Genomic DNA, 72,089 nt, shown 5'->3' with positions numbered 1-72,089 from the left:
GCACTCAACACATTTTATTCACGGTTATATAGCGTCAGCAGATGAAAATAAAATTATAGGTAACTGTAACTACTGTGGTACAAATATAATATTGTAGTAGTGGTAGTATAAAGTGCTTCTACTGGCAGTAGCTAGTGGGAATTTCCCTATTAGCTCAGTTGGTAGAGTGCATGACTCTTGCATTGAGAGTCTGTGGTTCAAATCACCTCAGTGGAGGTTGATTTTTCTGTTACATATGGAGCCGATGTAGAGAAAGGGAGGGATGTAGCCCAGTGGTAAAGCACCCGCTCGATGCACGGTCGGTCTGGGATTGATCCCCGTCGGTGGACCCATTGGACTATTTCTCGTTCCAGCCAGTGCTCCACAATTGGTGTTAAAAGGTCGTGGTATGTACTATCCTGTCTGTGGGATGGTGCATATAAAAGATCCCTTGCTGCTAATTGAAAAAGAGTAGCCCATGAAGTGGCGACAGCAGGTTTCCTCTCTCAATATCTGTGTGGTCCTTAGACATATGTCTGACACCATATAGCCGTAAATAATACGTGTTGAGTGCGTTGTTAAATAAAACATTTCCTTCTGATGTAGGCACTGGGTGTCTTCACACAAGAATACAATATAACCCAGTCGGGACCCATAACAGTTCAACAGCCCATGGCCCACAGCTCCGGGACGTAGCTTCACTTGAGGGGGTAGTATGTAGTAGGAGGGATTCGAACCATGGACTCTCAGTATTTAGGTATAACATATTTGTTTTCTGTACAGCAAAGTCTTTTTAAAGCAGTAAAGTTATTATCAGCTGTTTAACAGTTGTGGGTATTCAGAAATCTTATTTCAAGTTATTTTAATCTAATTATAGGTAGTACTAAACCAAATAACTTCCGGCTGGGTCAAAGTTTGAGGTGCACTAAACTTTTGATAGATCAATTAATACTACAAGTCCTGTGACTGATAAATAAGAGTGTGTTTGTTGTAAAAAGAAAACTATTTCATCTGGGTTAAAAAAATTATTTCATTTACTACCACTGTGTCAAGTAGCCTCGTGCTTGAAACATGTATGGGGTACCTGTAAAAAAAAAGTAGTACTAAAATTTTGTGCAGAACTAGGGTAGTCATAGATGCTACCTGTTATCTCTGAAATGAGCAGCTTCACCCCCAATTTTTTTCAATTCACTTTAAGGGTGGGGGTGGGGGGTTGGTAGTCCATGTATTTATATCTGCGGTGTATATGTTGATTGATACACTGCAGGTAGGAGTTTTAGCCACATATATGTTACTATTGTTGTCTATGGAATTTGATTTGGTGGTATACACCCTATAGCTTAACATTTCTGTGCTGAAGACATGTGAGCTCCTATAATAGTTTTATTCACTCAACCATGAAATATGTACTCTACTGACTGATAACAGGGCTTGAATTTAACGGCGGCACCGACGGCAGTTGCCGTCATTGAGATATAAATTGACGTAGGTAGAGAGCATCACCGATGGCACTTTTGTGCCATCGATAAAGCTTCTCAACAATGGCGAAATGTATACACCTGGTTTACATTATCTGCCAATATTTAATATTTGCACATTTAAAAGATGTCTACATATAACAAGATAGCCTTTCAGTCAACTTCATTTGCTGCAAATGTCACTTGAATTTTTTTTTTGCCATAGGCAGGCTCAAAATTGCCATCGGTGGACTGTTTCACCATGGCAATTATTTCAAACATTGCCGTGGGAGACAAATTCTGAAGTTTGAGCCCTGTAATAAAATGGTAAAAGTAAGCAGTGCTTAATAAACTTGATTACCGGTAACAGGAATCTGAACGACAAGCCGTAATGCGTGATCAGGGCTGTATCTCTGCACATTCCAGTTGAATATGCATTTGATAAAATAACAGAACAGCCACTGCTTCTTGCACTGCCACCGGCCTTGGTGGTGTCGTGTTTAAGGCATCGGACATACTGGGTTCGCAGCCCGGTACCGGCTTCCACCCAGAGTAAATTTTAACGACTCAATAGGTAGGTGTAAGACCACTACACCCCTTCCTCTCTCACTAACCACTAACAACTAACCCACTGTGCTGGACAGACAGCCCAGATAGCTGATGTACGTGTCCAGGACAGCGTGCTTGGACTTTAATTGGATATAATCATGAAAATAAGTTGAAATGATATGCACTACCATAAAGAGGACTGCCACTCCCATACTAGTTTACTAAATCAAAAGTAGCACTGGACAGAGATCATTGAAATAAGTACAGCTGTGATGACATGCACTCGTGAATTAACTGTCATAACAGTGATGATATGAGGTGTTCATGAAAGATGAGCATGTCCTGCCCCATGGGTGGCACCCGTCAAGAGTACTACCACCACTGTGCATTAGGAGGTCGATTTAGCTGACAGTACAGAAAATCGAAAATGGTTTATTTAATAACGCACTCAACACATTTTATTTATGGTTATATGGCATCAGACATATGGTTACGGACCACACAGATATCGAGAGAGGAAACCCGTTGTCGCCACTTCATGGGCTACTCTTTTTCGATAAGCAGCAAGGAATCTTTTATATGCACCATCCCACAGACAGGGTAGTACATACCACGGCCTTTGATATACCAGTCGTGGTGCACTGGCTGGAATGAGAAAGGGTAGTACATACCATGTCCTTTGATATACCAGTTGTGGTGCACTGGCTGGAACGAGAAAGGGTAGTACATACCATGGCCTTTGATATACCAGTCGTGGTGCACTGGCTGGAACGAGAAATAGCCCAATGGGCCCACCGATGGGGATTGATCCCAGACGGACCTCGCATCGAGTGAGCGCTTTACCCCCTGGGCTGTCTCGGCCCTAAACAGTACAGAGCTCACCTGAGGAGATTTGGTCATAGGAGCAAACCTCCACAGACCTGTAGGGTTGTTTTTTCACATTCCATGACAGGTATATTAAAGGCCATGGTATGTTCTGTCCTGTTTGTAGAAAAGTGCATATAAAAGACCCATTGCTGTTGATAGAAAATGAAGTGGGTTTCCTCTGAATTACCAAGTGTTGAAATCCATTAGTTAATGTTAATTAATCAATGTGCTCCAGTGGTGTTGTTGAACAAAAACAAATTTCGATTTTTACTATTAATTATTACCATTTCTTCTTGCAGTTGTCTGGGTTCTCGAAAAAAATCAGTAGAAAAGGTTGGAAAAAGTACAGTGACCTCTGACCTGAAACCATGTGAACGGAAACCTGTAAGATAAAGATGAAAGGTGAAAAAAGACTTGATTGGTGTACACAATGCTTTGAAACAGTGATTGACAGTGATACCAAAGAAGCAGACATGCCTACATGATCTAACTGATAGAATGATTGACAGTGATACCAAAGCAGCAGACACGCCTACATGATGTAACTAGGAGAATGATTGACAGTGATACCAAAGGAACAGACACACCTACATGATCTAACTGATAGAATGATTGACAATGGTACTAAAGGAGCAGACACGCCTACATGATGTAACTAGCAGAATGATTGACAGTGATACCAAAGGAACAGACACACCTACATGATCTAACTGATAGAATGATTGACAATGGTACTAAAGGAGCAGACACGCCTACATGGTTTAACTGATGAAAAAAGACTAGATTGGTGTACTCATTGCTTTGACACAGTAATGGACAGTGATGCCGAAGGAGCACACACGCCTACATGATGTAACTAGCAGAATAATTGACAGTGATGCCTAAGAAGCAGACACATCCACATGATCTCTTTGGTAGAATGTCCAGTCTGTTGACAGACATTTTAATTGATGTAATGAATACAGTGTATTTGATTACTGCTCGGGCTCAATTGAATCCTCCATGGTATTGTTTAATCCTGTGTGTCCTATCAGTATCATGGTTACTGAAAGTGTGTCCTGCTTCCATAAGAAGATATCTGATTTGTTCTGTTCACTCAGTTTTACTGTAGTCATCAACTTCACAAAGAAAACTGAAACAGATGTCTAACATGTATATTTATTTACAATTTCAGTCATGACACATTGAGGAAGAAAGTAAAAAAGCACTTGCTGTCAAGTAAATGTCAGTTTAATCTTTCAGCCAAGTAGAAAATCATCACAAAGATGGACAGCACATTACAATTGAATGAAGAGCAATATCATTATATGAATACTATAGTCATTTGAATGTTGTACCTCATGTGCACTTAGTCATAGAATGTACTTAGCCATAGACTGTACTTAGTCATAGACTGTACTTGGCCATAGACTGTCGAGCAGTGTCAACAATATTGTCCATTGAAGCTTTTACCCTAGCTTTACATAGTTGCAAACTATGGAGAAATTCCATTGTCAGTTAAATATTTTACCTCAAAAGTTCATATTTAAACAGTTATCTTAAGATATTATTCTGGTTGCGATTACTAAAACTTCAAGCTTATGGCCAAATGGTGTGTACAGCTGCAGCATGATTACTTGTGAAGTGAATTTTGTGAGAAAGTAAGACTTCATCAAAAGAGAAATGGGCTGGTTGTGATTCTGCGAGAACATATAATGAACTGTATGAGCATCAGGTGAAGATATCAAACTGTGTTGCTCCTCACTGTGCTGTTCTTCAAATCATTGACTGAACACCCAAGTCCAGAAGATCACACACAAGATGCAGTTGAGAAAACAGGAGCGTGTCTGTGAGAAGGATCTTCCTTATGGGTGTCCTGTTTGTGGGAAGCAGTTTGCCACATCTGCAGGGCTTAAAATCCACTCCCGGTGTCACAACATTGCACAGGCCAAGGTGTCCCAGCGAGGGATATCCTTGAAACAGTGCAAATCAAGAACATTTGTCTGTAGCGAGTACGGGAAAAGATTCTTTCAATCCAGTAACCTCAATATGTGCTTGAAGGTTCAAAAAGGAACTACACTTTACCAATGTGAAGCCTGTGAGAAGCAGTTTGCTATTAAAAGTGACTTTGTGAAACATCTTGAAGTACATTGCTTGGAGAAAGAAACAAATACGAAGGCTGATTGTGACAAGAAGTTGAAATGTGAAATGGGCACAGATGTCACTTGTGATAAAAAGCTAAAATGTGAAACTGACTCTGGTTGTACTAAAAAGTTTAAATGTGAAACCAACACAAATGTTGATTTTGATAGACAATCAAAATGTGAAACCATCTTTAACCCTGGTCGTAGTAAGGTTTCTGACTGTGAAACTAACATTACCTCTGGGTGTGATGAGGGAGCAAAATGTAAATCTGAGATTAGCTCTGGTTGTGATAAACAGTTGAAATGTAAGCACTGTGACAAGATGTTTACAAAATCTATTAACTATGAGATGCATTTAAAGAGTCATGTGAAGAGTCCGATCCATTGCCACATGTGTGGAAAATCATTCAAGGAAGCGCAGTATCTGTCTGTGCACATGCGCGTTCATACCGGAGATAAACCCTACACGTGTCAGGTCTGTAACAAGTCTTTCTCGCAGTTCGGTAACTACTCCACGCATCTGAGAACCCACTCTGGAGAGAAACCTTTCAGCTGTGATCTCTGCCACAAGACGTTCACGTGTTCTGGAAACCGAGACTCACACCGCCGCATTCACACTGGAGAAAAACCATTCATGTGTGACATTTGTGGCCTTTCGTTCGCTAGACCTAATTCCTTGAAGATGCATCGAAACCTGCACATGGGTGAACGTCCGTACCAGTGTGACCAGTGCGACAAAGCGTTTGTGTCGTCAGGCAAGCTGGTTGATCACAAGAGAACACACAGCGGGGAGAAGCCTTACTCGTGTGAAATCTGCGGCTTACGCTTCGCGATCGTGAACACGTTCAGGCGACACAAGAGGATCCACACAGGACAGAAACCACATGCGTGCATTCACTGTGGCAAGCGGTTCTACAGACGTGAGGGACTGCGCAGTCATCTGAAGACACACACCGGTCAGACGTCGTCACGTAATACTTTGGACAAAATTCCAAATGATACACTACTCCTATACACCACCCAGAAGTCATCATGTAATGCTTCAGACGAAATTCCAAATCATACAGTACTGATCCATTCCACCCAAGAGTCATCACCTAAAGCTTCAGATACTTGTTCAGTTCCAATGCAGACACTCCCGATGTCTCGGGATTATTACAGAGTCACTAAGATCGGTGACTGGACGAGGCATAATTCTATGAAAGCACATCATTTAAGAGAAGAAACAGGTCAAAACGAACCAGTTTCTTTTGAAGTAGGAGATAATATAATGTATAAGGAGCCTATTGAAATAGATAGTACAATAAACGATGGTACACTGTTTAGGGAGCCCACTGATGGTACAGTGTATAGAGAACATAGTAATGGCACAGTTTATAGAGAACCTACTAATTGTACAGTGTATAGGAACACCGCTGATAGTACAGTATATAGGGAATCAGTTGATAGTACAGTGTATAGGGAACCCATTGAATGCAGGGAATCTACTAACAGTTCAGTGTACAGAAACAGTACTGATAGAGCTGTGTATAGGGAGTCCACTGATCGCACGGAATATAGGGAATCCTTTGGTGGAATAGACAGTTCATTATGCAGGAAACATTCTGGTGTAGATGCTACAATGTACAGACAGCCTGTTGATGTAGCGGATAATACAGGTTATAGGGAACCTGCTAACGTTCTTGAAGATGGTACATTATATAGTTATTCATCAAAACAATTAATGCCAATGATGTATGACACACATGACTGTGACAAGAGTAGACGGTATGATGCCTGTCCATATGGCAACTCTAAAATGCTTGCAGGTTGTGATTCAGAAGAGTTGGTTGACAAGTATGACAGACTCATTACTGCCAGTGTCCCACACAAAACTCTTTCTTATACTTTTGTTAAGATGAGTTCAGGATTAGGTTGTCCTGTGGAAGATCAGAACGTGCCTTCTGGTTTGCAGGTTGTCTCCAAGCAAAAGGTGGAAAAAACTGAAGCAAGATCTGCCAGTCATTCATTTCATGTTCCCAGTACAACACATACACCTAATGCTACAGAAAGTGATGACCACTGTGATTTTCAGAGCACTGCGACTGAAAATGACAGCAGTTGTCATGGATATATTTATGACATACCAAATACAGACATTGAATGTGATTCTAACTCAAGAAATATTAGCACAGGTTTTCAGTCCTCATTGAGACCTTTAGAACCATTGGGGTCAGTGTGTCTTCCACAAAATCTTACCTCAGCATTCTTGACCCCAGAGTCTGTCGGTCTTCCAAAGTATTCTTTCACTCCTGTCTCACCAGTTATAGAGGCATCACAAGATGTGTTAGCAGTGAATCATCTTCCTCGTGCTGGAACAGTCTGTTTCAGTGCAGAGTCTTTGCAGCAATCTCAGGATCGAAGCATTGCTGGCGTTCATTCAGGTGGAAGTCAAACTGACAACAAGTATTACGATAACCAAGCCTTGATTGTATTTCCAGAGGTGAAAAACAGTATTTTTACAATGTCCGTTTCAAGTGATAGTGATGCAGCATGTATCAAAGAGTGTAAATCGAAACCTCCAGGGCCTGGTGAATCAGAGCCTCCAGGATCAGGTAACCCAGAACTTCCAAGAACAGGTGATTCAGATCATCCAGAGGAAGGTAAATCAGAAGCACTAGCTAACATGTGCACCTGCTGTCCTGGTGTTAAGTCTGTTCAGACTGGTAGTTTGGATGCCATGAGTATAAAGTATTCCCACACACCAACTAGTGGTGCTCACTGCATCTTGAATTCTATTAATGATGGGTCCAGCATTAGCAATTGCAACAGTTCTGGAAATAACATCTATTGCGACGGTATCAAATACAACTGTGGTAAAAATCCTGTTAATATCAGTTATAGTAATGGACACACTCCTGACAGTGATAATGGTTCTAATACTTGTAACAGTCCTATGAACGATAACACTTCTAGGAATGGCAGTGTGGTCACAAGAGAGTTTCATATGTGTCATATGGCTATTTCCCAGCAGGAAGATCACCATGGAAGTGAGACACACATGGTAGTTTCTCCTAAAACGAGCTACTGTAGTAATGATGCCAAGATCGAAATCACAGGTTGTTACAGGACAAAAGTGACCACTGGACAGGATGGCAGTAAACAGTATGTCTGTGAAGAAGTTGATTATTGTACAAACAATAAATTTCGGAAACCATATGATAATATGTCTGATAAGCAGTATGATAGTATGAATGATAAACAGTATGTTGGCGTGAATAACAAGCAGCTTATTGATACAAATGATAAACAGTATCTTGCTATGGATGATACACCTTTCAGTGATTCGGATGGAGATGGACAGTGTGGCGATATAGATCATGAGCAGTTTATGAATGATGATCATAACTATGGCTTTGATCAAGCAGGTGGTCTTAGAGGTGGTAAACAGAAGAGCACACCATTGTTTGGGAAGAAGGTTTCTTCTAGTGAATCGCACAAGGAATGTGAAAATGATCCAGCACTGTTGAATGATTTTGTAGAGAAAACAATTTCAAAGAGAGAGTGGGACATTTCTGATTGTGCGAAAAATAGTACACTAGTTTGTACTAAGACTAGAAGAACCAGTCTAGCCGAGAATAATGCCCTGGACTCGAGTAGAAAAAACTGTGTAGTTGATAATAATACAATGGATGCTTGTAGAAGAACCAGTCTAGCCGAGAATAATGCCCTGGACTCGAGTAGAAAAAACTGTGTAGTTGATAATAATACAATGGATGCTTGTAGAAGAACCAGTCTAGCCGAGAATAATGCCCTGGGTTCGAGTAGAAAAAACAATGTAGTTGATAATAATACAATGGATGCTTGTAGAAAAAACAGTCTAGCAGAGAACTATAAGGTGTTTAGTCATGAAGGAACCAGCCATGTTGAGAGTATGGTTTCTAGAAGGGCGTCAGAGAAGCTGTTTAGTTCGAACCTTTTAAAAAAAATTTCTCCTAGTATAACAGATAAGCTGATTAAAACAAAGCATGTTAATGCAGGTAGTGTTAAACCAAGTAGTCCCTCTAAAACAAGAAGAGCTAATGGTGGTGAGCGAGCAGTTACAGGAACTGAGAATGTTGAGGACTTGCACAGAAAAAATTCTAACTTGTTGAGATCTAGTGGAATACAGGAAAGTTCATCTCTCTCTGCTGTGGACTCTACTCAATGCTGTAGAGTGTCAAGCCATCCATTTTGTGTAGATAGTCACTCAGAAGAGAATTGCAACTCAGCACAGCGTGGTGATTTCAATGGATTAAAGTTTAACAAGTCCATTAGCACAGATTGTTACCATTCATCTTTGGGTAAATATTTGAAAAATTCACTATTGTGCCAAGAGGATAGTTGTAGTAGTCTTGTGAATATGAGTAAACTATTAACAACAGAGAAGGGACCCGTTAAACAAGTTACTCAAGACGAAAGGATATTGTTTAAAATGAATACTTGTGGTTCAGTTTTATCTACAACAACAGATGGAATGCCTGACATTCCAAATGATGTTTCTGTCAAAGCTGATAATGGCATGAGTTGTAATACAGCTGTTTCCACAAATGCAGATGTTGGTAAACTTGATGCTGGCAGCAATGTTTTTGTGAAAGTCTGTGCTGAGTTAAGTGGTGATTGTGTTCTATCCACAGACACAGATGTTATGAAACCAGATGCTGGAAGTGATGTCACTGTGAAGCTTGACAGTAGGATGATGATGATCAGCAGCAGCAGTAGCAGCACTGTAAAGACTGGCATGAAGTGTGCTGTTTGTAAGACTGTCTTTGTGAACCGTGTCTCGTTGGACGAGCACATCAGACAGAATCCACAGCACGTGATCAAGTGTCAGGTGTGCGGCAAAGAGTTCACCGACCAGCAGAACCTCAAGATGCATTCGCGCGTCCACACCCACGAGAGACCATACGAATGCGAGGAGTGCGGCAAACGCTTCACTCAGTCGGGCAACTACGTCACGCACATGCGCATCCATACGGGAGACAAGCCTTATCTGTGCGTCGTGTGCAAGAAGGGCTTCACGTCGTCGGGAAACCGCGACTCTCACCAGAAAATCCACACTGGAGACCGGCCATACATGTGCGACATCTGCGGGGAGAAGTTCTCCAGACCCAGCTCGCTAAAGACTCACCGGCGTACTCACACCGGGGAGCGACCGTACCGCTGTGACTTGTGTGACAAAGGTTTTGTTTCATCTGGCAAGCTGGCAGACCACCGCAGAATCCACACTGGGGAGAAGCCGTACGTTTGTGAGGTTTGTGGTTTGAGCTTCGCGATCGTCAACACCTTCCGGCGCCACAAGAGAATCCACTCTGGAGAACGACCTCACACATGTGTCGTGTGCTCCAAGTCGTTCGTCAGGCTTGAGGGCTTGAGGAGTCACCAGAAAACACACAGCAAGGATAAACAGAATACGCTTTCGACAACCAGCGCTGCGGTCGTGTTTCACGAAAATCCTGATGATATTCTGGTTAATGTAAACAATGGAGAACAGACAAAAGCCCTCTGTGTCATAGAGACTGATTCAAAGAGAAACACAAGTAGTTTGACAATTTATACAAACAGCGTGAATAGTGTGACAGATGGTAAAAATGTGCTTGATGGATACCCTTCGCCGACTGTTCCAGAGTTTAAGCATCCACAAATAGTGATTGATAGTGTGCTTAATGTGCCCCACACTACCGAGTCTCACAGAAGTCGAGACTGTGGTGGTGTGGATAACCGAGACTTGTATTTCTACAATGAGAACATTGGTAATGTCATGGGCACATTTGTGTATCCTCACGCCCAACATTAATGTCCTAATCTAATTTATAACTCTGGGGCTGGGTGTGCTAGGAGTGATTGATACGTCTGTGGCTTAAGGTAGTAGTAGTTAGTTATTTTTCTACATAATCCCCTTGTACATTAGCACACTTAGTCCGGTGGTCATGGAGCATACGGATCCCTTCCCTATAGGAGGTCGCATCTTGGACCTCCGGGTGTTAAGCACTTGAGACTGAGGTAACGAATGAATGCACGATGGCTAATTTTTCCCCCACATTTTCACGATTTAATTCTCAGGAACTGCTGAGTGTCAATGTTTGATTATGTGTAAGAGAAAAACAATAAAAGATAATCACTTCAAACTTTCTGTGTACTCGCTCAACAAGTTGAACTACAGACACTATCATTCAAAATTGTATACCACATCTCTTTCTAGCTTAGGCCACGAACTTATCATAAGCTCAGTGGTAAAACGCTCACCTGTGCAATAGGCCTCATGATCTGTTGGCCCCGATGTTATTTCCATGCCCAACCAGTGTTCCATGACTGGCGCATCAACGGTCGATGTGGTATGTACTCCCTGTGTAAAATTAAAGTTTGTTTTGTGTAACGACACCACTAGAGCACATTGATTTATTAATCATCGGCTATTGGATGTCAAATATTTGGTAATTTTGACACAGTCATAGAAAAGAAACCTGCTACATTTTTCAACTGGTGGCAGAGGATCTTTCATATGCACCATTTCACAGACATGATAGCATATACCACGACCTTTGATACACCAGTCGTAGTACACTGGCTGGGACAGGAAATGGCAGCCCAATGGGCCCACCGACGGGGATGGATCCTAGACCCATCAAATCTGATATCAGCCCCCCAACACGCATACTCCCCCCTCCCTCCCTGTCTCTCTCTGTGTGTGTGTGTGTAAAATTATTTACTCAAAGTAGATTTGATTTTTGATCTAAAATGCTGGAAAATTAGTTTTATTTAACATGTAGTACAGAGGTTTCAGCATTTCAGTATCATTTCAGCATTTATTTCTTTATTTAAAATGTAATACAGAGGTTTGAGTATCATTTCAGCATTTATTTCTTTATTTAAGATGTAGTACAGCAGTTTCAGTATCATTTCAGCATTTATTTCTTTATTTAAGATGTAGTACAGAGGTTTAAGCATTTCAGTATCATTTCAGCATTTATTTCTTTATTTAAGATGTAGTACAGAGGTTTCAGCATGTTAAATATCATTTCAGCATTTAGTTTTAAATGAGTACCACATCCCTGGTATACGTAACTAAAAAACACAAGTGTCCCATTTTTTTTATTTTTTTTTCAAATAATTCGAGGGCACATAATAAAAACGAAACATTATAAGGGCTTCTACTTGGTAGTTATGGGTTTGAAATTAGACACACTATTCACGTACGATAAATTATGACATATTTATTCAGTCTATTATGTATGGCCCTATAACGCCATTATGGAATAGCCTAACGTCGGCGAAATGACAAACGGTCGTAACTACGCTTTTGTTCATGTTCTGCTTTTGTCAAAAGATCGTAACTATCGGCCTATTAGAAAATGGTTGACTGTCACATGACAAATAGTCGTCCAAGAAACAAAATGACAAAACGTCGTATCTACAAAGCGGGATGCTAGAGTGTGGACATGACGCTCAGCATTGCATTATGTTCACACATTACATGGATTACATGTAAATAAAACCAGTTAATTACACATGTATGTGTATTTAATCCATGTATAGATCTTGCCTCATTTCTTCAACCTGTGTTAAATTCTACATCAAAATGTCGTAACTGACATTTTCAACGACATTTCAGGTGTAAAATGTCTTAAGTACATTTGTAGACCCGACACATAGGGTAAAACGTCCTAATTTCGGACGTAACCGTAACTATGATACACCCACTATTAAGAGTTATCACTATTAACTGTTAATATGTTCACATAACAACGACTATAACGTATTTTTCTAAAAAATATTCCGTTTTTTTGCTCTCCTGTATAATTGTGAAAAGTGTAGTTACGAGGTTTTGTAATTTCGCCGATGCTAAGTGTACGTAAAGTTCTGTTCTGCGTTGTTTAGGTCGTGTGTTTGTTTCAATCAGTACTGTGTGCTTGTACCGACGTCTCTATTGACAGACGTCTCTATTGACAGCCGCTTGGTGTATTCCTAGTCACTGTAGACTGTCCCAGAGTCACTGTAGACTGTCCTAGAATCACTGTAGACTGTCACAGAGTCACTTTGGACTGCCCCAGAGTCACTGTAGACTGTCCCAGAGTCACCGTAGACTGGCCTGGGACGAATTTCTAATAAAATGAACTTACTACTTCCTCATGGCTTTATTCTGTGTTAAAGGGTGGGATTTAGCTCAGTCGGTTGTCTGCTCGTCCGAGGTGCTTGTGTCGCAGGATCGAACAACCTCAGTGGATCCAATCAACTGATTTTTTTTCTCTCGTTCCAATCAGTGCACCACAACTGGTCAAAGACCGTAGTATGTGCTTTTCTGTCTGTGTGAAAAGTGATGACTACTTGTCACAATGACCAAATGTTTGACATCTAATAGCCGATGATTAATTAATCTAGTGGTGTCGTTAAACAAAACAAACTTTTATTGTGTTACAACCAATGTTTCATGTCTGATATATCAAAGGCCGTGGTACACATGTATGTGCCATCCTGTCATGTCTGAGAGAAACTCCTGCGCGTGCTATAACCTCACCGTGGTGCAGGGGTGTAACATGCTCTTTGAGAATGACCAATACAGCACAAATCCCCTTGTTTTCTTCGAGATACAATTGAAATTTTGAGTAAAAGTCCGTATCTGTCTGTGATATTTGTATTTTTGCACAGTTCTGTACACTGTTTTTATTTAAATCATGAATTTTTATATTCATGTTGATCATCACTTTATTTGGTTGCATTACCATAGTTAAGACACCCAATAGCAGATGTATTTTTCGTGCTGGGGTGTCATTAAACATTCATTCATTCACGTCAGTCAGCCGGCCTCGGTGGCGTCGTGGCAGGCCATCGGTCTACAGGCTGGTAGGTACTGGGTTCGGATCCCAGTCCAGGCATGGGATTTTTAATCCAGATACCGAATCCAAACCCTGAGTGAGTGCTCTGCTAGGCTCAATGGGTAGGTGTAAACCACTTGCACCGACCAGTGATCCATAACTGGTTCAACAAAGGCCATGGTTTGTGCTATCCTGCCTGTGGGAAGCGCAAATAAAAAATCCCTTGCTGCCTGTCGTAAAAAGAGTAGCCTATGTGGCGACAGCGGGTTTCCTCTAAAAACAGTGTCAAAATGACCATATGTTTGACATCCAATAGCCGATGATAAGATAAAAAATCAATGTGCTCTAGTGGCGTCGTTAAATAAAACAAACCTTTTTTTTTTTCATTCACGTCAGAGAAAGTGCATATAAAAGATCCCAAGTTGATAATGGAAAAATGTAGCAAGATGGTCTGGCAAAACATCACTAACCCACAGCATCTCCTCAGCAGCAGGGTCTTCAAGTTTGAGCCGCCGGTCGACTTGGTGGGTAAATAGTCCATCCACGGAGTAATCTTTCCAGACAAAATACAAGCAATTTGTGTGACATGGATTATACAACCTGGCTTGGTGCTTATAAAACTTTTATAGACTCGAGACTCCAATAGTGTCTGAGACGTGAACGTCATGGCAACGCCATACAAACTATGCGTGTGACGTCATTAGAGATTGAGTCTGGACTCTTAAAAAGTTTTATAAGCACGAGCCCTGGCCTTCATCCTCCCTACGATGGATAACAACACCATCTACCGTCTGTTGAAGAGAACCTTTGGTTCTTGGTACCCAGAAATAGCAGTGAAGCTAACAAGACTTGAATTTCGACCAGTGCTGTCGTACTTGTAGACTGCAGACTTCCTGGCGTCTCCGTAGAGCCCCCTTGTGAACTTCGCCTCCGTGAGTATGGACTTAGACTTAAAGGCATATTGTCACAGACCACTGACCTATTTAATGGTCTAACAAAGTATTACCTAAACAAAAACAATTTGATTTGTCCCTAAATGTACTTTATTCAACCATCTTCATAACCACTATACTCCATTTATTAATGATATTTTGTAAAAATAATTGAATTATGGCAATGGTCCATAAAAAAAAAAAAAAAAAAAATTGCAGAGAGGGTTGACATGGATTTCACTCTATCATGGTTCAATTAAGGTGATGCAATAGCTAGATTTGGTTTCCAACAATAAATGTAATTTTTATTTATTATCCAGTTTTAGAAAAATAAGTTTCTTAAATCCGTGACAGTATGCCTTTAAAACTTTTTGGCCTTCTTTTCTTTAACTTTATTTTTTTGTGTGCTCCAGTCACCTTCAACGTTTAGCTTGAGCACTGAAATGTTTTGTTTTGGCCTTTTAATTGTAGCCAGACATGATTATTCTCAACTTCACTAATTTTTTTCCAAATTCCGGTCACTTCCAACTTACCCTCCCCCTCCTGCCCTGGAATTGGCCACTGGCGAAGTCACAGGTTAAGTCCGGGGTGGGCGTGCTTGAACCTTCGGGATATGGGCACGTTAAACGAGTTGCGTTCCCTGTAGCTGGTTTTCTCTGAAGACTTGGGGGGGGGGGAAAAAATTCCATTTATCTGTAATCCACATGCGGAACCTGTCTGGCAGTGCACCACAACTGGTATATCAAAGGCCGTGATATGTGCTGTCCTGTTTGATGTCTGTGGGGAAAGTGCATATAAAAGATCCCTTGCTACTAATGGAGAAATGTAGCGGGTTTCCTCTCTTAAGACTGTCGCAATTACTAGATGATCGACGCCCAATAAATCAAAGTGCTCTAGTTGTGTCGTTAAACAAAACAGAATTTAACCATATGCGAATACGTATATGTAACCCATAATAGACAAAGTGATCGGATAAGCTTACATGCGTACCGAGACGGAAAGGAAGGAATGTTTGATTTAACGAGGCACCAAACACATTTTATTTACGGTTATATGGTGTCGGACATATGATTAAGGACCACACAGATATTAAGAAAGGAAACCCACTGTCGCCACTTCATGGGCTACTCTTTTTCGATTAGCAGCAAGGGATCTTTTATATGCATCATCCCATAGACAGGATAGCACATACCACGGCCTTTGATGTACCAGTCGTGGTGCACTGACTGGAGACGCGTGTACAGAGACGGAAAGGAAAGGAATGTTTTATTTAACGAGGCACCAAACACATTTTAATTCCGGTTATTTTGGCGTCGGACTGAGACATGCATGGAATCTCTACTTGAACTGTAGAAACTGATTTTTACAGATTACGTATAATTTGTATTAACAAGTGTTTGACATTCAATAGCCGACGATTGAGCTCAAGTGGTGTGATCTATTTAAAGGGCCTGTCCTGGGTTTGCTGCCATTGTTTCTGACTAATATAAAGTTTGTTTTGTTAAACAACACCACTAGAGCACATTGATTAATTAATCATCGACTATGGCATGTCAAACATGGTATTTCCGACATACAGTCTTTGAGAGGAAACCCGCTACATGTTTTCTCGTAGTCATGAGAGTAAACCGCTACATTCTTCTAATGCAGGAAAGAGATCTTTTATATGCATTGTCCCTCAGACGCACACACATGGCCTATGACCAGTTGTGGTGCACTGGTTGGAACGAGAAAAAATCCAATCAGTTGAATGGATCCACCGAGGTGGTTCGATCCTGCAACGCAAGCACCTCAAGCAAACACTCAACCGAGAAGTGTCTAACGAGCGAAAGTGAGTTGGATACGTTTTTAAACGAGTTGTAAGATGTATGGTATCTAACGGACACGAATGTAGTATTCTGTTTCTTACATAGCCTCAAAGTCTGCTTCGTCTTCTCTACAAGAAAAAGAAAGAGAAAAAAAAGAAGAAAGAAAATAGTTTTGGTTATTATGCAATACTGAGACTGCCCTTTTAATAAGCTCACTACCATATAACATGTTCACTAAGGCAAAATACAAACCCAACTACAGTTTTAATAAATCTAAAAGTTCGTGATCACCGTTCCATTATGAAACATTGTTTACTGACGTACAATACAAACACAAAACTTCATGATCACGTTTCCTTTCTGTAACATCGTTTACTAATGTACAATACAAACACAACTACAGTTATAATAAATTCAAAGCTCATGATCACGTTTCCATTCTGTAACATCGTTTACTAATGTACAATACAATCACAATTACAGTTTTAATAAATTAAAAAGGTCACCTTTCCATTCTGTAACATCGTTTACTAATGTACAATACAAACACAACTACAGTTTTAATAAACCCAAAAGCTCATGATCACGTTTCCATTCTGTAACACCGTTTACTAACGTACAATACAGACACAACTACAGTTTTAATAAACCCAAAGCTCATGATCATGTTTCCATTCTGTATCATCGTTTACTAATGTACAATACAGACACCTCTACCGTTTTAATAAACTAAAACGTTCATGATCATGTTTCCATTCTGTATCATCGTTTACTAATGTACAATACAAACATAACAACAGTTTTAATAAGTTCACAAGCTCACCTATCCATCCTAAAATAGCATGACTGTTTACTAACGTGACTTTCAAACACAATTGCTGTTCGCCTGAACACTGTGTCTCAGTATTAAATGAAAGAATATTTCTTCAAAAACACCTCAGAACAATTTAGTCTACGACTAACTATTTGGTGTCTAACCTAAGGTTATTTCCCTGGAGATAAAGAAGGAAACCCGCTGGCGACTCACGGGCTACTCTTACCGAAAAACCAGCAAGGGATCTTTTATATGTAGTTTCCCATAATCAAAAAAGTACACAATGGTCACGGCATTTGATGTACCAGTCATGGAACAGTCGTTGGAAGGGGAGGGGGAGAGGTATGGAGTTCATTGAAGAATAGCGACCCATCGCAACTCGGGCAACCACTCTACCACTGAGCTACACTCCGCCCAGTGTCCGTGTTTGGTTTGTTTAACGACACCACTAGAGCACATCGCTTTGGTAATCATCAGCTATTGGATGTCAAACGTTAGGTAATTCTGACATATAGTCTTAGAGAGGAAACCCGCCCCATTTTTCATTAGTAGCAAAGGATGTTTTATATGTGACATCCCACAGACATGATAGCACATATGACGGCCTATGATAAACCAATCGTGGTACAACGGGCCCACCGACGGGAGTCCCATCGAGCGAGCGCTTTACAACTAGGCTAAGTATCTGTGTTAAATGCCAAGCTCTGTGACTGGTGAGGAACTCATCGACGAACTAGAATATAGAGTGGTGTCACCTGACGTCACAGGTCGACTATCCGCCATCTTGAAGACGCTAATTTTAGAAAGTTCAGATGACATTCTTGAAGACTGTGTTTGTGCAGAGGACGTGTTCCTGTTATCCTTGTGATGACAAGTCAGCTTCTGTCTGAATATCAGGCGATATTCAGACGAACTGGCCATCAGAATGTAAAAGTTCTGTGCGAAGTTGACGAGATAAATTACGTTGAATACTGGCCACAGCTTATTCGCTAGCTCCATGGTCATGCCATCATGTTCTTGCAAAACACCGAGCACATATTCGGTAAACTCCGTAACAGCTCGTGGAATAAGTGTCACGAAGGCGAATATAGAAACGAGTAACAGCGGAAGCGTGATTTTGTCTTGTCTTTCTTTCGTCGCTTCGGAACTTCCGCTCCGTTTAAACTGCTGACGAAAATAAGCGCTTCGGCGAATCCGACTCACTGTGACTATGTTTAGAATCAGAACTGCAACACAAGGTAGAATCGAGTTCAAAAACAGTTGCTGGAATACTAGGTAGCGAGACAGGTGCAAGTTATCAGACGGTATGCATTCGCCATCTTCAATATCCAGGTAAATCAAAGAGACAACGTTAAGAGCTGCAGAAATCAGTGTCAAGGTCAAACACAGTTTGAAAGCCTTTGACGTTGTGCACAGCCTGTGCCGAGACAGAGGGAAAACTACACACACAAATCGGTCGAGGGTCAAGGCCACGACCAGCCATGGAGACAGTGTGTAGGTCATGGCTAGAAAAAAGGTCCACATCTTACAGAGAGTCACGTGAGAGACTAAAAACCTTTGCAGATAATTGTATGTGTCCAAAGTATCCTCAGTAGTAACCATCATAAGTAACAAGCTGTCTGACACCGCCATCCATCTTAAGTAAACCGAATATGCAAGTGATCTGAGTTTTGCGTCAGACATCAGGATGAAGGACATTACGTTACCCACAACTCCCAGTGACGCGATGATCAGGATAAACGTCATATAAATCTTCCCTTGAATTTGAAAGTGAAACCATTCATTTACGTCTTCTACTTCTTCTTCTATACTTTCCTCCATCAAGGTGTCGTTGTTAAACAGGTTTTCAGTCATGCTAAGTGGAATTCATTGTTTCGTATTATGGTTTGATTTTGGCGTTGGCGGATATTCGATCAGCTGAAATACACAATATATACACAGACACGAGGTTCACACACATTAGCAAAACACTCGGCCTGTATTACACAGGTGCCCCCAAACAACAGTCCTGGAGGTAAGGTTTCGACAGCATACGATTCATTGGATATAATCAAAGAATCTTATAACTCGCGAGGTTGTTGTTTGAATGTATCTGTACTTATAGTGCCGCAAACATGGCCGTAAAAGAGGCTTAGTTTTTGAGTAGGTGGTCACAGAATGGCTAAAAATTTTCATTGGGGTGTTTTGATTATGGACATCCTATTTTCACGTGCCTGTCCCATTTCCATTCCGTTTACACTAATTCTACACTAATTACACTACCAAAGAACTCTACTTACCTCTTACTCCTGGAGCTGAGGGGAGTCCTGTGTGCAATCATATGTCCCCTCATTTTGACTCTTGATTCTAGTAGGGGACCCCTAGGAGAGTAAAAAAAACTTGGGTGGACATAGGAGATCATGGGCAGGAGGGGTAAATTCAAGATGGAGTCCAAGATGCCCACCATATCATTAAATCAGGTATAACTTGCCAGGGAATTGAGCTAGGTGAATAAGTTTGGTGTCTTTACCTAGGTTTTCAGGGTCAAGGAATCCAATTAAACCCGAGACATTATTACATAATGGCGAAATCCAATATGGCTGCCAATACGGCCGCCACATCATTGTTTCCTTCAATCTGATTAAAATTAGCTCTACTGTTCTCACCAGTAGATCTAGCAGAATTGCGTGGACTCCCATGTCCAGGTGACATTTCATCTATAAATAACAATTTAAATATCGACCAATTACACTTCGCCTTTTATAACGTTATTCGGGAGCATACAAATTCTAAAAATATCGGGCGAGACTATTTATGCAATAGGCAGATTTGTTGGTCTATTTCAACATTGAGAAAAGGGAGAAAAGTGCAATAATAAACTCTGCATTGTATACTAGTATAAACAAATTTTATGGCTATACCATCACGGTTTTTTTCGTCTTGAAACGAATTTTATATAAAATTTTATATTGAAATTAGTTTCCGGCATACTTCGTAATTCACCCGAATAATTTTGTATACCCTCGGCAAAATCCCGATTTTGTAAGAAAAGTTTTGATTGGTTCAATGAAAGGTCAACGACATGAGCTCCAACGGGCTGCTGTTAGATCCACATGTAATAGTGGAGCTAATTGTAATTAGATTGTGTTCCCTTGTAACTTTTCACATGTTACATTGAAATTGATAATTTGTGTGTCTTTACTTAGGTTTTCAGGAACAAGGAATCCATTGAAACCATTCCTAATCCCAAGACATTATTACAAAATGGCAAAATCCAATATGGCTGCCAATATAGCAACCGCGTCATTGTTCTCTTTTTGTAACGTTTCACATATTTAGGCTAAATTGATAATTTTTGTGTCTTTACCTAGGTTTGTTTTGGGTCAAGGGATCCATTGAGACCATTTCTAATCCCAAGACATGATTACAAGTTGGCGAAATCCAATGGTAAGTACAAGTATGCCCCTATAACACTATTAAGCATGTTGACCTAGACACTGGTTGAACTGATCCTGTATCTACTGCACTGAGGGTTGTAGAGTGTAGGCCATGGAAGCTGTGTGTTCAGCTGCAGCACTTTTACACTTATATGTAACCTTCCCATACGACTAATTTTATGCTGGTAACAACTCGCAGTTTCAAGGCTCGTATAACACTCCCTTTTTTTACAGGATTCCGATGATCTTTGTGGGATTCCACTGAAAAGGCGCCGGTCTGAACTTCGTGAGGACTTTGATGTGAATAAGTGCATCATTTGTCAAAACGACACGGGTGAACCAACATGCAGAAATTCAGAATCACAGAAGAAGATCATAGAAGCTGCAAAAAATCTGATTTTAGGCCAGCATATGATAAGAAATGCACAATTTGTGGAAATATGAAACACAAAAAAGTTTTAAACTGAAGAAACAAACGTACCGGTCTGTTGATTTCTACGAAATGATGAAACAGGCATGCGTCGCAATGTTCTGTAATAATATCTATCCCAGTAAGCCAGAAATAAATATAAATTTTGTTCCTATACAAATAAACAACCTTTGTCAAACTGGCTACAAAACTCACTGTTGATTTCTACAGGCATGCGTGGCAATGTTCTGTAATAATATTCATCCCAGTAAACCAGAAATAAATATACATTGTTTTCCTACACAAAATAAACCACCATTATCAAACTGGCTACGAAACAAATGGAAACAGCTGTCTATCGATGTAACATGTTTTGTCCATGAAACTGCGTAATTAAACTTCAATCATATAATGGCTGTTTACTTACTTAATTGGTCTATTAGGGTAGTGGCCTCCATCTGTCATTTCTGTTTGACAGGTTGTCTCCCATCTGTTACACATTCCATTTTTTACACACCTGCATATGCCCATGGAGTCGGGGACTGGCTATGCCAGAATTTGAATTCATGGTGGGCGTGTCCGAACCGTAAGGATGTGGGCACGTTAAAATAGTTCCCATTGCCATTCCCAGTTCTTACACAGTCAGCTTAGGGACTAATTAATCAAAGCCTTATAACCTTAGTGGAACAATCTAGTTCAATTCAAATCAACTTTATTCCGTCAAACCAATCACATTGGTACATAATACATGTATGCATTTGTAAATTGATATGTGTACTGTCAATCGGGAAAATAAAGCGTGTTTAAACTAAAAATTCCAAGCGCATGTGATAAACGTTTACAGTGTGAATATCGCATATGTGATCGTAGTATCATACTATACCGTAATAAGCCAGTACTCACAAATCGGAAATGAAACTCTAAATAATGTAAAAATAACACGGACAAGCTAACATAGTTGTCATGGTTTTTTTCTTCTACTATTAATTAATAACTAGAACTTCAGTCAGTGGCGACTTAGTGAATATATGTTCTGTTCTTATGTCTTAATTGTGAATAGAAGGTGAGTCTATTATTGCATATTGGGTAGAAGGTACGGTATAGGATTAGCAGTTCACTCAACCATGACCTATGTTGTTATAAGGTGTGTAACAAATGGGAGGATACCGTTTCACAGGACCTGGTGTGTATTTGGCAGATTAAAGTCACAGTCTCTGGTTTCCATATTATAACATCATGTACACATATGAAATACAAGCTCAAATGCACTTTTAAAAAACCTCGTGTGTGTTCGCTATGAACGGAGATTGTCAAAAGTATACGTTCGATTCGTCGCCTGTGCCACCATTGCTCGGCAAAGAACAAACGACAGCCTGTTGTCAGTTTCAGTTAACACGTGAGTTTGCGGATTTGAAATTGTAGGGGTCGTCTCTAAAAATGAAATGAGAAATCTTGCGCTGTACGAAGAACATTCGGTTGACGATACGGTACTAGATTATTTAGTTAAAACCGGTTTGTTCCTGACAACCTATTATCGACAATCGAACCTTCCTATTTCACAATTAATATTTTAGAAATTGTCATTAGAACTTTCAAAGTTCAGTTTGTATACTAATAACACATTGATCATTAGAGCATATTGATTTAAGAGGACACGGGTGCATGTTTCAGATATTTTGCTTTATAATTGCTTTATAATAGTGTAAAAGTGTGTAAATATAAAAGTGTGCCCCCACTTTTTGGCACCTTCCTACGCCACTGAAATGTTACGTAAATCGAACACAGTACCCTCTTCCTCTACCCCTAGAGCGTTACATAATTATTAACACCCCTTACATATAACGCGTATGCCAAGCGCTGGCCACTGTCAAAATTTCAAGGCAAATCCCCCACCGACCCCTGAAAATGTTGTACCATATCTCTATGGATATAAATATGTCTTGGAGATATGAGACGACCCCTCAATCAAGACAGGTAAATTTGTTCAAAATCACGTGAGAAGCTCAGCGCCTGCGCAAATCACGTAAAGTCCCAGTTCTACTGGCGTCCCGCTAAATGAAGAAAAACAAAGCGTGCCATTGCGTTTGTAGTTGACCTAGATAATGTAGATAAGCGAGCATTGCCAAAGTATAGCGATGTGGTGGACCTTTTATGTACCAAACAGAACTGGATCATCCATTCTAAATGCTTTAATAATAAAAATGTTCCAGGGACTGCAGCTTTAACAGGCAATTCAGTTATCTAATAAATACTGAAATATCACAGAGAAAATTTACACTTTGTCACAAAAACGTGCTGGGGTGTTGTTAAACATCCATTCATTGTGACAAAAATTAAATAGAAGACTAATATAATTACCCACGATATAATGATTTAACAATGGAATCTATTTTTTAAATATTACCATAGACGTCCGTCCATACGTTCTCAAATTTACCCAGCTATTAGCGTCTGACAGTACTAAAGAACTTACTAATCTCGAAAATATTTATTTAGAGAAATTGCGGTTACAGATCAGCTATTGGAGAAAATTGGTAAATATTAAAATTGCTGCTATTTATCCAATGTAGTGGTATTAATTTACATGTACCTTAAACCAACAATGCATATATCTGCCAATATACTTAATAATATCGTGTATGCATTAAAAATATAATAGAACATTATTTTTTTAAAGGGACACGCCCTAGTTACGGCTAGTTGTTAACCATTACGGCGTTGTTTTTCGCTATTAAACCCATTTTTTTCACAAATAAAATTGCACTTTACTTACATTTTATTATTTAGAATACACATTTCCATTCACCTTAAGTGCTTTTTGGTAATCCTGGTAATCCTGATGTTTGTAAAACCACGAAATGCATTTTTTGTATTTCTTGAAAAGCCGCGTACACTCTAGAAAAAACCGTTAAGCAAGCGAGGTCCAATCTATTTTTAGAGGGAATCTTCCTGTGTAAACGTCACAGACGTTGGTATACCACGTGACCGTTATTATTTTGGTTCGGTTTGTCTTCTCGTGCACGGTTCGCGCAATCAACACCCGATTTGTTGTCGTTTGCTTGTTGTTCATTTGTGAGATTTTTCTTCACAATTCGTGAACATTTTCAGTAACAATAAAGTTCAGACAAGTAAGTGTCTCAATACAAAACGTTACAAACCCTTAAAACCAATAATTTTGCTAAGTCTTACGATATCTGGAGAGGGGATACAACCAGGACAGAACAGTTGGAACATGTCCAGGAGAGGTGAAAGGAACGCACCCCAAGTCTGTGCGCACTCTGTGAAATTTGTCGTGACGTAGGCATTGTTGTGCTTCGAGTGACATCTACCGGTGACATCAGAATACTAACTTTCAAAATTATTTGAAGTAATTGGGACATGGGGATTCCCATGGTATTTATCGATATAAAACCTGCTTTTTCATTCCATTTAATAAAAACGTGATCTAAGTGTGTTACAGGTTTGTAGATTAACCAAATTACAATTTATTTTCGCTGGATGGAACTAGGGCGTGCGGCTTTAATGTATTTATTCATTTGCTACCAAATCACTCTCCACCATAATCCTGTACATATCATGCATATATTTATTTTGTTGTTGTACAAAACCTCTAAAGACCGGAACCTCTATAACCCGCAATTCCCTTAAAACCGGACGTTTTACAGAGTCCCTTTTTAAAACCAGGACAGAATATTAACCTTTATAAACCGGATCCCTTTTAAAACCGGACATTTGTCTTGGTCATAAGCGTGTCCGGTATAGAGGGGTTTATCTGTACACTGTATTATGCTAATAAGTTGTAAAACTTAAAGCAATAAAGAATTCGAACTTAAACGTGATAGCGACGCCGCCGTCTGGACAAAACTAATTACATACAGGTATTATGAAAATCACACCGGCCTCGGTGGCGTCGTGGTTAGGCCATCGGTCTACAGGCTGGTAGGTACTGGGTTCGGATCCCAGTCGAGGCATGGGATTTTTAATCCAGATACCGACTCCAAACCCTGAGTGAGTGCTCCGCAAGGCTCAATGGGTAGGTGTAAACCACTTGCACCGACCAGTGATCCATAACTGGTTCAACAAAGGCCATGGTTTGTGCTATCCTGCCTGTGGGAAGCGCAAATAAAAGATCCCTTGCTGCTAATCGGAAGAATAGCCCATATAGTGGCGATAGCGGGTTTCCTCTCAAAATCTGTGTGGTCCTTAACCATATGTCTGACGCCATATAACCGTAAAATAAAATGTGTTGAGTGCGTAGTTAAATAAAACATTTCTTTCTTTCTTTATTAAAATCAAAGTGTATTGTGCTACTGCTACTCTTCTTTTTTCTTTTTATGTGTCATCACATGTCCTAATAATCACAGGAGGGGATAACCGCATGCGGGTAACTGTATAACAAATGACAAAATAAGTCTTTTAAAAAAGTTGTGCAAATTAATAAAAGAAATTACGGATAAATTCGGTAAACCTTAAAAAGAATTGTCTCCCATGCTGTTTTATTCCGACTACTACTATCCATGTTTGCATATATATATATATATATATATATATATATATATTATTATTATTATTATTATTATTATTATTATTACTATTAGAAATATATTTCATTTTGTATTATTATTATTATTATTATTATTATTATTATTATACCTTTTTTGTTTTGATATTGTACATATAAATGTTCTCCTGTAAACCCCATCTTGTCACTGTCATATAATTATTGTTAATGTACCTCATCATATGCCGCTGAATAGCGGCCTGAGTGAAATAAAGTTCTGTTCTGTTCTGTTCTGTTCTGTAGTTACTCGCAACCAAGATGACAGAGGACGCACTGATGAGTATTAATCAATGTCAATTTCTGTATTTTTAAGCATTACATTCACATTATAACAGAGCGTATCGACATTTGGTTTAGTATGAATATATTTTGAATCGATTCACTAAAAATAAGTTGTGTTATTCAGCTGACAATGAAATCTCATAGGGCATGATGTAGGTAACTGTCTAGTCAGCTTCTCACGGAATGTGGGTATCTAACAAAAGGGATGCGAGTAACTGTAGGCCTAATGATGAGCATAACTGTAAGATGAGAAAGGAAGGAAATGATTTATTTATTATTTATTTATTTAACGACGAACTTAACACATTTTATTTACGGTTATATGGCGTCAGACATATGGTTAACGACCACACAGATATTAAGAGAGGAAACCCGCTGTCGCCACTTCATGGGCTACTCTTTCCGATTAGCAGCAAGGGATCTTTTATTTGCGCTTCCCACAGGCAGGATAGCACAAACCATGGCCTTTATTAAACGAGTTATGGATCACTGGTCGGTGCAAGTGGTTTACACCTACCCATTGAGCCTTGCTCAGGGTTTGGAGTCGGTATCTGGATTAAAAATCCCATGCCTCGACTGGGATCCGAATCCAGTACCTACCAGCCTGTAGACCGATGGCCTAACCACGACGCCACCAGTATAACGAGGCCGGTATAACAAAAGGGATGCATGTAACTGCAATGATGAGCGTAGCTGTAGGATGAGAGTAACAACTGTAGTTGTCTCTTCATAACTGATGATCGCCATGTGCGTCTAGAAACAATTAGTAAACAAATTTGTTCTTATGTTTTCCCCTTCATTTTCGTTTCCAGATTACTGCTTGTGCTATTTATGCGATAAATCCTCCGTGTATATGCATATGTGTGCGTGCGTGCGTGTGTGTGAGTGAGTGTATTTATTACCCCAGCGGTCACTCATAAAAGGGAAAATATTTTCCATATTTTCTCAGTGAGAAATATTCTGCATTGGTCTAACGAGTAATACTATTGGACAATTTGAGGCTTACAAACCAATGACCTTATCGGTACTAAATATGACGTCATCACGATTTGGCAAGCACACAAAATGACGTCATGTAGTTTAAAGAGTTTGCGTTTACGGCTCTCTGTTTTTGATGTTAAATTTATAACAAAATGTCATTTTAATGCAGCAGAATAAAAGTAACTTTTGTTTTTGAAAATTATCTATCAACGTTTTTAAATTACAAAGTTATAGCAATTCTCAGAAGAGTGCGTAAAGTGGTTTATATCGTTTCTATACCAGGTTGGCCTTCGTGCATGAGAGTAAAAAATAAAGGCTTTTAGAGAAAAAATAGCTGAGGTAATAAATAGAATATGTCCCTCGCGAAATAATTTTCATTTGTCACTCGCTAAAGCTCGTGACGACTGAAAATTGTTTCACTCGGGACATAAATTTGATAATAACTGATAACTCGTTTATTATTCTCTCTCTCTCTCTCTCTCTCTCTCTCTCTCTCTCTCTCTCTCTCTCTCTCTCTCTCTCTCTCTCTCTCTCTTTCCACACACACACACACATTAGGTGATTATCACTACTTCATGTTTCACGCTAAACGGCGATCTTCAGGAGAATATATCCGTAACTAATATATGACGTCACTATATGATCACGTTACGACGCTGTCTATTTTTGGTCTCGATAATTGTTCTTTTTCAGAGTGTGTCTACATGTACCTAAAATTTCATTTCTCTTATTCAAAATTTTATAGTTTATTAAAGCTAATTTTTCGTCCATGCACAATTTACACTGCCCTGAAGCCCGCATAGTAGTATTTGAGGTCTTGAGTATCTTCCAGGTCACAGTATGTTCTGTTTTCTTTTGCTTTAGTTTCTGTTCCATACTTTTCATTTTGGAAGCATTTCTTGTGGTTTCTGTATCTTTCCTAGAAGTTACCTCCTGTTAGTCCAATGTATTTCTTATTTGTGTTTATTGTGTTGACGGTTGCTTCATATATCATACTGTTTGATAGGCATTTTCCGTTCAGTGAGCATTCTTCTATTTTTCTGCAGTTACACTGTATTTTGTTTGTTTCCGGGTCACTTGTCTGTTGTATTATTTTTGCGTTATGACTTTTAATGACTGTAGTCCAGTAAAGATAACCTGAAAAATAGGCGAACCTAGGTCAAATTGCAACAGAAGGTTTTTTTGATTTTATCTTATTCTTGGGTTATCCCTACATAACATATCCAAAATAGGACCAAATCGGACCACCGGAAATGACCTAATTTACTAAAAACAAAATGGCGGCCATTTTTGCACTGATTCTCGACTTTTCCCTCAATGTTTGAGTTAGACTCTATATATGTATCACAAATAGCAGAAAACCAATAGCAAGGAGTTAGAAAGTGTTATTGCAAACCTTCTGCATCACTAAGATACCATACATAATGTAATTTAATGAGAAAATCACCATTTAAGGGGGAAAATAAGCATACATTTGTTTGCGGTATCCAGATAATCTGTTTCATTATCATATGAATACCGCCAAATTATTGTAACACATAATGCAGTTATGGGACTTTTGAATCATGACATAGTTTGCACATATATAGGCTTCTAATGCATTGCAATACATGGATTTTCATGCAGCTGTAGCTCACTTTTACTGTATTACCAGGGGCGGCGCAGACGGTATGGCCGGTACGGCCATGGACGCACTACTTTTCAAAGAGGTAGGGCATGACCGTACCACTTCTGTGTGTGTGTTTGTGTGTGTGTGTGTTATATTTGTTATATCTGTGAAAATGTCCTTACAAGTAATTTAAAAGGAGAGTCTGGCAACCACGAGCCTACCACTATTTTTTTTTTTTTTACACTCTGCCGCCTCTGATTACTGTTAAAGATTTTGGGGTATTTATGGTCTTTTGGGAAGTTTTTTTTTTTTATTAGTTCGATGAAGATTTTTCCGACTTTTTACATTTTTGCTGTATGGGGGGGGGGGGGGGGGATGTGTGTGTTAAACCATAATATTTTATGTATAATATGAGCGGTTTTTTTCTTCGAGGTCGCGGTTTTATCTATTTTGGGTTTGAAATCGATTTACAGTATAGTTGCTGACATTAAGTGCTTTGTTGTAGTGTGGTGCAGTATCTATATCTATATCTATCTATCTATCTATCTATCTATCTATATATTCTTCAAGAAAAAGTAGGGGAACCTGAAATATTAATGTTAATATCAACTATTAGACCGAACATACATTTTGACCAGAGACATCCTAGTAAAGAACGTTCAGGTCTGTTTATCAACACACCGAAACACATTCCATAGTTTGCACGTGCATCACGCAGTTGCCCGGTACACGTACGTGGGGGTGTCATTATCGATTTTGACAATTTCCAGGAAGTTAGATTAATCACTGTGGAACATTATGTCTGGCAATCTTTTTCATTCTGTTGATCATACAGTTGCTATTGTTTTGTTTTTAGTCATTTTTATTGTTATGAATTTGCGATGCGCCAAATGCAACGCGATGAGCGTCTACGGGCTATTTGCATGCTGCAAACGGGCAGAAGTCAGCATGGAGTGGCCAACACCTTCAATGTTTAGTCAGTGATTAGCAGACTATGGAACAGGTACCAACAAACCCAAAATATTGACGATCACCCAGGGCAACCACAGGAGTACAGGATCGATTCATCCGTAACCAGGCTCTAAGAAATCGAGCTCAAACGGCAAACCGAATTGTTCCAAACCTTCATCAGGCTACTGGTGTCCCGAGTTACGGGTCATACGATTAGAAATCATCTTCATGCAGCCCATCTTCATGCTCGACGACCCTGGGTTGTGCCTACCTTGACAAATCGTCGTCACATTGCCCAGAAACGTGAATGGTGTAGGGGTGTATTCATCGATGGTCACGTGTCATGTTTTCAGATGAGTCCCTATTCACTTTGGACTTCTGTGACAGGTGTGGTCGGGTCTGGCGACGACGAAATGAACGGCACGCCAACGTCACAATGCGATTTCATGACAGATTTGGCGGTGGATCGGTAATGGTGTGGGGTGGTATCACTGACTGAAAGACACCCTCCTCCATATTGTGCAAGGAAGGGTTACTGGGCAGTACTACCGGGGCAACATACTGTCACCCTTTGTCGTCCCGTTTGCTAGGCGTATGGGTCGACGTTTTGCTTTTCAGGACGACAATGCCCGTGCTCACCGTGCACGAATAGTCAATGCTCACCTCCAGCAGCAGAACATCTATCGAATGCCATGACCAGCAATAAGCCCAGACCTTTCCCCCATTTGGGACATGATAGGGAGACGTGTGCGTCAATGTCAAAGACCGCCAACCACGTTAGCGGAACTTGGTCAGGCGCTGCAAGAGGAATGGAACAGACTCCCTCAAATGGTCATTGGGAGACTCATACGCAGTATGCCTCGTCGACTGAATGAATGTCTGACACATCGTGCCGGTATCACCCACTACTGATAAAAAACCGTCAACTTTCAAATTTCACTTCTGACCCCGATCGTCTTTGAAGATCTTTGGTGTTAATAAAACCTACTGTAATACTGAACTACTGGTTGTAATGTTTGCCCAATTAATTCACTATTACATATAACCATTCCCGACAGCTAATATACCTTACAATTTTGGCAATTGTAAATTCTTATTAGGAAGAATATATATATATATATATATATATATATATATATATATATATATATATAATGAACAGTTTAGGCGCAAAATGTGATATGTCCATTTTCTCATTTTCAGTAAAAGTGATTTTTTTTTAATTGGCGTATATCGCGTTTTGATAAAAAAAATAAAAAAACGTAATTTACCCAATACAATTTCATAAGGATCAATCGCGTTTTGCGGCAAATCAGCGGGCCTACGATTAACCCTTACTGACATACAATAACGGCTTAAACTCAAAAAAGAGAAAGAAAATGGTTTATATCGCGTTTTGCGCCTGATATATATATATATATATATAATATATATATATATATATATATATATATATATACTTATTAATTAAACAAAATTGTGGGGGAAAAACATAAAAAGAAAGAATTACTGTTGGTCTTTTGTTTGCAAGTAGTGTCAGATTCCCGGTAAAAACATTTCTTTTTAAATAAAATGACAAAAACATATAATGTAATTAAAACCATCTTTCCACAAGGCGGAAAGGCATTCTGGCGGAAAGACAAGACACAACAAGTTGTATAGTATAAAAGAGAAATGTATTTCTTCTGATAATTATAACAGTTTACATATCAATTAAAATTGTTAATCTCCATAGCAATGGCAACAATGTCAGACGTGTTGCAATTAAAAACGGTATTACAACGGGGTATACATATTTAACTGCTATGATAACACTGGTTTCTGATACACTAGTATATCAAACTGCTTAGACTTTTCAACTTCCTGCGTGCATGTTGGCATAATAATCGTGTCCGTATCCGGATACCGTATTCGTATCCGTATCCGGACATATGTGAACACCTATTTTGAAAACAATGGTTAGCAATTTTTGCCGTATCCGTATCCGGATCCGGCTCCGTGTATATATAAGATAGGTTTAGTGATGCATATCTAATGTAAATTGTTTTGTTTGTAAGGGAAAATCTCTCTCCTTGTAGGAATATTCAAACAAGTTAATAAACTGCAGTGGCGTAGGAAGATGCAAAAAAAAGAGAAAAAAATAGTTGCGGGGGGGGGGGGGGGGGGGGGGGCTCAATATAAAGCAAAATACCTGTTTCGAGAGAAGTTACGACGATTTCCGATTGCCGATTGCCAGACATAATGTGGCCAATCTACGTCATAATGACGTCATTTTGTAGATTTAATTTCGATAGTCGTGTTAATGGTTTAAATAAATAATTAAACAAATCCACACAATACCTAAACTATATCAGTGTTCAGATGCATAGTGATATATTGGTGTAGTTTGCTTATATAGTGGATGCAATTATTGATTTGTTGTGACATTTCATCTTTCCACTATAGTAAGGTACACATCGACTGTTAACACAGCTCCAGTGTTAGTAACGTAGCCCATGTTCTGCTTACGGAAACACCATTGACTGTAATGTACATTGGCCATACGATGATTTCCGATGGCGTATCAGCCTGAGAGAATATACCGTAATCAACCGAAGCGTCCTGTATAGCATTCAAAATATAGACTCGTCTTATCATTCCCACAATTCCACCAGACGATCAGGAGAAGAATGTGATTTTCACTCATTTTTTATAATAGGTTTTGTAGTGAAAACGATAGTGGAGATCATGGCTGGGTTAGGAGTGACGGATTGTTTGACTTGGCTAACTGATTCCATGCTTCCAGATCACTTAGGACGTGGTGATCATGAAATAATGGAATAAACATGCGTCTGGAATGCGTCTTTTAAAACAAAATGGGACGGTTTTATTACTTGTGGTGATAAGCAGGCGTCCAAGTCTGCTTTCCATAAGTACCTGGACGCATGGACGCATGTTAACGCGACCCCTGGAATAATAACACCACATGTTTCCAAAATGACATTTGCGACCAATAACATGTCTACCATAACAGTATTACATGTACGCAACACGTGTTGAGTTGTTGTAGGCATGTGCAAAACGATTGAACACACTCGTTTGTTGACAGGTTCACAACATCGTGAGTGACCTGTCAAGAGTTCAGTTAATTTGAGTTCCAATAGTATGTATGTATGTACACATGTATAAACATTTATATATTGTATGTGTGTCGAGGTTGACTATTACATATATATATTAACGCACTGGCGCAGGGGATAATTAAATCCTTTCTGGCCTCACAAATTGCCCAATGCCGTTACTCGAACCTATAGCACCGAATCGCCCGCGACATGCAGACCTGCCAAGATAAGTTTGATTGGGGAGCATGGACCCCGTACTCCCCTCCCCTAGCTACGCCACAGGGTCCGACGGGACAACAGGTAAAACAGGTAAAAGCCTGTGGCTATATTGACCGGCAAAAAAAGGTCGGTGTGGCAGTATTTCGACCTCTGATTACTAAAATAAATAATCAGTACGTTTCTTATACGGTTCCTAAGAAAACGCGAAAGAGAATCAAAGGACAAACTTACCTCAGTTCACAATCAAGACTGTATCGCTTCTAGAATTTGTTTAATGTTTTTTTTTACTCCACTATAAGTCAGTTTACAGATGTTTAGACACGCCCACTGTAAGTCAGTTTACATATGTTTAGACACGCCCACATTGACCAATGCTAACACACTTCTTTGCTATTAGGCTGTTTGGTCCTATCAGATGTGTGTTCAGGATGCCAAGTGTTCGTGGATGCTTGCGATCGATTCGCTATACGTCACACAGCCACGCACTAATTGAGTGACTGTTAGCGTCCGCGAGTTCTCAGTCTCCTGAACATACATTTGATCACCACTATACCAACCCATGACGACTGGACTATACCCTAGTCTGATACAAACACACACACACACACACACACACTCTCTCTCTCTCTCTCTCTCTCTCTCTCTCTCTCTCTCTCTCTCTCTCTCTCTCTCTCTCTCTCTCGTTCAGACGGATACGGCTTCTCAAGATCTGTATTTCAGCACAGCACTACACCTTCAACGTCTAATGACTGTCAATCTAGGGGTTTTCTCTACAAGCGGTGCAACCTAATGACCTTAACGAGGCCACTCACTTGGACATATAGATCGGACTTTAAACTTTTCGACCTTCGTTAAAAATGTCGAAATTACTTTAAAAAAAAGAAAAAATTATTAAATAGGCCGATCCTCTCTTCTTTCTCTTATTTATTTTTGGACTGTGTTTCTAAAATGCTCCAAATTATATAAATATTCGGCGGAGCAGTCAATTCTTTTTGTTTTTGGCTTGTAACGTTTTTTCTTATTAATTGCTATTTTCAAAATTCTGCCCATTTTCAAGTCTCGAGTCAGGCCACCTTATATATCTTATTTTCTTAATATATTTGCCTTGTAGACAATTTTCCCAAAGTTACATAATTGTTTCTTATTTTCTATATTGTACAACTTCACCAATTTAAAAGATGAAGGCTTCTTCCAATAATAGGGTTTTATATATTGTGTTCTTAAATTATAATATAAAGGACATTTTAAAATATAATAAAATTCGTCTTCTACAGCATTTAAACAATATAAACATAATCTGTTCTGTCTTACAATGTGATAGTATCTATCAGTTTCAATTGCTAACATGTGAGAAGGTAGTCTAAATTTTGATAAATACTTTCTATACATTATTGGAATTGACTTACATAAGTAAAACTGGAGATTACATGTATCTGTGAAATATTTGTATAAAGTACACTTTGGTGAAATATTAACTTAACTCCTGATATATTGCGAGACTTGATCTAAAATTCTTTCCTTGATTACAGGTAAGTACAATGAACGTAATTCTTGTTTAACCCAAAATTCACTAAAACCAAAATCAATAATTTCCTTTTTAACATGATAGCCCAATTTTTCTCGTTATAATTTTCTACCCTGTTATATAAAGACTCATAACACTTTTTTAAGATACAGTTTGGGGTGACTAATAATTTACACCAATATTTAATCATGTTATATATTCGAATACACCTCAATGGACATCGGTCAAGCTCTGCATATACCATTATATTACAAGTAGATTCCTTAATACCTAATAATTTCTTACAAAAATCTAGATGAATACGTTCAATATTTTCACCCTTATGTGAACCCCATACGTCCGATGCATAACATAAAATACTACCAATATAACAATCAAACAATGATAACAATGTTTCTAGATTAAGATACAAAGCTTTAATACTACGGCCTTGCTCAGATGATAATTTTTCTGTAAAACTGAATTTATTGTTATAATATAGTAAAATTCCTAAATATGTAATCTTGTCAACTATTTGTATACTATTACCGTCATAAATCCATTTTCTTTTTCTTTTAATTTACCAGCATTTCTAAAAACCATTATTTATTTTTTTGAAGTATTAACACTTAAATCCCATTTCGTACAATAGTCTAATAAAGTGTCTAGCTAAAGTTGCAAGTCCTCAACAGATTTTGAAAAATTTACAAGGTCGTCTGCATACATTAATAAAAATAGGCTGAGTGACTTACAATCATGTGGTGCACAATTACCACGAATAAAACTCATTTCAAAGTCATTAATATAGAGAGAAAAGAAAATCGGTGACAAAACTTCGCCTTGCATCAAGCCTAACTGATTAATAAAGTAGTCTGACTGGAAACCATTAAGTGTGACACGAGCTGTCACATTTTGGTACATAGAATGAATAACTGACAACACTTTTCCACGTTTACCAATCTTGTGCAATTTAAACCATAACTTAGATCCATTAACTGTATCAAAGGCTTTTTAAAGATATATAAATGCACAATAGAGATGCTTCTTTGATGACAAAGACTTACTAATAATTGAATGCAGTGCAAAAATAGCATCGACAGTGCCAAATTGTGGTTGAAAACCAAACTGGGCATCTGTAATAATGTCATTATCTACAGACCATGACAAAAGTCTCTGGTTAATAATGGATGTAAACAATTTTCCAAAACAACTAACTAAACTAATTCCTCTATAATTATAAAGTGTCCAAAATATCACTTAAAAAAAACAATTGACACAATTACAGCAGTAGAACAACTATTTGTTAACACACAATTAAATATCTTTAATAATATTGGTATTAAAAGATCTTTACATTCAATAAAATATTCATTAATGATACCATCACTACCGTTCGCTTCATTTCTTTTCAGATTATCTATGGTCCTTTCTATTTCTTGAATAGTAATATTTTTCTCAAGCTCATCAAACATAATATCATTTTTACAAAAAGAATATATATTATCATTACATTTTGTATCATCCGATGCCAACAATTTGAAATGTTCCACAAATGTTTGCAATTGAATATTTCTAATTTGTTTTCTTCCTTTTGAAAACCTAGAATAGAATTGTATGGGGTTAGTTTTTTCTTAAAAATCGAACATATCACCTTCAGTATGTAAATAGTTTTGTTTCCTTATTTGTTTTAACTTCTTATACTTGCGTTTTTTTTGTAATTTAAAAGCTGATGATTTTCTAATGACTTGTTTCTATTAAAAACTCTAAGGGCATATAAATAATCCAACTAGTAGTCCTTTAGTTAATTGTCAAACCATGGCTTGTCATCACTTCTTCGTGGAGGGCAAGGGACATTACAATGCTTACCATTAGCCTTACTTCCATCTCGATCACGTGACTTTATCTTAACTGACACATTAAAAAGTGGGGACATGACATCGTTTAATACTTTTGTAAATTTTGTAAACACTTTTATGCATATCTGTCTGTGAAATGATATTATCAACAACAAAAACAAAACTTGTAGTTAACTTATCTATATTAATCCTAAGAGCTTCTCTACATTCATTCCGATACTCTACATTCCATCGTGACACGGCACGTGCCTGACCTAAATTCGTGTCGATTTCGCTACCAGCTGGTCGGGTCACAACAAATTGTCTAGTATTCAACACAATATGTAAGGGAGCATTATCCGAAAACTGATTAAAATTACAAACAATAAATTTTGAGAAAACACCAAAGCACAATATAAATCTTCATTATCAGTTGTAACAGATTTGTCTATTTTTATCCAAACTATAGTATCATAAAATACTTCACTTACCGAAATTACAGTGCATAACGTATTTCTAATCAGAATAATTGTACCTCCGCCCTGTTTTGTTTTTGATTTACACCTTGGATACACATATGAATGGAACCCATCAATGTCTAGAACAAAGTCATTTTCAATCCAGAACACATAAAAACACATAAGTACAAATAAAGTTCCTAAAAGAATTGTCACACCATTTACTGTCAAACCCACCGTTTAGGTTCCAGAAAATAAACTTAACACCACTAGATTTCTCCGGTAATTCATATATCGAAGGCAATGAATCACCAGTGTAAAGTTTCCCCATCAATATACAATTTGTTTTTAACTAGTGCGGCTCTTGTTGATTCTCTCGCTCTTTTGAACACTGGCATCAATAACTTTCTCTCTTCTTGGACTGCTTTTGGAAACTGCTCTCCAATACCAAACTTTGTGTTTTTCAGTTTGAAAGCACTTTTTCTTACTTGCCCCTTCTGTCGAAAGTTACTAAATTTCACAACAATTTGTCGATCTCACATAGCTTTACATTTTATGAACAATATGACATAGATAAAACAAATCAGAGGTAATTTTTATTGGCTCGCTTGAGAATAGTCCAATACGATATTTACAAAATCTTAAAGAGACATTCCTGAGTTTGCTGCATTGTAAAATATTTCCGACTAATCAAATATTTCCACGATTAAACTTACATATTCAATATATTTTCTTGTTTAGAATATCAGTGTCTGTATATTCAATGTGTTTCTGGTTGTCTTAATATTTGTAAGAAGCCCAAACTGGATTTTGTCTTCAAATAATTTTGTACGTACGAAATTTTTTTATTTTAGGAAATAAAATGAAATTTAACGTAGTACAAATATTAGAACGATCAGAAACACGTTTAATATACAGCCACTAATATTTTATGCACAAAATATATTTGATATGTAATTACAATCGTTAAAAAGTCTCTGTTAGTCGATAACATCTTAAAAAGTGTAGCAAACTCAGGAATGTTCCTTTACTCTAAAAGGGAATTATCTTTCGTTTAAAGCATTTGGGATTATTTTTAGTACTAACATAAGTGAAATTACCAAACTTAATTATAATTCTAAACTATTTGAAATTAAAACAATTATAAATGTATGGATAAGAAGATTGTTAACGACACTTGCACGAGTAGCTAAAATAAAATACTTGTTAATATCTAAGCTTAGTCATCTACTTCTAGCACCCATCGGAAAAATTTCAGAAAGAAAAGTTAAATTTTATTTTGTTTAACGACACTACTAGAGCACATTGATTTATTAATCATCGGCTGTTGGACATCGAACATGTGGTAATTTTGACATAAAGTCTTAGACAGGAAACCCGCTACATTTTCCTATTAGTAGCAAGGAATCTTTTATATGCTCCATCCCACAGTCAGGACAGCATATACCACGGGTTTTTTTTTTTATACCAGTCATGGTGCATTGGCTGGAAAGAGAAATAGCCCAATGGGACCACCGACGGGGATTGACATTTCCGAAAGAATCACACAAAATAGTGTTTAACTTTTTATGCAGTAACAAGCCAGATAGGATAACATTGTGTAAACCTTAAAATGAGGAACCGGCCTCGGTGGCGTCGTGGTTAGGCCATCGGTCTACAGGCTGGTAGGTACTGGGTTCGGATCCCAGTCGAGGCATGGGATTTTTAATCCAGATACCGACTCCAAACCCTGAGTGAGTGCTCCGCAAGGCTCACTGGGTAGGTGTAAACAACTTGGACCGACCAGTGATCCATAACTGGTTCAACAAAGGCCATGGTTTGTGCTATTGCCTGTGTGAAGCGCAAATAAAAGATCCCTTGCTGCCTGTCGTAAAATAGTAGCCTGTGTGGCGACAGCGGGTTTCCTCTAAAAAACAGTGTCAGAATGACCATATGTTTGACGTCCAATAGCCGATGATAAGATAAAAAATCAATGTGCTCTAGTGGCGTCGTTAAATAAAACAAACTTTACTTTTTTAAAATGAGGAAAGTCTCAGAATGATTAGATATATTTAATTGTGTTAAAGCTTCGGAAATTACTTGGCTACGAAAACTGGAAACGAAAGATCCAAAACAGTGGGACCCTTTTCCTTTTGCATGTTTTCATCAACTCCGTAACATATTCGGTAATGATTTCCCCCAATTGTGTTTACAAATATAGCCTATCGTAGTTTGGGGCTTTTTCAGTTGTTGCTACCACAAACTTCGAATACGAAGCGTTTCTGTGCTTCCAACCCATTCCAGTTCTGTTTGTTGTATTTTTTTGGTTACAGACAGACAGACAAATATTTAATTAAAGTCTCACACAGTAAAATACATAATAAATAAAGTAATGACCACTTCTTATGAAGTCACGAGAGACTAAAACTCCCATTATCAATAGTAAAATATGCAGGAATATAATACTAATATATATATATATATATATATATATATATATATATATATATATATATATATATATATATATATATATATATATATACACACACACGTATATATCTATATGATCCCGCTATTAAGACCACCCATGGGACTTAATAAATATGGTCTTAAAGCTGCATTGTCTGGTTTCAATCGTATATAATCAAGTTCTAAGTTCAAATACAAGCATAACTGCACTTTTAATTCACTCGCGAGTTGTCGTCATTAACACATATCGTCAGAACAGAACAGAACTTTATTATACACAGGCCGTTAGGCAACGGCATATGGGGAAACATGAATAATTACATAATATAATATAAGACAGGACAGGGTTTACAGGAGAACATTAAATAATAAATAATATAGTATATGAATAGTTAAATTATATAAATACATTAATACTGAAATACAACGAGTGGATATAACAAAAATACATATATGCAATAAGCCAATAATATTCGGCATAGTAGAGTAATTGAAGTTCATTATATAATTTGTTATACAATGTCATGTACTAGTATATTTCGATTTATTAAAATAGGGATATCTGTGATATAATAATAAAGCATATTTAACTCGAGTGATGTGGTATATGTTGATACAAATAGCTATGGTCTTTTACATTTATCATTAATTTCTTTAATTAATTTGCTGACTTTTCTTAGGACACCTATTTTATTACTAGTCATTAACTCTTTAAATTTTAGGGTACTGGGGTTCACATAATAATATTGTTTTAGGAGTGTTTTTCGAGACTTAGTGAATAGATAATGATATTCATCACCAATATCGTTAGAATCACAAAGTGTGCATAACCTATTTTTTACTGGTGTATTATTCCACCGTCCTATTTCAATCGGGAGGTAATGATTTGATGTTCTGAATTTAAGAATAATGATCCATAGTCTTTCAGGCATAATGGTTAGGTATTTTAAAAAAATTAGCTGATTTTTTAAAATTGTATAATATTTTCCTCTAGACGATGATGCAATGTTATTGTTCCACGTTTGAAGGTACTGGTCATGCTGCCTCAATTTGATATATTCAAGAAGTTGTTTTTTGGTTGAAAATCTTCGAGACAACCATATATCCGTCATACCTAGGTTTTTAAATAATTGTTTGATATGTTGGATCCAATTGTAGTTGTGTCCATTTACGGATGAGTCCTGTAACATAAATGCATGCAATAGAAAAGATAGTTTTGTTTGTTTTCCTGATACAATTGTGGCCCAGAAATTTATCATTCTTTGTTGAATAATTAGTTTAATCGGTCTACGTCCTAGTTCTCCGTATAACATAAATATTGGTGTACCTTTTTTAACCGGGATGCTTACTAGCCAGTTAGAACAATTCTCGCCATTTTGTAATACCGAGCGGATTCTAGCAGCCACTTCCTAGCAGCCAATTACGCTAGCAGCCAATTTCAGCAGACACGCATGGCGACGTTCTAAACACCGGACTCATACGCTTTTTATAATGTGTGTTGTGGTGTGGTCTATACGAAACTACATGTACTTGGACATCCTATATTACCGTAGTACAGAAGGATTTTTAAAGTGATACTTCAGATATTATAAAAGTGCTTAATAAAAAGGTTAAGTTGTATTTATACGGATATTAGTAACAATAAGACTGTGAAAATGATCTTGGTTGTTATTTTGTTTTTGTGTTGTTTTTATATAAAGATACTCTTTAAAACTCTAAAATTCTTAAGTTGTAGTGAATAATAAAAATTAGCATAAAAGTGTGTTTAAAAGTGTGAAATACAGGTAACAATCGAAAGGCGTACGAGTCCGATGTTTAGAACGTCGACATGAGTGTCTGCTGAAATTGGCTGCTAGCGTAATAGGCTGCTAGGAATTGACTGTTAGAATCCGATCGGTTTTTGTAATGCAACAATAGCCGAACCGTACTATTTTTAGCCTAGTGGGCACCCGCCAAAAGTGTTCCACTTTCAAAATATTGGGTTTATTTTTAACTTGGAAAAGCCAGCGTAGTGAAACCAATTCGGAGTGCGGCGTCTTAAATGCACCAAACGTAATGGGATTTTCTGTTCTAAGTGCTTAAATAATAAAAAATATTCCAGGGACTGCAGCTTTAAGAGCGGGGTGACCGTATTAGTGGGTTACTCTCATTTTAAGTTGATTCCAAATTATATACAATTATAACATAAGAAATAGATTGCAAATATAATTTATTTGAATTATTAACTATGAGCACTGGAATAGAATTAAGAATTAATGTCAATATGAATTGATAATGAATGAATGAATGAATGTTTAACAACACCCCAGCAGAAAAATACACATCGGTTACTGGGTGTCACAAATGGTAAGTATATAAAAATATTATATGAATGGATAAATACTGAATTGATAAATACTGAATATTAGTCGAATTATATGAAAAACGTATCTATTGTCTGTTGATGAATTTTACATGTCTAATAACGATTTTGCGTATAATATTATATTTAAATAAGTGATAGTACGACTACAACATTCAGCTTTGGTTTTCAGCGCTTTTACACAACTCGCTCAAAATAAACAAATTTAGTGTGAATGTCGCCTCTCTAATTGTTTTGTTACCTATTGGATTAGTCGGTATGATATGGATATTTTGCTATTGTTTCTGCATTACTGGGAAGATGATAAAACGAATGTACATGTCCATAAGATCGCCATTCATTCATTCATTCTTTATTGACTTTGAGCTGTATAGCTCATAAGTTACATCAAGAAGATATATAAATACACAAATACATACAGGTTAACAATGGTGATACATAATGAAATAAATATACAATGGAAAGTAAGTAAACAATAAATAAATAATAATAATTTTAATAAATAAATAATAAATAAATAAATAAATAAGATAACTACATAATGTTGTTTTTTTAACTTGGTAGCTTGATACAGATAATTTCCTAAATTGCGTAACTGCTTAATATTATTAATAGAACATAGTTGAATAAATTTATAAACAGATGCATTTTTCCAATAGTAGGGTTTAATATATGACCTTTGTAACTGACTATAAAATACCACAGTACAAAATACCAGTACAAAATGAAATTCATTTTAAATAAATTTATCACAAATGAAACATAATCTATTCTCTCTGTCAGTATTATTGTATCTGCCAGTTTTAACTGTGTGTTAAAGGGACATTCCTAAGTTTGCTGCATTGTAAAATATTTCCGACTAATAAAATATTTCCACGATTAAACTTACATATTAAATATATTACCTTGTTTAGAATATCAGTGTCTGTATATTCAATATGCTTCTGGTTGTCTTAATATTTGTAAGAAGCCCAAACTGGATTTTGTCTTCAAATAATTTTGTACGTACGAAACAAATATATTTTAGGAAATAAAATGAAATTTAACCTAGTACAACTATTAGAACGATCAGAAACACGTTTAATATACAGCCACTAATATTTTATGCACAAAAATATATTTGATATATAATTACAATCGTTAAAAAGCCTCTGTTAGTCGATAACATCTTTAAAATTGTAGCAAACTCACGAATGTCCCTTTAACAGACGGTGTCTTGTCATAGCTTTTCTAAATCGCTCTGGGATGTATTTAGACAAGTAATATTGCAAAGCATAAATATAATATAAGTTAAGTAATGTGTGCATTTTGTGGAAGTTGAGATTTAAGTTCTAATGGCTTATTGAGACTGGTCTATTATTCTCTGTTTAATGAGTGTTAAATGCATTGTATCTAGCTGTTGGTGGGACCATACATTACTAAATCTTAACATATTTAGTTCGTGTTTTATTTGATATGCCCATTTGTTTTTATTTTTATTTTCATCACAAATGACATCGTACAAATATAAGTAACAATTTTTGAGAATGCGATTATCTGTGTTCAGAAGCTTAGACCAGTTCTTTATCATGTTAAATGCTCTATTAGTGCGTAATAGGAGGCGGTCGAGTTCAACATACATCATAGAATTATTAGTAGATCGTTTAACCCCAAGCAGTATTTATTTTACAAACATTAAGATGTACTCTTCAACAATATGATCATATGAACAAAACAAAAATAGTGGGCTTTTCCACAATTCATTAAATTGTTATGTAACACGTTCCATCTGATGACTACGTGACAGAAATAACAAATGTTTGGCATCCAATAGCTAGTGATTAATTAATCAATGTGCTCTAATGGTGTCGTTAAACAAAACAAACAAACACATTTTTCATTAAAAATGTTGTCAGGAAAAACGTTCTCTGTTCATGCTTGGAGTGAAAAAAATAACGTTTCTTTTGTTTAACGACACCACTGGAGCATACAGATTTAATGTGATACATGACATCTTCAGCTTTTGGAGAATGAATGAATGAATGAATGTTTAACGACACCCCAGCACGAAAAATACATCGGCTATTGGGTGTCAAACTATGGTAATGCAAATAAATAAAGTGATGATCAACATCAATATAAAAATTCAAGACTTAAACAAAAACAGTGTAAAGAACTGTGCAAAAACACAAATATCACAGAATTTTACGGATACTGAATTTTACTCAAAACTTCAATTTTGTGCTGTATTGGCCATTCTCAAAGAGAATGTTACACCCCTGCACCACGGCGAGGTTACAGCACACGCAGGGGTCAGCTTTTGGAGATACCAATGCTAACCTGAAGCTACACGTGTACCTCAATACATGAGACAGCTGACTTATTTTATTCAGCTGATACCTAAGACACTAATGGAAGATTCCTCTGTCGGTACACGAAAATACACAAACTATACAACGGATGAGCTTTGATGATGAAGTGTCTGATCAATATTCTTTGGAATGGCAACATGGTCGTTTTGGACTTGGATCGGTGAAAGTGGACCAGCCATAACATTGGGCATTGCTACAACCCACAAGACACGGATGTAACAAAAATAAAATCCATACTGGTAAGAACCTGTTGTCTTGATCCATTCGTAGAATCAAGTTGTCGAGGTTGCCACTGAGTGATCTATTAAAATAGCTGTTGTAAGTCTTCACGAATAATTGGCATATGAAAGGTTGAAAAGAAGTAACGTGACAGCGTATTGTCATCTTCAAAATTCAAATCCATGGCACTGTAGATTAATGATTCCCAAAATTCAGACTAAACTGTAAGGATTTATCTGAGAGATAAATTAAATTACATTATAAGCTAATTTGAAATGTTATATGCGAATTAGAATGACGTGGGATGATTTTTAAACAGCCCCAGTAAAGACACATCTTATTAGATGTATAGAAGGAAATAATGTTTATATTAATATATTCGATAGTTAAGTTAAAAAACCCCACGGCCCGTTTTTTAAGTGTTTTTTTTTCTGAAACTTCTCGATAAAAAACTGTCAGATATCGAGTGGGCTATTTTTAGCCTATGACACGAAAAAAGGAATTATCACAGAGTGCAAAGAATATTTTACAAAATGCCGGAACGAAGTGATGTCAGTGAAGATGGCTTCTTTTTGACAGATTTATTTTACTTATCCATCACGTCAGAAAATTGTAGTAGTGATGGAAAAAGAAAAGGTGTCTTGCCGTATCAGTTCGAGCCTGAATGCGCGGTCGGTCTAGGACTGATCCCCGTAGGTGGGCCCATTGGGCTATTTCTCGTCCCAGCCAGTGCACCACGATTGGTATATTAAAGGCCGTGGTATGTACTACCCTGTCTGTGGGATGGTGCATATAAAAGATCCCTTGCTGCTAATCGGAAAGAGTAGCCCATGAAGTGCCGACAGCGGATTTCTTCTCTCAATATCTGCATGGTCCTTAACCATATATCTGACGCCATATAACCGTAAATAAAATGTGTTGAGTGGCGTCGTTAAATAAAACATGCCTTTCTTTCTTTTCTGTTTAGCCTGACTTTGATAGTGATAATCCGGAGAGAGACATGACTGTCGAGATCATATCGGGCGAGTTGGAAAAAGCCAACAACAAAGGTTTTCAAGACTTGAGAATGTTTTTTTTGTTTTATAAACTGTATATTTTTTGCTCGTTAGATACATTTTAAAATAACTCTTTGTGAGATAAATGGTATCTAATGACTACTCATGTATTATTCTATTTCTTACATATCCTAAAAAAGAAAAACAGGTTTTAAGTAAATTTTAATATCTTTTTTTACTTAAAAAATATTTACAACCCTTTGCACTTGTAGGTGTCTTATGTGTCACAGACACATGATTGTCAGGTTAACTGTACGTTACAGTGTAAGCGATTTCCGTCGTGTTGTTTTTCATTGGATATATCGCATTAGTGACCTGGTCATCACCTAGGAGCAGCCAGTCGTAGGTCTCGAAATTGTTAACACACGTACGTGCGTTAATAAGTTAATCATAAATAACGCATGTTGTTCTCACCAACGGGTGTGTAAGAAATTCCGCTACCAGTACAGCCCTAACACACACTGATAAAACTACACCAAAATGCATTTGCACCTGCGAACGAACAACTGAAATAGACAGGTTCACTACTTCAGAACAAAATGTGAGGCTCACGACGTTTGATTATTAACTACTTTCTAGTTATGGATCTTATTTGCATTGAACTAATATAATAATTAACTCGACCTAAAGTGGGGTTAAGTCAGTTACTCGGTGTATCCGTGAATATACCAACAGGTTTAGTCGTGGGAACATCCTCGACTTTGCCTTGGGCGCCCCACGACCAAAACTGTAGGGATATACACCGATACACCTCGTAAAGTGTGGGCATAACTATTGCATATCCATCTATATACATAAATAGCTTAGTATTGCCCCTGAAAACATAAAACAATTTCCATGTTGCAGCAGTTCTGTTGACAGTTGAGGCCCAAGTTTATTAAACCTGATACATGTATATGGACATTTTGTATTAGTAAATGATGTTATAAGAATGAAACTTAAATTCTGTGTACATAGGTCATATTAACTAGAACTATATATAATTATATTTCTTCTCTCACTCAGTTATTTAACTCAGTCATTTCTATTTAAATTCCACGTATAAATGTGGATACAGCCCGTGAATGTACATATGTTGCCAGAGCACATGATGGATGCTAAAATACTGTACTAAACTGGCTTATCTATATCTTATATATATATAAACTAACAGGCAAAATAAATTTATCACCTTGTTCAGTAGGTCCATAAAGAAAAACCAAGACAGATGTGATGTATATGATGATTATTTTACTGAAGGTATCTCACCATTATTGATTATACATTGGTGACAGTACAAATATAAAGCCAAGCACTGACTAAATTATTAACAGTAGGTGCTATATACTACCTGACATGAAGAGAACAGCCTCTGTGACAGGATTTAAGCAAATAAAATTGATACTTCGCCACCTGCAATTTCAATTATCCACTCTCCTAAGCACATGGGCTAATGGAGGGGAGGCTACTCTCGTTAAATATATGTACCACAGGCATAGCAAACAATGGTCTTGCCTGTAGCTAAGCAGATATGCATCTGTCAGTTTGATATGCCAAAATCAAGAGGCAATGTTACCCTTCCAATATTCCATAATCATACTGTCAAGTCTGTTCAGACACCAACATAATAAAATAAAGAAAAGAGGTACTCTTTTTCATGGAACTAATTTCGTCGCCTACACGTCGCTCATTGGCTGAAATAGCGGTGTTGTCTCTTAAGAGGGGGTTTGGAATGGGATAGCTGGTCAGTTTTGACACATGACATACTATGACGCATACCGAGTAGGAAAACACCAAATTTGGTCATGTCTTTTGATATGCATTAACGCAAGAGGCCATGAAGATTGGCCCGGGGTTAACAACACTGGGCTGAAATAATAGAAAATTAAGCTTCTCCACACCTCAAGTTCACCTGACCAAAGTTATAACATGGAAGTGACATTCCAAATGTTTGCTGTTGTATAATGGGGGGTACTGACAGCAGAACCTTATGAAATGGTCACATTAAAATTACAAGACCATACTGGGTACTGGCATATTTTAATATGTCGTATGCATGAACTTTTATTAAAAACTTAATTTAAATATTGGATTTGGCAACTTCAAGTGAGCCAGAAAAAGGTTATTTTGGGACAGTATGAGAGGGAAGTATGCACACTGGCAGCTGTCAAACAGGACACATGGGCAATTTCAAACTGGGAGTGAACTGAAGCCTAAAGTATCTCATGGCTGAGAGAACTGACCACAATCATAAACAAATTCAAAACAGAACACCCATCAGTTTACTGCATGTTAGTATTTATTAACATAACACACACCACAGGTTCCATTCCACTGAAGACTGCTACATGCTAAGAGATACTAAAGTTCACAGTTTTCCTTATCCTAAGAGAATATACCGCACCCAGTGTGCTAACAATGAAGCCAAAGAAAAATCCAACAGAAAACCTGCACAACGAGGGTGCCTTTCAAAAGGGACACCAATGTCTGTTCAAAAGAACTATAGGTGTTACTAAAACAAAGTGTCTTAAGCCTGAAGGTGACAACATACCAGTTACCATGAGACTTAGTCAAGAAGAGTTCAACGCTGTGGTACACCATTGTGATAGACAGTCATACATGGTCAAGGATGTGGATGGAATTCCCAGTGACATTAGACTTCTCCGACCAACACGGATCTCAAATGGAGGTGGTACACAGGCAGGCGAGTTCCTGAAAGCAAAAATGGACATTAATGATTCCAAAATTATACACTGTGGTATGCTTCTAAAGATGTTTAATGTCAGTAATGAAGACCACAGACTAGCTTCTCGAGGGTGCACTGGCGGTGTGATCCCTGAAAGGAATCATTTTCCAATGTCTTTACAAAAAAACATTGCCATATCGATAGTGCACTTGCCATAAGGTCGAGCGAAAGAGACATGAGGTCAAAATTAAAAATTACACAATCAGAGTCCCATCAAAAGGTGCTTCTAAAGTCAAATCATGGGACAAGACATGTCCTCAGTAGCGTGTGTGACCACCCCTTACATCAATACACGCCAAAACACGTCTCCGCATGGATGTCGTCAGTCGCCGGATGACGTCAGCAGGAATTCTGATCCAAACATCCAACAAAACCTGTTGAAGCTGCTGTCGATTTGCTGGGGGAGGTACTCATTGTCTCAGCTGTCGATCAAGATGATACCAGATATGCTCTATAGGATTCATGTCTGGAGAACATGATGGCCAAGGCAATACGTTGACGTTAACGTTGCTGAGATAATCCTGAACAAGTCTGGCTGTATGAGGTCGTGCGTTGTCCTGCTGCAAAAGGGTACCCCTAGGCTGTTGACGCAAGAATGGCACTATAACAGGTCGCAACACTTCATCCCTGTATCTTTGACCAGCCAGATTTCCACGGATGATGAGAAGCCTTGTTATCCGTTGACCGCAAATACCGCCCCATACCATGACGCCGCCTCCACCAAAAGGGTGCATATCTTGGATGCTGTTCAGCGCCAGTCACTCTCCCCTACGTCGATAAACACGAACTCGGCCATCATTTCGGAACATGTTGAAGCAACTTTCATCCGTGAACAGCACCCTTTCCCAATCACGCTGCTGCCACCGACATACAGTTCTTGCCCATTGTAATCTGCGTTGAGGGTGTAGAGGGGTCAAGGCCATTCCACGAAAGGGGAGGAAAGCTCTGATACCAGCCCTGCGGAGTCGTCGTAAGACTGTTCCTCTGCTGATGGGGTGTCCCAGTACCGTCGCTGTCACGAATCAGTTCGACAGGTGGATTGTCTGGATGTAGCGGTCTTCAGCTGGCGTTGTGACCCTTGGTCTTCCCGATCTTGCACGGTCTTGTGCCTGGCCTGTCTGCTGATAACGGCTCAACAAGTTGCTGATGGCGGCTTGACTGCAGTTGAAGGTTCTTGCAATCTGCCGCTGAGAGGCCCCCGATAGCTCTGTTACGTTCTGCTTGGGTAAGTCTCGGCATCTCTCTGATGTTCTTTTTGATACTGCTTCCTTGCTTTGTCCCACACCGGTATTTATGCAACAATCATGCACGAGCATTTTTAACATTTTCAAATTATGCTGTTTTTCACATTTTTCATGATTGTATGAAATTCACTAAATCCGGAAACAGTGACTTTTCGGAAACACAGGGTGTTTTGGCGAATGTTTCCTCATTACTTTCAAACTTATTGCAGTATTTGTAATTCAGATAAACTTATTTTAAAAGTGATAAGTTTCTTTTGCCTGTTAGTTTATATATTTCTATTTCTATTTCTGTATGTATTTTCTGGGTTTTGCAGGGGTGCAGGAATGGAAAATATTTTACAAGCCCGCACGAATAGAACCAACTAAAATTTACTAGCCCGCCAAAATGTTTACTAGTCCGTCAGTATATAGAACAATATATTATTGTTTAACCTTAGTATAATATGCACTTCAAATTATATATATATATATATATATATATATATATATATATATATATATATATATATATATATATAATTTAAAAAAGGCATTATTAAGGACACTTGGTACGTGATCGTCATCGTGATTGTCAAATCTATAAATTTTGAGATGGTCAGGTAAAGATTACGTTTTTCACATTTGTTTCATATAGATCTACAAAACTCAAATGACATCCCACAAGTATACTAAAAGGCAAAAGTTATTGTGACACTCAAAAGACAAAGATACTTGATGATAAGTTTGTACTGCCGTGAATGAAACGTCATGCACATTTTCTCTTGTTTACAAATTTATTACTCTAAACAATCCATGTCACAATAACGTTTTGCCTTTGAGTATATTTAACAAAACCATCTATTCAAAACAAACCAGCAACATACTTTCATTGTAAATAAGCCATTTCTAGGAAGTATTGACCGGCACTATTTTCAGAATGTCGTGCTCGCGCAGTTCGAAAATCTAGTCATCAATGCAGTCGGTACATGTATGTGTATTTCGTCATCGTTTTAAATCGTTTGTTTCAAAAACCACATCTTGTTTTGTACTTTTCAGAACATACAGACACATTACCTATAGGCTGTGTCAGAAATGTAGAGAGGTTTTCAGTTCTTGTCCATGTTGGTTTGACTCTACAAAAGTGTGAAGCTACAGCTTCCTGGATATCTGGTCGTTCATAAACCAAAGATAAAAAAACTGGGAATATTTATTCCATCCAGTGCCGAAGACAATTCTGCTGGATTTGGCACTGCTATGTTGTACAACATCGTCATTAGTTTGCCAATATACCCTGAAATGACATTTGTTTTTCTATTAATAAAATAACGTCTTATCATGTTTAGTTAATGTCTTCTCCTTTTATAATCGGTACAAAAGACAAAATAAATTTGAGGGCGACACATAAGCAAATGGATCACAAAAGGCACAAATGAAAAGATACAAATTTAAACTTGTATACAACTCCTACGACCGATTAGTCTTTAATCTGAGCGCACTCGTCGTTGTTCGGGTGTGGGGGAAATTGCAACGCAACTGTCAAGTTGACCAACTCTGTCGTTATCGTTGACCGTCTGGAACTAGCATAAACCTCTTTAATACACATTCACTTAAAGCGAGTCTCAAAGTTGCATAATAACCAAACTGTTCATTTTTCTTGTGACGTGTGAAGATCATACCTTCAGTTATATAGTCAAAACGACCAAATGTGTGATATCCAATAGCCGATGATTAATACATGAATGTGCTCTAGCAGGGCTGTTCCCTCCAGGGGTGGGGTGGGGTGGGGTGGGGTGGGGTGGCAGTTGCCCCCCCCCCCCCCGAGAATCTCACCTCTTTTTTTTTTACTCCAAAAAAATAGCATACACAAATTGTATAGTGTTTCATTTGTTTGTAAAAAATAGTGCCCCCTAGGATTTTGATCCATGTACGGCTCTATCTAGTGATGTCGTTAAACGAAACAAATATTTTAATTCAATCGTAAGAACTTCCCTCGAGGGTGCTGAAGGTGCGCACCCTCTCCACAATTTGAAAATGTTACTTTCATCATAATGTCCCAAAACTGTATGCTTTTTTGAAAATTATCCAAATTGATAACGCCCCACTTTTGTCACAAGAAAAGCCCGGTGTATGAATACAAAGCATCATTACAGCTAAACAGTTTGCACTGCTGGTGTAAAAACACTTGTCATTTTCAAAAATATCTCCTTGGCTATCACTAAGCTTAAGAATTTACTTCCTATTCCAAATAATTAGCCTTCAAACACGGATCTGTGCAAAACCAACATGCATTCATTCATTTCAACTTATTTCTGTGCTTATATCCAATTAAGGTTCAAGCACGCTGTCCTGGGCGCACACCTCAGCTGTCTGTCCAAAACAGGGTTTGTTGTTAGTGGTTAGTGAGAGGGAGGAGGGCTTAGTAGTCTTACACCTACCCATTGAGTCATTAAAACTCGCTCTGGGTGGGAGCCGCTACCGGGCTGCGAACCCTGTACATACCAGTCTTTTGTCCGATGGCTTAACCACGACGCCAACAAATGTACACAAGGGAGCTAACTGTATACTACTACTATTACTGGAAGTAGCAGTATACAGTTAGCTCCCTTGACAGAATCTCGTATATTGTTTTTTATTAAGTCACCTCGGAAAGATTTTCTCGCTCCGTTGTGAGTAATTCTATAAAAAAAAAAAAAACTAAGTTTACTTAATTTTGTGGACTCGTTTAATGAAAAAATATTATTTTTGTACAATTTCAATGCAGATATACTATAAATTTGCAATTTTAAAATTATTTGAACATTAAATCATGTTACAAAATATACTTCATTTTTACCTATTGTCGTTATACGTCTTGAATGCCAACCAGTCATCAGACACAAAGTTTAATTTCAAATTGTACTATGTTATAACTTTCCACTCAATAATATATAGTTGTCCATACCACTGTCAGTTATATTTCTTTGTGACCTTCCTCCGAGAAATGTATATTTATGTTTTGACGCGAGAAGAGAACAATTTGTGTGGATACGTTTCAGTGCACCTGGCGTTAGCAGTCGACATCGTAATAACTTAAATTATTGGTAAAACAAACTAAACAATTTCAAACTATTAAAATACATGAATTTTACTTGGTAATCGTCAAGTATAACAAAGTGACATTCAAGTATGGGGATTGCGTGATAGTAATAAATGGGGAGTGCATATTATATTTGTATAGAAATTAATGGGGAATGTATATTATATGTATAATAATGAATGGGGAGTACAGATTGTATGCCTAATAATGAATGGGGTTGTGCAGATTATATGTATTATGAATGGGGAGTGCAGATTATATGCATAGTAATGAATGGGAAGTGTAGGTTATATGAATAGTAATAAATGGGAAGCGTAGGTTATATGTATAATAATGAATGGTGTGTGTGTGTGTGTGTGTGTGTGTGTGTGTGTGTGTGTGTGTGTGTGTGTGTGTGTGTGTGTGTGCATATTTTATGCACATTATATGTATTATGAATGAGGAGTGCAGATTATATGTATAGTAATGAATGGGAAGTGTAGGTTATATATATAGTAATACATGGGGAGTATAGATTATATGTATAATAGTGATTGGGGAATGCATAGTATATATATATATATATAGTAATGAATGAGGAGCACAGATTGTATGTATAGTAATGAACGGGGAGCACAGATTATATATATAGTAATGAACGGGGAGCGCAGATTGTATGTATAGTAATGAACGGGGAGCGCAGATTATATGTATAGTAATGAACGGGGAGCACAGATTGTATGTATAGTAATGAACGGGGAGCACAGATTGTATGTATAGTAATGAACGGGGAGCACAGATTATATGTATAGTAATGAACGGGGAGCACAGATTATATGTATAGTAATGAACGGGGAGCACAGATTATATGTATAGTAATGAACGGGGAGCGCAGATTGTATGTATAGTAATGAACGGGGAGCGCAGATTGTATGTATAGTAATGAACGGGGAGCACAGATTATATGTATAGTAATGAACGGGGAGCACAGATTATATGTATAATAATGAACGGGGAGCGCAGATTATATGTATAGTAATGAACGGGGAGCGCAGATTGTATGTATAGTAATGAACGGGGAGCGCAGATTGTATGTATAGTAATGAACGGGGAGCGCAGATTGTATGTATAGTAATGAACGGGGAGCGCAGATTGTATGTATAGTAATGAACGGGGAGCGCAGATTGTATGTATAGTAATGAACGGGGAGCACAGATTGTATGTATAGTAATGAACGGGGAGCGCAGATTGTATGTATAGTAATGAACGGGGAGCGCAGATTGTATGTATAGTAATGAACGGGGAGTGCAGATTGTATGTATAGTAATGAACGGGGAGCGCAGATTGTATGTATAGTAATGAACGGGGAGCGCAGATTGTATGTATAGTAATGAACGAGGAGCGCAGATTGTATGTATAATAATGAACGGGGAGCGCAGATTGTATGTATAGTAATGAACGGGGAGCGCAGATTGTATGTATAGTAATGAACGGGGAGCACAGATTGTATGTATAGTAATGAACGGGGAGCACAGATTATATGTATAGTAATGAACGGGGAGCACAGATTGTATGTATAGTAATGAACGGGGAGCGCAGATTGTATGTATAGTAATGAACGGGGAGCACAGATTGTATGTATAGTAATGAACGGGGAGCGCAGATTATATGTATAGTAATGAACGGGGAGCGCAGATTATATGTATAGTAATGAACGGGGAGCACAGATTATATGTATAGTAATGAACGGGGAGCACAGATTATATGTATAGTAATGAACGGGGAGCGCAGATTATATGTATAGTAATGAACGGGGAGCACAGATTGTATGTATAGTAATGAACGGGGAGCACAGATTGTATGTATAGTAATGAACGGGGAGCGCAGATTATATGTATAGTAATGAACGGGGAGCGCAGATTGTATGTATAGTAATGAACGGGGAGCGCAGATTGTATGTATAGTAATGAACGGGGAGCGCAGATTATATGTATAGTAATGAACGGGGAGCGCAGATTATATGTATAGTAATGAACGGGGAGCGCAGATTATATGTATAGTAATGAACGGGGAGCGCAGATTATATGTATAGTAATGAACGGGGAGCGCAGATTGTATGTATAGTAATGAACGGGGAGCGCAGATTGTATGTATAGTAATGAACGGGGAGCGCAGATTGTATGTATAGTAATGAACGGGGAGCGCAGATTATATGTATAGTAATGAACGGGGAGCGCAGATTGTATGTATAGTAATGAACGGGGAGCGCAGATTGTATGTATAGTAATGAACGGGGAGCGCAGATTATATGTATAGTAATGAACGGGGAGCGCAGATTATATGTATAGTAATGAACGGGGAGCGCAGATTGTATGTATAGTAATGAACGGGGAGCGCAGATTGTATGTATAGTAATGAACGGGGAGCGCAGATTATATGTATAGTAATGAACGGGGAGCGCAGATTGTATGTATAGTAATGAACGGGGAGCGCAGATTGTATGTATAGTAATGAACGGGGAGCGCAGATTGTATGTATAGTAATGAACGGGGAGCGCAGATTGTATGTATAGTAATGAACGGGGAGCGCAGATTATATGTATAGTAATGAACGGGGAGCGCAGATTATATGTATAGTAATGAACGGGGAGCGCAGATTATATGTATAGTAATGAACGGGGAGCGCAGATTGTATGTATAGTAATGAACGGGGAGCGCAGATTGTATGTATAGTAATGAACGGGGAGCGCAGATTGTATGTATAGTAATGAACGGGGAGCGCAGATTGTATGTATAGTAATGAACGGGGAGCGCAGATTATATGTATAGTAATGAACGGGGAGCGCAGATTGTATGTATAGTAATGAAGGAAGGAAATGTTTTATTTAACGACGCACTCAACACATTTTATTTACGGTTCTATGGTGTCGGACATAAGGTTAAGGACTGCACAGCTATTGATAGAGGAAACCACTTCATGGGCTATTCTTTTCAATTAGCAGCAAGTGACCTTTTATATTCACCATCCCACAGACAGGAGAGTACAGCCTTTGATATACCAGCTGTGGTGCACTGGCTGGAATGAGAAATAGCCCAGTGGGCCCAACGACGGGGACCGCGCATCAAACGAGCGCTTTACCACTGCGCCAAAAAAACAACAACAACCCAACAACCCTGAATTAATGCACAAATGACGCTACCTTCCGCCCCCGTATAATGATGAATGTTGAAGGGTAGGTTATATGTATAATGATGAATGTTGAAGGGTAGGTTATATGTATAATGATGAATGTTGAAGGGTAGGTTATATGTATAATGATGAATGTTGAGAGTAGGTTATATGTATAATGATGAATGTTGAAGGGTAGGTTATACGTATAAAGATGAATTTTGAAGGGTAGGTTATATGTATAATGATGAATGTTGAAGGGTAGGTTATACGTATAAAGATGAATGTTGAAGGGTAGGTTATATGTATAATGATGAATGTTGAAGAGTAGGTTATACGTATAATGATGAATGCTGAAGGGTACGTTATACGTATAATGATGAATGTTGAAGAGTAGGTTATACGTATAATGATGAATGTTGAAGGGTAGGTTATACGTATAATGATGAATGTTGAAGTGTAGGTTATACGTATAATGATGAATGTTGAAGGGTAGGTTATACGTATAATGATGAATGTTGAAGTGTAGGTTATACGTATAATGATGAATGTTGAAGGGTAGGTTATACGTATAATGATGAATGTTGAAGGGTAGGCTATATGTATAATGATGAATGTTGAAGTGTAGGTTATACGTATAATGATGAATGTTGAAGGGTAGGTTATATGTATAATGATGAATGTTGAAGAGTAGGTTATACGTATAATGATGAATGTTGAAGTGTAGGTTATATGTATAATGATGAATGCTGAAGTGTAGGTTATACGTATAATGATGAATGTTGAAGAGTAGGTTATACGTATAATGATGAATGTTGAAGGGTAGGTTATACGTATAATGATGAATGTTGAAGGGTAGGCTATATGTATAATGATAGGTGATGAAGAGTAGGTTATATGTATAATGATGAATGTTGAAGTATAGGTTATATGTATAATGATGAATGTTGAAGGGTAGGTTATATGTATAATGATGAATGTGGAGTTTAGATTATGTGTATAATAATGAATGAATAGTGTAGATTATATGTATAGTAATGAACATGGAGTATCTAGATTTAAGAGATGTGCACAAATTAATGGGGATTCCAGGTTATGTGTATAGTAATGAAAAGGATCGAAATGGACCGAAAAGGACCGACACGGACCGAAAAGGACCAAAATTGACCAAACTGGACCGAAAAGGACCGACACGGACCGAAAAGGACCAAAATTGACCAAACTGACCTAAATGGACCGAAAATGACCGACACGGACCGAAAAGGACCAAAATTGACCAAACTGATCGAAATGGACCGAAAAGGACCGAAACGGACCGAAAAGGACCAAAATTGACCAAACTGATCGAAATGGATCGAAATGGACCGACACGGACCGAAATGGACCGACATTTGATTATAGGTTATCTGTATCTAGATCTATTTGCTACCACACACGGAACATACTTCTCCTAGACTTGTTCAACGTTGTTTTGTTTTTTAATTTTCTTTTTAATTTTTTTTGTTTAACGACACCATTAGAGCACACTGGATATATTTCTTTGTGATCTTCCTCCGAGAATCTAGAATATAGGATGTCAAACACTTGGTAGAGTCTTAGATGTAGGAAACCCGCTACATTGTTTCCCATTAGTAGCAAGAGATTTGTTTTTATATGCACCATCCCACAGACACGATAGCAAATACTATGGCCTTTGATTTACCAGTCGATATGGGCTGGCGAAAACGAGAAATAGCCGATTGGGCCCACCAACGAGGATCGATCCTAGACGATGAAGAGATTCTGGGATCCATCCGATCACCACACATGATGAGTCATTATTTTAATTCTGCAAATTTGCAAAGGCGGCATCGGAAAGTTTTATCCCCATTGGGTCCGGCCATGATTCATACACCCAATACCCTCGTCTAAATTCGCCGCTGAGAAGTGCCATACAAACATCCAAAACACTTCAAAAATATAATTATGTGAGTTCTTAAAAAATTATTACAGCCTACGTGCAATACAGACTGGGGTAATGTATACTCTGTCAAAAAAGAAACACATAGGCGAAATATTCATGGAATTATCTGTTTAATACAATGTGGCATAATTTCCTTATTTATGATCGTTTCACAGTGAAATATGACATGAACATGTGTCAATGTCCTTGCCATGGACTGACGGCAGTGGAGTCGTTTTCCTCAGCAAACCACGTCGCACGAGGGCACTGAAATCAGTAGCTTGTGTGACCACCAGCAGCAGCAATCACTGCACAACATCTCCTTGGCATAGACTGAATGAGTCTCTGAATCCGGGCACGAGGAATCCTAGCCCATTCTTCTTGCATGTGACAGTTGCGGAGGCGTCTGAGGCTCCGGGTCACGCTGGCGTACACGTCTCTCCAGTTCGTCACATAAATGCTCAATGGCGATCTTGATCCATTGTTACACGTGCCGTATGCGGCCTGGCATTGACATGCTAAAAGAGTTCTCTCTATCGATCCAAAATGGGAAGCATGTGACGGCGAAGAATTTCATCCCGGTAGCGTACGGCTTTAAGGTTGCCATGTACGAACACAAGTTCACTTCTGCCTGTGTATGAGATGGCTCCCCACATCATGACACTCCCTCCACTGAATCTGTCAACTTGGAGGGACGCAGTTGTTGGCAAACGTTCATTGCTGCGTCTGTAAACACGTTGTCGTCCATCACGTCGCTGTAGAAGGAAACGTGACTTGTCGCTGAACCATACTCGCCGCAAGTTCCACCCCTGTACATTCGTGCACCAGCGAAAACGTAAATGTCGATGTTGATGTCGCAGGACGGGACCAACATAAAGTCTCCTAGACCGTAAACCAGCTTCTCGAAGTCGTTTCCGAATGGTTTGTGCAGACACCCTTCTCAAACCAGGTATGCGTCCAGCAGTGTTCGTTGCTGTGGCAGTTCGGTGACGCAAGTGCTGAACCTGGATGTAGCGATCTTGTGTTGCAGTTGTTATGCGAGGTCTTCCACTTTTGGGTCGGTCTTCTGCTGATTGAAACTGCTGGTACCTGTCCCAGAAACGTGAAATGGTGCTTGCTCTGATGGACATCCGTGTGGCGTGCGACTGCTGACTGCGATGCACCTAACTGGAGGCGGCCTATTGCAATGTTTCGATTCGACAGGCTTAGTCTTGGCATCTTGTAACTCGTTTACGTCGAAATGGAAATGAGGCATCATTGCGAGCATTGCAGCTTTAAATACCCATCACTACCCCAATATTTTCCCCGAGTTTCACGTGCATTCGCCAAAATCTGACCATTTCACGCCGATTTCCTGCAATTGTCGCACAAAGTGCCACAACGTGCGTTAAATTTGTTTTAGGGTGCATTTGGGCATGCTGTCCCATTCCAGGGACATTCACAAACATGGTAATTCAGCAACACTGTACAAAAAAACCTATATTTTGTAAAATCAAACACTTTTCTTCTTTCCCTATCACCTATGCGTTTCTTTTTTGACAAAGTATATATTACATGTACACACTTGTAATATGCACTGCGGAGAGCTTATTCTACTTATAATCTGACTGGGGTGGGGTGGGGGGGGGGGGGTGTTTCAAATTATATGTGACACCGGCTTTGCACCTTTGAGACGCGTATGAAATTAAATTAAAATTAAACAAACATGGAGAGTCGAATGCAGTAGATGTTAATTATCCAGTTAATGGTTTTAGATCAAATGTCCAATAATGTCCTGTAGCCCGAGTGCATGAAACATTAAACTGTAACCGTTTGAATAAAACAACTTTTAGCCACTCGATATACTGCTCAGCAGCTTCATAAACATCTCATTGTGTATTTGTTAATCTAGATGAAATAGCTTTCATGCCGATCTTCAACATCAATAAGCGCAGAAGACTGAAAAGATTAGTAAACAAATAAACAAGACAAATGTTTGAACTGGAAATGGGTGTTTATTAAAAACGGCAAATTACACACGAGGTCACGTTAATAGAGGTATTTCACATTCCACTGCGTATGTGCCAGTTGCTCGTGGACGCTAGCCGTGAACTCACGCAAGATCTCGCAAATATAGTTTTGTTTACAAATTGGTGGGGAGGGGCACAGGGACAATGGGAGGCGAAAGTGGAACAATGGCACAGGAAGGTGCCAAAACGTTGGGGGGGGGGGGAAGGGGCACACAGACGCATATATAAACCATCGCTGTTGTTACTGGATCAGGATAAGCGGAGGGGCACCTGCCCCCTTATCCCCCCCCCCCTCCCCCCCTTCCTACACCAGAGTGGGATGTAATATAGCTCTGTTAGCTTTGGCTGAAAGTAATAAACCTGGTGTTGCATAAATAAAATATGAATAACAAATACATTGAGCCGAAGAATGTCTTGCAAATGTACACTGAACAGTTTTAGTTAAACCTCATAACTAAACAATTCAATGCCAATTTTGGTCCAAACATTAAATCTAATGCTAGGTTCAGACTAGCAACTGCCAGCAGAAAGTTGGCCAAGTCGACGGTTGCGTCATAACTTCACCAACTCCTGACTTGCGACGGGTGCGCTCAGATTAACAACTAGTAGGTTATACGACGAGAATCGAGTTGTAAGAGCGCTCAGATTAACAACTAATGGGTTATACGACGAGAATCGAGTTGTAAGAGCGCTCAGATTAACAACTAATGGGTTATACGACGAGAATCGAGTTGTAAGAGCGCTCAGATTAACAACTAATGAATAATACGACGAGAATCGAGTTGTAAGAGCGCTCAGATTAACAACTAATGGGTTATACGACGAGAATCGAGTTGTAAAAGCGCTCAGATTAACAACTAATGGGTTATAGCGCTCAGATTAACAACCAGTGTGTTATACGACGATAATCGAGTTGTAAGAGCGCGCAGATTAACAACTAATAGGTTATACGACGATAATCGAGTTGTAAGAGCGCTCAGATTAACAACTAATGGGTTATACGACGATAATCGAGTTGTAAGAGCGCTCATATTAACAACTAGTGGGTTATACGACGAGAATCGAGTTGTAAGAACGCTCAGATTAACAACTAATGGATAATACGACGAGAATCGAGTTGTAAGAGCGCTCAGATTAACAACTAATGGGTTATACGACGAGAATCGAGTTGTAAAAGCGCTCAGATTAACAACTAATGGGTTATAGCGCTCAGATTAACAACCAGTGTGTTATACGACGATAATCGAGTTGTAAGAGCGCTCATATTAACAACTAGTGGGTTATACGACGAGAATCGAGTTGTAAGAACGCTCAGATTAACAACTAGTGGGTTATACGACGAGAATCGCGTTGTAAGAGCGCTCAGATTAACAACTAGTGGGTTATACGACGATAATCGAGTTGTAAGAGCGCTCAGATTAACAACTAATGGGTTATACGACGAGAATCGAGTTGTAAGAACGCTCAGATTAACAACTAATGGGTTATACGACGAGAATCGAGTTGTAAAAGCGCTCAGATTAACAACTAATGTGTTATAGCGCTCAGATTAACAACCAGTGGGTTATGCGACGAGAATCGAGTTGTAAGAGCGCTCAGATTAACAACTAGTGGGTTATGCGACGGGAATCGAGTTGTAAGAGCGCTCAGATTAACAACTAGTGGGTTATACGGCGAGAATCGAGTTGTAAGAGCGCTCAGATTAACAACTAATGGGTTATACGACGAGAATCGAGTTGTAAGAGCGCTCAGACTAGCAATTGAACCGTTGTAGAATTCGTGACAGCAGAACGTTGGCCAACGTTCTGCTGGCAGTTGATAGTGCGACCCTTTCATCCAATATGAAGAGTAAAACATTGCTAGACTAGCAACTGGACAGTCGTAGCAGCAGAACGTTGGCCAACATTGTCATGGCAGTTTGTAGTCTATACCTAGAATAAAAGCCGGCCTCACACGGTGCTGCAAACGAATCACCACGCATTTTTACATCGATTACAACTAATTTTGCGGGTAGAATGGTGGAAATGCAAGGTAAAAAGGCCTCAGGTTGGCACATTTTGCCCAAATATCTCTTTTTATCTTTGCCAGAATTTGAGGATTTGCTCCGATGGATGTCTCGTACGCTTATTTTAATTTCATTTCAACTTATTTTCGTGCTTATATCCAATTAAGGTTCAAGCACGCTGTCCTCGGCACACATCTCGGCTACCCTGGCTGTCTGTCCAGGACAGTGAGTTATGGTTAGTGAGAGAAGATGGTGTAGTGGTCTTACACCTACCCATTGAGTCGTTAAAACTCGCTCTGGGCAGGAGCCGATACCGGGCTGCGAACCCTGTACCTATCAGCCGTATGTCCGATGGCTTAACCTCGACGCCACCGAGGCCAGTCGTACGCTTATGATATCGTAGCGTAGTAGTCCGAGTACTATGCTGTTGAGATCGCTCTCTATCGTCAGAGATATAGCGAAAATACGGAATGGCTGCCTATCACATGGTAGACAAGGATTCCTGCTCTAATACAATAAAACGGGCGTAGAAAGGCGCCAAAAGATGGGGGGAGTACACACACACACACATTATATATATATATATATATATATATATATATATATATATATATATATATATATATATATATATATATATAATCCATCACTGCTGCTACAAAGAGGGGGCACATGCTCTCTTTACAGCCCCCCCCCAGCCCACCCCACACCCCACCCCCTACCCCGCTTCCTACGTCAGTAAATAATCCTATGTTTGACATTAAACACCATTACATTGATAATTTTGGAGTTTTCTAATAACAAATATTTGACATATCACTAATATACACACTACAGGAACAAACCCGTCAGCATCTACGTATTTAACCGGAACATTATTGACAAAACACAAACATCTAATTACTGTTTTAATAAACTAACAAGCTCACTTTTATAACATCACGTAAGCAAAATAAAGTTCATGATTATTCGCGAATTCCTTACAACTCGTAAAAAAGTGAAGCAAAATAAAGTTCATGGTCATGCGTGAATTCCTTACAACTCGTAAACAAAATTAAGCAAAATAAAGTTCATGATTATTCGCGAATTCCTTACAACTCGTAAAAAAGTGAAGCAAAATAAAGTTCATGGTCATGCGTGAATTCCTTACAACTCGTAAAAAAAATTAAGGAAAATAAAGTTCATGGTCATGCGCGACTTCCTTACAACTCGTAAAAAAGTGAAGCAAAATAAAGTTCATGATCATGCGCGAATTCCTTACAACTCGCAGAAAAGTAAAGTTTGTTTTATTTAACGACACCACTAGAGCACATTGATCTATTAATCATCGGCTATGACATGTCAGGTATTTGTTAATATAGTCTTAGTGAGGAAACCCGCTACATTTTTCACCATCCCAGACAGGATAGCACATATCTCGGCCTTAGATAAACCAGTCGTGGTGAGTTGGATACTTTTTTAAACAACGAGTTGTAAGATAAATTATATCTAACGGACACTAATGTAGTATTCTGTTTCTTATATAGCCTCAAAAAAATCAGTTAAGTAAATTTAAATTAAAACTTATTTACTGTTCTGAAGCTTATAGTTAACTTACGCGTCACAGACAAGTGAAGTTCAAGTTAACCTGTATGTTACAGAGCTATCAATTTCGATCGTGTTGTTTATTTATTTGATGGTATGGCATTGGCGACCTGGTCATCACATAGGAGCAGCCAGTCGTATGTCTTTAAATTGTTATCACACATACATGTGTTAACAGTAAGTGTTATCAAAAATAACGAAATTAATATGTTCTAACTAACGGGTGAGTGATGCTAGGTTCAGACTGTCAACTGTCACGACGAAGTTGGCTAACTCGACGGTTGCGTTGCAACTTCCCCAACTTCTAACGACGGGTGCGCTCAGATTAACATTTAATGAGTTATACGACGAGAATCGAGTTGTAAGAGCGCTCAGATTAAAAACTAGTGGGTTATACGACGAGAATCGAGTTGTAAGAGCATTCAGTCTATAGTCCTGTTCAATTGTTTAGACCCTACGTTTTTTGCAAATGTTACGTTTAATTCCTATTCAATCCTTGTTTTCTTTACATCTGCATAAAAACAAACCCAAACCTCGACAGGTTTTATATACAATTCATCATCTCAAATGCACTTATTTTTATCTTACAAAAATCTCTGTATGTTGTCAATACAGGTTAGTTCTCATATAAATAACTATGGCTATTTCCTTAACAAAAGCTACACTCTATAGTGTGGCGCTCGCCTGATGCGTAATCGATCTAGGATCGATTCCCGTCGGTGGGTCCTATGGGCTATTTCTCGTTCCAGCCAGTGCTCCACAACTGGTGTAACAAAGGCAGTGGTATGTACTATCCTGCCTATGGGTAGGTGCATGTAAAAGATCTCTTGCTGCTAATTGAAAAGAGTAGCCCATGAAGTGGCGACAGCGGGTTTCTTCTCTCAATATTTGTGTGGCCCGTAACCATATGTCCGACGCCATATAACCGTAAATAAAATGTGTTGAGTGCGTCGTTAAATAAAACATTTCCTTCTTCTATAGTGTGTTTCAAACTAAGGTTCTTTTTCACCTTCCTAGCGGAATATACTGTAGTATGACCTATATTTAAGAAACAATTTGGAAACATCATTTAATAAACAATTTAGGCGCGGATGCAGGCGGTGAGTCCAGGTGACACGCCCTCGCCCCTCTATGTTTGTCAAACAAGATATATTAGAATACACAACAAACAAAAACAGAAACCCCCCACCTTATCCCATCCACCTATTCAAAAGCAACAACGGGTTTTGGGGCCCCGCTATTAAAAACACTTCTGGATCGGCGCCTGCTATGTCATTAATGTTATGCACAGATACCAAAATAAATTGGGGATAAAACATTGTAAAGTAACTATAAGATAGGTTGATACATTATGACACTCAGGTTGTATGTCTATGAATAATATATATTTATTATTTACTAATACACGGGCAAGTGTTCATCTGAAGGCCTAGTTCCCTTTTAGTGAGGGGGGATGGGAATGCGGTCTTAATCTCGTGATGTTCGTTATGACACATTGCACACATACACGTGGCCAGAATATTGTATACCCGCGATTGGTGGATGAGTGGCCCTCTGCCCAACCCCACACCCACCTCTAGCTTTGTATGTAGGTGTATTTTATATGGTTTTGTATTGATTGTCCGGGTTTTGTAATACACGTTTATATTTGTTCAATCGATAGGTTGTTTGTCAGTGAATGTCATGGGAATAAATTGTTTTCAGTGTTAAAGAGTTAACAAATGCATTGAACGTTATATGCTTGATGGGTAGGGAGAAGCAATTTTCGATTTACCAATAGTTTTCTCAAATAACAATAATGTATGGAATGTCCAGTAATACATTTTCTGTGAACTTTATAACCCCTACCATACTTGTATTTCATGTGGTTTACACACTGCTACAACAGCACGTGCAATCATAGATTATACTTCGAACATAATATGTTATTGACTATCGACTTTATATGTACAAGCAATGTTATCGTATTTTGAACATTCAGGGCCGTGTCTAGGGGATGGGCAAGTGGTGGAACCCCCCAACACCACCAATTGGGCTATTTCTCATTACAGCCAATGCACCAAAAAAAGAGAAATGTTTTATTTAACGACGCACTCAACACATTTTATTTACGGTTATATAGCGTCAGACATATGGTTAAGGACCACACAGATTTTGAGAGGAAACCCGCTGTCGCCACTTCATGGGCTACTCTTTCCGATTAGCAGCAAGGGATCTTTTATTTGCGCTTCCCACAGGCAGGATAGCACAAACCATGGCCTTTGTTGAACCAGTTATGGATCACTGGTCGGAGCAAGTGGTTTACACCTACCCATTGAGCCTTGCTCAGGGTTTGGAGTCGGTATCCGGATTAAAAATCCCATGCCTCGACTGGAATCCGAACCCAGTACCTACCAGCCTGTTGACCGATGGCCTAACCACGACGCCACCGAGGCCGGTACCAGTGCACCAAGACTGGTACACCAATGGCCGGAGTTGCTAGGTAGTGCAGAGGTCAGCCACGTAGAGGAAGGGTCGGCGGACTGTATGCACTTAATACAAGTGTCGAGAGCTCATTCATTAAACTAGAACAATGGATAGTAATCAATACCATATACGGGAAACTGCGCGAGTCACGTGGTCGTTGTATGAATGACACGGGCCAGGTGTTCGAGAAAATCAACACGACCACACCCGTGTGAATTCGACGTCACGTAGCAGCGCATTGTGTATACCCGACCACGATTCATTATTGATTTTGTTTCTTCTTGTTTTTTTTTGTTTTTTTGATTTTAAAATACTTTTAACGTTAATTCTTTATACAGCACTATGTAATTGGTTTTGTAAATTTGATTTCACCTCAATGATGGAAGCAGCTGCACTGCAATTTATAAAATGGTATTTGTAAGAGTTGTATTAAAATTAATAAACTTATTTTAACTTGATGGTCGCCTTACCATTATTTTTGTCAAGATACATAAAACTGAATTACACTTTCTCACTTGAACAAACATGTCGTGGCTATGCTTTTTGAACAGGAAGGAAGGAATGAAAGCAATATATTTCTTAATGGCGATTCTGCACCAAAAACCGTTTTTACCAAAAATCAGCGCAAACTTGTTTTGTTCATTTCCTGTGTACCAGTTCCAATGGTACGGCGAACACCTGGGTAGACCCCTGTTCAAATATTGCATAGCCATACAACCGCTTTAAAAGTAATAATCAATAATCAGGCTCTGTTCGAAAAGCATAGCCACGACGTGTTTGTTCAAGTGAGAAAGTATAATTCAGTTTTTTGTTTAACTTCCATCACTGAGTAGAGGCGAAATCAAATTTGTATAAAATCATATCAGCGCTGTACATATAAAAATCTAACGTTAAAAATGCTATTGTTTATCCAAATCGTATATATCTTGAAAAAAAGAAAGAAAAAAAAGTAAGGCGAACATCAAGTTAAAATACGTTTATTCATTTTAATACAACTCTTACAAATATCATTTTAATAAATTGCAGTGCAGCTACTTCCATCATTGAGGTGAAATCAAATTTGCAAAACCAATTACTTAGTGCTGTATTACTGTTAAAATTATTTTAACCCCTCCCCCCAAAAAAAAAAAATAAAAAAAAATCAATACCGAACCGTGGTCATGTATACACAGTGCGTTGCTACGTGACGTCGTATTCACACGGGTGTGGTCGTGTTGATTTTCTCGAACACCTGGCCCGTGTCATTCATACAACAACCACGTGACTCGCGCTGTTTCCCGTATATGGTATTGATTACTATCCATTGTTCTAGTTTAATGAATGAGCTCATCGACACTTGTATTAAGTACATACAGTCCGCCGACCCTTCCTCTACGTGGCTGACCTATGGCGTTGTGCACACATTTACATATTAATAAATTATCGTGCATATTAATGAGGCTGAATATATCATATTTACTCTACTCACCCTAAACAGTTCAATGCCGAAAAAAAACAAAAACCCCCCACACCTTATCCCATTCACCTATTCAAGAACAACAACGGGTTTTGGGGCCCCGCTATTAAAAAAAACCTTCTGGATCGGCGCCTGCTATGTCATTAATGTAATGCACTGATACAAAAATAAATTGAGGATAAAACACTGTAAAGTAACTATAAGATAGGTTGATACATTATGACACTCAGGTTGTATGTCCATGGATAATATATATTTATTATTTACTAATACACGGGCAAGTGTTCATCTGAAGGCCACGTTCACTTTTAGTGAGGTGGGGTTGGGGTGAGGTCTTAATCTCGTGATGTTCATTGTAACACATTGCACACATACACGTGGCCAGAATATTGTATACCCGCGATTGGTGGAGGCGTGGCCCTCTGCCCAACCCCACACCCACCTCTAGCTTTGTATGTAGGTGTATTTTATATGGTTTTGTATTGATTGTCCGGGTTTTGTAATACACGTTTATATTTGTTCAATCTATAGGTTGTTTGTCAGTGACTGATAATGAATGTCATGGGAATAAATTGTTTTCAGTGTTAAAGAGTTAACAAATGCATTGAACGTTATATGTTTGATGGGTAGGGAGAAGCAATTTTCGATTTACCAATATTTTACTCAAATAACAATAATGTATGGAATGTCCAGTAATACATTTTCTGTGAACTTTTTATTCCCTACTATACTTGTAATTCATGTGGCTTACACACTGCTACAACAGCACGTGCAATCATAGATTATACTTCGAACATAATATGTTATTGACTATCGACTTTATATGTACAAGCAATGTTATCGTATTTTGAACATTCAGGGCCGTGTCTAGGGGATGGGCAAGTGGTGGAACCCCCCAAAAAGTCTGAACAATAGCTTATAACAATAACAATGTTTACACAATTGTTTTGCGCATTACACAAGTAACCCCCCCCCCCCCCCCCCAAACACCACCATAAATACCATGTAAATATATAATTTTTAAAATAAAATTCAAATAAATAATGTATTGGCAACATTGATTCAATATAATGCATGTACATGGAATGGTTACTTGTATTTTTACATATATGTTTAAAGAAAAGGTTAGACAAAGCTGGTACACATTGTACATTCCAAAACATCCATAACCTTGATTAAATGACACAAGCTATACTGGCCTTCACGTAGCCTCGTATCCTAATCTTTTGTTATGCAAATAGCCTTATTTATTTATTTATAGAATAACGAAACTGCATTTGACAACATACAGAGATTTTTGTAAAATGGAAATATGTGAACTTCGTGCATTTTAGATGATGAATTGTATATAAAACCTCTCGGGGTTTGGATTTGTTTTCATGCAAATGTAAAGAAAACAAGAATTGAATAGGAATTAAACGTAACATTTGCAAAACACTTAGGGTTTAAACAAATGAACAGGACTATAGCAACTGGACCGTCGCAGAAGTAGTGACAACAGAAAGTTGCTGTTGGTAGTCTGAGCCTAGCACAAGAAATACGACTTCGATGTGTTCTAGTGGTGTCGTTAAACAAAACACACCGATTTTCTCGCACTAATAATATTAACAACCATTAACAAAATTAACAAGTGAATAATATATCTATATATATATATATATATATATATATATATATATATATATATATATATATATATATATATATATATATATATATATTAAGAACTTAAAACAAAACAACAAAAAATCGCTGAAATGCCGTTAGCTGACATTCCACGAACTTACCTTTCTAAAGTCTCATACATGTATACACTGGATGCGGCGCGTGTGTGCGATCCCGATAAAAAACCAACAACTAAATACATTAGTTTCAATGACGTCGGTGGCCTACTTGGGTTATTTCTCATTCCAGCCAGTCCACCAAGACTGGTACATCGAAGGCCGTGGTATGTGCTATCTTGTCTGTAGGATGGTACATGTAAAAAGATCCATCGCTTCTAATGGAAAAATGTAGCGGGTTTCCTCCCCAAAAAACTATGTTAAAATTACCAAATGTTTGACATCCAGTAGCCGATGATTAATAAATCAATGTGCTCTAGTGGTGTCGTTAAACAAAAACAAACTTTAGTTTCAATGAGAGCGTCTAGACTGGATGTGTGTGATGCGTGTGATGCGTGTATCTACAAAACGCTTGCGGTCAACCGCCATGATACAATCGTATATATGGTTCATATGCCCAAGACGGAGACACAGCCGCCATGATACAATCGTATATATGGTTCATATGCCCAAGACGGAGACACAGCCGCCATGATACAATCGTATATATGGTTCATATGCCCAAGACGGAGATGCAACAGTGAAACCGCACGCGCGCGCCGCATGCAGGCTATATGAGCGTTAACTCGCCTGGAAATCATGTTGAAATGAAGGAAGGACGACGCACTCAACACATTTTATTTACGGTTATATGGAGTCGGACATATGGTTAAGGAACACACATATCTTTATAGAGGAAACCCGCTGTCGCCATTTCTTGGGCTACTCTTTTCGATTAAAAGCAAGGATTCATTTATAAAAAAAAGTAAAGTTTGTTTTATTTAACGACGCCACTAGAGTACATTGATTTTTTTTATCTTATCATCGGCTATTGGACGTCAAACATATGGTCATTCTGACACTGTTTTTAGAGGAAACCCGCTGTTGCCACATAGGCTACTCTTTTACGACAGGCAGCAAGGGATCTTTTATTGGCGCTTCCCACATGCAGGACAGCACAAACCATGGCCTTTGTTGAACCAGTTATGGATCACTGGTCAGTGCAAGTGGTTTACACCTACCCATTGAGCCTTGCGGAGCACTCACTCAGGGTCTGGAGTCGGTATCTGTATTAAAAACCCCATGCCTCGACTGGGATCCGAACCCAGTACCTACGAGCCTGTATACCAATGGCCTAACCACGACGCCACCGAAGCCTGTAGGATTCTTTTCATATGCACCATGCTACAGACAGGATAGTACACACCACGGCCTCTGTTACACCAGTCGTGGAGAACTGGCTGGAACGAGAAATATGGGCACACTGACGGGAATCGATCCTAGATCAATGGAGCATCAGGCGAGTGCTGCATGTTGAAATGAAGTAAAACGAAGCACGGAGCGTCAGATGCAGTAGTTGTTAATTATCCGGTTAATGATGGCGTTAGATCATATGTTCAATAATGTCCTGTATCCCGAGTGCATGGAACAAAACAGCTCTTAGTCATTCGATATACTGCTCAGCAGCTTCATAAACATCTCATTGTGTTTTTGTTAATAGCTTTTAGTTGTTTTCAATGTCTATACTATTTTCACTCGAGCCGGATTAAACTCTAATATCACTTTAGCATCCACTCTTAATAATGTATTGAGAAATATTGAAATTTTTTCTCAACGAACCAAAGTCATGATATATTTTCTTTCATTAATTGTATGGAAGGAAATATATAGAAGCCCGTTAATTAATCATATACTTTTTCTGAACTGCCCAAGGTTAAAAACTACTGTACAGTCCTGAAAGGTAGTTTTGAGTAAACACATTGAGGGAGAGAAAGAGAGAGAGAGAGAGAGATACTTAGATACATACATAAATGCATAAATACATACATACATACATACCGCATACATGCATACATGCATACATACATACATAAATAACATCAATACATACATACATAACATCAACACATCAATACATACATACATACACACACACACACACACACGCACACACACACACACACACACACACACACACACACACACACGCGCGCGCACACGCACACGCGCGCGCAAACACACGCACACACACAGACACACATAAATGTATGTTTGAGGTGTTGGATATTTGTTGACAGTTATGTTTCTCTTCTCCTTTTTTTGTTGGGGTTTTTCTTTTCTTTTTCTTTTTTGCCTTTTTGTCTGGGGGTTTTGGAGGGATTTAGGGGGGTGGGTTTCGGGGTGTGGCGTTTGCTTTGGGTTTTTTGGGTGGGTGGGTGTTTTTTGTTGTTGTTTGAAAAATCGGTAGTTTTGGGTGTTTATTGGGTGAACCGGCCTCGGTGGCGTCGTGGTTAGGCCATCGGTCTACATGCTGGTAGGTACTGGGTTCGGATCCCAGTCGAGGCATGGGACTTTTAATCCAGATAAAGACTCCAAACCCTGAGTGAGTGCTCCGCACGGCTCAATGAGTAGGTGTAAACCACTTGCACCGACCAGTGATCCATAACTGGTTCAACAAAGGCCATGGTTTGTGCTATCCTGCCTGTGGGAAGCACAAATAAAAGATCTCTTGCTGCCTGTCGTAAAAGAGTAGCCTATGTGGCCACAGCGGGTTTCCTCTGAATACAAACAGTGTCAGAATGACCATATGTTTGACGTCCAATAGCCGATGATAAAACAATTAAAATATATACATTTTTATTTTAACTTTTGGAAAGTAGATGGACAAAGAAACATAAAATTATACATGTTACTCTATGAAGAAAGAAAGAAAGAAATGTTTCATTTAACGACGCACTCAACACTTTTTATTTACGGTTATATGGCGTCGGACATATGGTTAAGGACTACACAGATATTGAGAGAGGAAACCCGCTGTCACCACTTCATGGCCTACTCTTTTCGATTAGCAGCGAGGGATCTTTTATATGCACCATCCCACAGACAGGATAACACATACCACAGCCTTTGATATACCGACGGGGATCGATCCCAGACCGACCGCGCATCGAGCGAGCGCTGTAGGACTGGGCTATCTCCCGCCCCGCCTCTATGAACAAGGTCATTATGTCAATGGTGTTATCGGACAAGTGGGGTAGTTCAGCTGTGTGATCCAATTGGTTTATAGTGATCAAGAGCACATGGATGTGTTATTTGGGTGTCCATAATAACATATGGAATAACTTTAGAATTACAAACGATCCACGGGTGTAATTGTGCATTTCCACACGGATATTCTGTATGTGACTTAAATTATACACTGTGGCAGTTTTAATTATTTAAAAATATGGAGTCCTTCAAAATAAATTTCATCAAAGTCATAAAGGTAGAAGGTATGCTTTCCTAAATAAACAATTTAAATTTCAAAAATAAAGTTTCTTGAGATATGGCAGCTAAAATATTCTTGCGTAACACCAATGACAAAAAGAGTAACACCAATGACATAAAAGTAACACCAATGACAAAAAGAGTAACACCAATGACAAAAAGAGTAACACCATGACAATGTATAACATCAATGACATTTAAGACTGTATCCTTGAAACACTATTATTCTTGAGACTACCACCACT

The 72,089-nt window shown here is 38.4% G+C and overlaps 2 protein-coding genes and 1 long non-coding RNA gene across 3 annotated transcripts in view; 2 read left to right on the top strand and 1 right to left on the bottom strand.

The window, feature by feature from the left end:
• The window catches only part of LOC121386970, a 26,086-nt gene extending 14,965 nt beyond the window's left edge, over positions 1-11,121 (top strand). Inside the window, exon 2 of the mRNA XM_041518025.1 lies at positions 3,152-11,121. Coding sequence (XP_041373959.1) covers positions 4,653-10,790 — 6,138 coding nt within the window. The 5' untranslated portion in view covers positions 3,152-4,652 and the 3' untranslated portion in view covers positions 10,791-11,121. The remainder of the gene's footprint in view (positions 1-3,151) is intronic.
• Positions 11,122-18,050: 6,929 nt separating this feature from the next.
• Positions 18,051-19,214, bottom strand: LOC121385850 (probable G-protein coupled receptor B0563.6). The gene has a single exon (XM_041516639.1). It carries the CDS (start codon positions 19,212-19,214, stop codon positions 18,051-18,053), a length of 1,164 nt encoding a protein of 387 aa, XP_041372573.1.
• An 8,496-nt stretch (positions 19,215-27,710) lies between these two features.
• On the top strand, positions 27,711-45,140 carry LOC121386974. Its single transcript, XR_005959752.1, has 3 exons — positions 27,711-27,847; positions 43,872-44,089; positions 45,037-45,140. It is a non-coding gene; the product is annotated as an uncharacterized LOC121386974 (long non-coding RNA).
• The last annotated feature ends 26,949 nt before the right edge of the window (positions 45,141-72,089 follow it).

Source organism: Gigantopelta aegis, chromosome 12, assembly GCF_016097555.1.
Source record: "Gigantopelta aegis isolate Gae_Host chromosome 12, Gae_host_genome, whole genome shotgun sequence".
Lineage (NCBI taxonomy): Eukaryota > Metazoa > Mollusca > Gastropoda > Neomphalida > Peltospiridae > Gigantopelta > Gigantopelta aegis.
Note: the sequence above shows the minus strand (reverse complement) of the source record. Positions and strands in the feature narration are given on the sequence as shown.

Excerpts from the sequence above, each read along its gene's own strand:
- LOC121385850 (XM_041516639.1), bottom strand. The coding sequence starts at position 19,214 with ATGACTGAAAACCTGTTTAACAACGACACCTTGATGGAGGAAAGTATA.